The 72,089-nt window shown below is 46.3% G+C and overlaps 2 pseudogenes; both read right to left on the bottom strand.

The window, feature by feature from the left end:
* Positions 1-38,660: 38,660 nt before the first annotated feature.
* On the bottom strand, positions 38,661-40,376 carry LOC147124176 (uncharacterized; annotated as a pseudogene).
* Positions 40,377-41,619: 1,243 nt separating this feature from the next.
* LOC147124175 (U2 spliceosomal RNA) lies at positions 41,620-41,785 on the bottom strand (annotated as a pseudogene).
* Between the last annotated feature and the right edge of the window lie 30,304 nt (positions 41,786-72,089).

The raw sequence follows: 72,089 nt of genomic DNA, 5'->3' as shown, positions 1-72,089 counted from the left end.
ACCAGATAATCTGTTTTTTTAGATGTTGATTGAGGGATAAATATTGGCTAGGACACCGGGGATTACTCCTTGCTCTTCTTCAAAATAGTGCCATAGGATCTTTTACGTCCACCTGAGAGAGCAGACAGGGCCTCTGTTTAACACCTCAACCGTAAGACGGCACCTCCGACAGTGCAGCACTCCCTCAGTACTGAACTGGAGTGTCAGTCTAGATTTTTGTGCTCAAGTCTCTGGAGTGGGACTTGAACCCACAACCTTCTGACTTAGAGGCAAGAGTGCTACCAACGTTTTTTTAGACCAAATGATTTTTATTTAGACTTGCATTTATATAACGCCTTTCACAACCACCAGACGTCTCAAAGCGCTTTACAGCCAATGAAGTACTTTTTTGAAGTGTAGTCACTGTTGTAATGTAGGAAATGTGGCAACCAATTTGCGCACAGCAAGCTCCCACAAACAGCAACATGATAATAACCAGATGATCTGTTCTTGTTATGGTGATTGAGGGATAAATATTGGCCAGGACACCAGGGATAACTCCTCTGCTCTTCTTCGGAATAGTCCCATGGGATCTTTTACATCCACCTGAGAGAGCAGATGGGGCCTTGGTTTAACATCTGATCCAAAAGATGGCACCTCTGACAGTGCAGCACTCCCTCAGCACTGCACTAGAGTGTCAGCCGAGATTTCTGTGTTCAAGTCCCTGGAGTGGGACTTGAACCTACAACCTTCTGACTCAGAGGCAAGAGTGCTACCCACTTTTTTTTACATATATTATTTATTGAACATTAAAGACATAGAAACACAGAAACATAGAAGATAGGAGCAGGAGTAGGCCATTCGGCCCCTCGAGCCTGCTCCGCCATTTAATGAGATCATGGCTGATCATCCAAATTCAGTACCCTGTCCCTGCTTTCTCCCCATATCCCTTGATCCCTTTAGCCTTAAGAAATATATCTAACTCCTTCTTGAATATATTTAATGAATTGGCCTCAACTGCCTTCTGTGGTAGAGAATTCCACAGGTTCACCACTTTCTGGGTGAAGAAATTCCTGCTCATCTCAGTCCTAAATGGCTTACCCCTTATCCATAGCCTGTGACCCCTGGTTCTGGACTCTCCCGCCATCGGGAACATCCTTCCTACATCTAGTCTGTCTAGTCCTGTTAGAATGTTATAAGTTTCAATGAGATCCCCTCTCATTCTTCTAAACTCCAGCGAATATAAGCCTAATCGACCCAATCTCTCTTCATACGTCATTCCTGCCATCCCAGGTATCAGTCTGGTGAATCTTCGCTGCACTCCCTCCATGGCAAGAACATCCTTCCTCAGATAAGGTGACCAAAACTGTACACAATACTCAAGGTGTGGTCTCACCAAGGCCCTGTACAACTGCAGCAAGACATCCTTGCTCCTGTACTCGAATCCTCTCGCTATGAAGGCCAACATACCATTTGCCTTCTTAACCGTCTGCTGCACCTGTATGCTTACCTTCAGCGACTGGTGCACAAGGACACCCAGGTCTCGTTGCACTTCCCCTTTTCCCAATCTATTGCCGTTCAGCTAATAATCTGCCTTCCTGTTTTTGCCACCAAAACATTTACAACATTGTGATCATTCCATTGTATCATACAAATCCATTCCGCCGCCCTGCACAGCCATTCCTCCACCACATATTAACATGAAAACCTGAAGTTTAATTTGTCTCCCATAACATATATTAATCGACTGTACTTTAAAAATTGATCGTAAAATACTATCTTTAAATTCCTTTCTGAATAAAACATCCACAGAGCCTTATAATGATCTTCTAGCTTATAGTTCAAATACTCTTTTAGATTTTTTCTCCGCCCCTTAAAAAATAGAGCATTCCTTCTTTGCACAATTACGAATCTAGCCAAACTGAACATTAAATTAATTGCCGCTCCGCTAGACTCTCCTGCAATCCCCATCTCAAAATTGAGTCCCACGGGATTCCCATTCTCACTCATCGGTCCCCACCCAGCAAAAAAACCTCATACAACTGTCGAACATAGTACTTAAAATCCTTTAACTGCGGACATAACACCAGTAAATGGGGCAGAGTCTCATCCCGTATCCCACACACTGGGCAAGTTGCCCCCTCCACTCGCCCAATCTTACATAAGACTGTCATGGTAAAAATCCAGTTATGAGCCAATTTGAAATCCAGTTCAATCCTTTCTGGACATGTTTATGTTAATGTATTACAGGCCAAATGTATGTTGAATGTTTAAATGTCTTAATCTAAATGTACACTCTCGGGAGCCGCAAGCCTACATTTCGTTGTACTGCACTTGTGCACTAACAATGACAATAAAAGTTGATTTGATTTGATTTGATTTGTAAGATTCGCCCACACTCCCTTTCAAATCCTGTTGAACTCCAGCTGTGGGTATATACTTTGCCAAAACTCCTGACCAGCAGGTGTCTTGAATCTTCATTCTCTAAATACCCCATAGAAATCTCGAGTATTACAGTTGTCAAATTGGACCAACTCTTCCCCTTTCTCCAGCAGAAAGCTTGGAAAAGCGGACGCATTTTACTTCCTTTGGAGATTTCCGCATTTATTTCTTCCATCCAATCCTGTGGCATTGCCCTCACAATCTTCTCATATCTTCTGATCATAATTGCTTTTTCCTCTACCTCCTGATCCTCCTCCCAAACCATGTCCCTCACTATCGCTCCCGGCAACCAACCTGGAATTACCTTGTATAATACATCTTTCACATATATAATACCAGCTTTTCTAAAAGCTTGATTAAATAATACCTCTCCTTCAATGTTGACCCACCTATTCAAAAATAAGGGCTGTTCTAAAAATTCCTCAGCACCCTTGGGCATAAACTGCACACTTTAAAAAAAAATTGGGATCAAGTCTCTGCAACCCCCTTATAAAACCTAGGGAGTGGTTTAATTGATTTCAAAAACATATTATTGTATTCCATATACAATATCCCCTGCCCTTCTATCCCACTTCATTTTTAAAAAATGCTCAAAACAACTCTTCCCAAAACTTGTATTTGACTTCTGAAGAAATCTCTTCACCCGTTTGATTCTAACGGATTTTTTCTTCAAATCAATATTTGGGAAATTGAGTCCTCCCTGATTTCTCTGTCCAATGATGGTATTGTATGCAACCAAGGCTGGTTTCCCTTCCCATAAAAACCTCACACAAGCCTCTCGGATGGACTTTTCCGCCCACTCAGGAATATCCTCCACTGTCAATAAGTACCATAGCTTAGATAACAGGAGAGCGGACACCACTGTCGCTCTTCCTTGCACTTTCAACCACCTTCTTTCCCATCTACCCAAAATCTTTTTAATTTTCATAACCTTCGGTTCCCAATTTAATCGATCCACTTCATTACTGTCCTTCTTGCACCCCAAGAACTTCCAAAATCTCTACCACCTTAAATGGACTTTCCCCCAACCATTCCCCCATACCCCTTCCTGCAACCAGGCATTGGGACTAACTATAATTCACTCCGGCTCCTGAAGCTCTACAATACTCCTCCATTACACCCATAGCTTTCCTCACTGACTCCCCATTTAGGTTGTGTCATCTGCATATTGGTGTATCACCGACACCCGCCTCGAACTGGGAACCACAATCCCAACTACACCTTGTTCCTTTTGCATCATGTAACCTAATGTTCTGCTACCAATGTGTACAACAATGGGGACAGAGGACAGCCCTGTCTCACTGACCTCTGTATCGGAAAATACTTAGATAGAAAACCATTACATTTAACACAGCTAAATATGTTTGAATAAAAAATCCTTATCCATTCAATGAAATTTTCCCCGAAACCAAATGCTTCCAAAACCATTAATAAAAACTCATGAGAGGCCCTATCAAAGGCTTTCTCTTGATCTATCTTTAATACATAAGCCTCCCTCCCACTCTCTTCCATGAGCTCTATCGCATCTTGGATTAAGACCACAGAGTCTGTGATGTTCCGGCCTATGACTCCATAGGACTGAGAGGGCAAAACTATCTGCGGCATCACTTCCTTCATACGATTTGCCATAACCCTCGTCAAGATCTTATAATCCACATTTAATAATGTGATGGGCCTCCAATTCTTTAGATCCCTTCTATCTCCTTTATTTTTATATAAGCTAAGCTTATTACACCTCTCCTCATAGATGGGGCCAGGCTTCCCTCAATTTTAATCTCCTTAAAAACTTCTAAGAGCAATGGACTTAAATCTCTAAAAATTCTTTATAAAATTCTTCACTTAGTCCATCGGATCCTGGGCTTTTCACCTCCTTCATTCCACTATTGCTACTTTTATTTCTGCTAATCCTACTGGCACGGTGGCATAGTGGTTAGCACTGTTGCCTCACAGCGCCAGAGACCCGGGTTCGAATCCGGCCTCGGGTGACTGTCTGTGTGGAGTTTGCACATTCTCCCCGTGTTTGCGTGGGTTTCCTCCGGGTGCTCCGGTTTCCTCCCACAGTCCAAAGATGTGCGGGTTAGGATGATTGGCTATGATAAATTGACCGAGTGTTAGGGGGATTAAATACGTGGGGTTACGGGGATAGGGTGGGATATGTGTTGGTGTAGGGGTTACGGGGATCGGGTGGGATATGTGTCGGTGCAGGCTCGATGGGCCGAAATGGCCTCTATCTGCACTGTGGGGTTTCTGTGTGTGTGTTCTTTGTCACACATGCTTCTTTCATCCTCCTTTAAAATAAAGCACTAACCTTCTCCATTGCCAATTTAGAAATGTCTCCTTTTGTATATAAGTCTTGATAAAAGCTGCTAGCCGCCTCCAAAATCTCCCCACTTTCATTAATGATCTTCTCCCCAACCTCCAACTCTCCAATTAATGATAATCTCTGTCGCAGCTTCTCTTGCTCTAGAAAATATCTAGTGCATCTTTCACTCTCCAATGCACCTTTAGCTTTTTCATGAGAATGGCCCCCTTGCGCTTTTCAGCTTGCAATAATTCCCACTCTTCCTTTAAAACCACCCACTTAGTCTCAGCTCCTTTATCCCCTCCATCAACTGCTTTACAGACATCCGTAAATCTTTTGTTTATATTCTCTTCACGCTGGTTAGCTGCCGCTCTCTCTTTCCCATAACATACTGAAAAAACTTTTAGCTCATATTTGAAATTGTCCCACCAAACTCTTCTTTCTTTCAAGAACAAAGTTTCCTTCCGAGCATTCTTTATTGGCCCAGTAATTCGGGTCCCAACGCGTGAGTAAGCACCGTGTACTCACGCGTGGGCCCGATGGAAGTGCCGGTTTTCAGCATGCACAGCGCATGCGTGGAAAACCGGCATTTCCTTTCCTCTGAACCAAGGGGTTCAGAGGTGGAACGTGTGCGTGCAGGAGTCTGTGCGTGCGCGCTGAAATTCCTTTTTTTTTTACAGGGTTGTCCGTGCGATAAGGCCTCCAGTTTTTACGCGAGAAAAAAGCAGACGTAAGTACTTAGTTTTAAAAGGTAAGTGGTCTATTAATTAAAGTTAGAATTTTTTTTCCACAGGTTTATTATTTTTAAAGACTTTACAGTAAGGTAAGTGTATTTTTAGACCCGATTTTTAAAAAAATTATTTTTTTCAAAAATTTGAATAATTGTTTAAATTAGTTTTTTTACAGTTATTAATAGTTCAATTAATTAGTGGGATGTTTTTTTAACTTTTATTTGAAGTTTAAGTACTGTTTTGGGCGCCCGGAATTTTCATGAGTTTGACAGTTCTTACTATCAAACTCATGAATGAACTTTTGCAACGTCCAATTGGTTGCCCAGTGCTCACGTGATCCCAGCCGGCTCATCGAACTAACTACGCCACTGGATCACGCAAGCACAGCGTGCCGGGAGCTGAACCGGGCCACTGACAGGAAATCCACGCAGGGCCAGGCTTCAACTGTCGGCGCGCTATGTAAGTGTAGGTCGGGGGCTTGCACTCGCGGGAAGCCCCTGACACCAATTTCTGGGCCATTATATTTAGAATCCCTTCTTTATAAGCAATTTCTTTCAGGTATTGATTGTTTAAAATCCACACCCCTGGATTGATCTTAACTCTGCTGTTCCTAATTCGAAGAACAAAAGCCGAGTGGTTGCTAAAAACTACTTTTTTGTAATAAATCTCCATCACCTCAGAACTTAACCCTTCCTACATTAACACAAAGGGGGAGAAATTCGGTATCGCCCTGTTTGGGGTGCAATTATCAGCCGGGCGCAAAGTTTAGCGCCTGGCGCTAATTATCGCCTCCGACTGCAAACTTGGCCTCTATCACCCCTGGAGGCCATTACAGGCCAAAACAGCCATCACAGAAACATGGCTGCAGGGTGACCATGACTGGGAATTAAACATACCAGGTTATTTAACAATCAGGAAGGACAGGCAGGAAGGGAGGGGAGGTGGGGTGGCTATGTTAATAAAAGAAGGACTCACTATAATACAGAGAAATGATATTGGGTCAAAGGAGCAGGATAGTGAAACAGTTTGGGTGGAGATAAGGAATAATAAGGGGAAAAAAACATTAGTAGGCATAGTCTATAGGCCTCCGAACAGTTGCAACTCTGTTGGACGGAGTATTAATCAGGAAATAGTTGAGGCTTGTAATAAGGGAACAGCTATAATTATGGGGGATTTTAACTATCATATTAACTGGACAAATCAAATTGGGCAGAGCAGCCTTGAGGATGAGTTCATTGAGTGTATTAGGGATGGGTTTCTTGAGCAGTATGTAACTGAACCGACCAGGGGGCAAGCAACCTTAGATTTGGTCCTGTGTAATCCGACAGGATTAATTAAAAATGTCCTAGTAAAGGATCCCATTGCAATGAGTGACCATAACATGGTTGAATTCCATATTCAATTAGAGGGTGAGAAGGTTGGATCTCAAACAAGCGTGCTGAGCTTGAATAAAGGAGACTATGAAGGTATGAGAGCGGAATTGATTAGAGTGGACTGGGAAAATAGATTAAAGGGTAAGACGGTACATGATCAGTGGTGTACATTTAAGGAGTTATTTTACAACTGCCAAAAAATATATATTCCACTGAGGAAAAAATGGTGTAAAAGAAAAGATAGCCATCCGTGGCTAAGTAAAGTAATTAAGGATAGTATCCGACTAAAAACAAGGGCATATAAGGTAGCCAAATCTAGTGGGAGGATAGAAGATTGGGAAGTCTTTAAAAGACAGCAAAAAATAACTAAAAGATTGATTAAGAAAGGGAAGATAGATTATGAAAGTAAATTAGCAAAAAATATAAAAACAGATAGCAAAAGTTTCTAAAGTTATATAAAAAGAAAAAGGGTGGCTAAAGTAAATGTTGGTCCCTTAGAGGATGAGACCGGGAAATTAATGGTGGGAAACATGGAGATGGCAAAAACGCTGAACAAATATTTTGTATCAGTCTTTACGGTAGAGGACACAAAGAATATCCCAACACTGGACAAACAGGGGGCTCGAGGGGGGGGGGAACTAAATATGATTGAAATCACTAAGGAAGTGGTACTTGGTAAAATAATGGTACTCAAGGCGGATAAACCCCCTGGACCTGATGGCTTACATCCTAGGGTCTTGAGGGAAGTGGCGTTAGGGATTGTGGATGCATTGGTAACAATTTTCCAAAACTCCCTGGACTCAGCAAAGGTCCCGGCAGATTGGAAAAGTGCTAATGTAACACCCTTATTTAAAAAGGGTAGTAGGCAGAAGGCTGGAAACTATAGACCTGTTAGCCTAACATCTGTGGTTGGTAAAATGTTAGAGTCCATTATTAAGGAAACAGTAACGGGACATTTGGATAAACATAATTTAATAGGACAAACTCAGCATGGTTTCATGAAGGGGAAGTCATGTTTGACAAATTTGCTTGAGTTCTTTGAGGAAGTAACATACAGGGTGGATAAAGGGGAACCAGTGGACGTAGTGTATTTCGACTTCTAAAAGGCATTTGACAAGGTGCCACACAAAAGATTATTGCTCAAGATAAAAAATCACAGGATTGGGGGTAATATTCTGGCGTGGGTGGAGGATTGGCTCTCTAACAGAAAGCAGAGAGTTGGGATAAATGGTTAATTCTCAGACTGGCAATCAGTAACTAGTGGTGTTCCGCAGGGGTCAGTGCTGGGTCCCCAACTCTTTACAATCTATATTAACGATTTGGAGGAGGGGACCGAGTGTAATATATCAAAGTTTGCAGATGATACAAAGATGGGAGGGAAAGTAGTGAGTGAGGAGGACATAAAAAACCTGCAAAGGGACATAGACAGGCTAAGTAAGTGGGCAGAGATTTGGCAGATGGAATACAATACTGGAAAGTGTGAGGTTATGCACTTTGGCAGGAAAAATCATAGAGCAAGTTATTATCTTAATGGCAAGAAACTGGAAAGTACTGTAGTACAAAGGGATCTGGGGGTCCTGGTGCATGAAACTCAAAAAGTTAGTATGCAGGTGCAGCAAGTGATCAAGAAGGCCAATGGAATGTTGGCTTTTATTGCTAGGGGGATAGAATATAAGAACAGGGAGGTATTGCTGCAGTTGTACAAGGTATTGGTGAGACCGCACCTGGAATACTGCATACAGTTTTTGGTGTCCATACTTAAGAAAAGACATACTTGCTCTCGAGTCAGTACAAAGAAGGTTCACTCGGTTAATCCCGGGGATGAGTGGGTGGTCACATGAGGAGAGGTTGAGTAGATTGGGACTCTACTCATTGGAGTTCAGAAGAATGAGAGGCGATCTTATTGAAACATATAAGATTGTGAAGGGGCTTGATTGGCTGGATCCGATGAGGATGTTCCCAATGATGGGTGAAACTAGAACTAGGGGGCATAATCTTAGAATAAGGGGCTGCTCTTTCAAAACTGAGATGAGGAGAAACTTCTTCACTCAGAGGGTGGTAGGTTTGTGGAATTTGCTGCCCCAAAAAGCTGTGGAAGCGACATCATTAAATAAATTTAAAGCAGAAATAGATCGTTTCCTAGAAGTAAAGGGAATTAAGGGTTACGGGGAGCGGGCAGGAAATTGGACATGAGTCTAGGTTCGGAATGGTCATGGCCCTGTGGGTAGTGGAGCGGGCCCAGGGGCCGTGTAGCCTGGTTCTACTCCTACTTCTTGTGTTCTAATTCTGTGTTAGATTTCAGGAGATGGTTTTATTCCTGTTCCTGGCTGGGGTGGAGATCGCCTTTACAGAAGGTAAGTACTGTAGAAAATACAGGGACAGAGTGATCTCCTGGAAGAGTTTCGATTGCCTCGATGGGTCAGAGAGGAATTTCCCAGATTTATTTCTCCCAAATTGGCCATTGGGTTTTTTTTTTATTTGGTTTTTCGCCTCTCCCGGGAGATCACATGGGTTCGGGTGGGATGGAGAGTGATAGTAGATTTGAGGTTAGGATCAGATCAGCCATGATCTTATTGAATGGCGGAGCGGGCTCGAGGGGCCGATTGGCCTACTCCTGCTCCTATTTCTTATGTTCTTATGTTCTAGGTGATTGGAGCGCTAAATCAGGCGCTACACGCTCTCTTAAGGCGCTAACGCCGAGGAGTGAGGTGCTACATCAGAGCTCTGACGAAGCTCATGTGATGTCAGTCAGCAATGGAACACAGACACACTGGCGCCGACCAGTTCTTAAAGGGGAGGGTCGATCTTGCTCTCCATCCACACCCTGCTCATTGCAGCCTTGAATCTCGGCCTGGAGGGACCTGTACATCAATTCTGTTGGAAAGAACAATGGAGAGGCCCAAAGAAAGAGCTCAGAGTGCAGACCCCACAGTCTCTTCTAAATCGATACAAGGAAGGTCAAATCAAAATGAACCTGCAGAGTGCTGCTCAGTACCCAAAACTCCTTCACAAAGCGTTGAATCTCTCCAGAAGTCTCTCGCTCTTTCGCAGAACGCATGGTGCAAAAATGTCGCCGACAAAAAAAGGCAGGAAGCGGCCGCCTTTAAATAGTGCTCCCCCAGTACCTTCCCGGCTGCAAAATGTTCCCCTCTACATGTCATTGCTAGTGGCAGGTGGAAAGGCAGGGGGCGTCACTCAGTATCCGGTCCGGGGCGCTACCGGGGCATTGCACGCTCGACTGGCATCACAATCTGCGGGCGCAGGAGATCGTGGCGGTAGTGTTTAGCGCCACTGCAAAATGTTTGGTCAATTTTGCGAGTGGCGCAAACATCGCAGCGCCCGGGCGCTAGTTGCTTTGTGCCCCGTTATCGCCGTCTTATGGTGCTAACGGGAGGCACTAATCAACTGCATTTTTCCCCCCTAATCTATTCGGATCTGTTTTAAAACATCATCCACTCAACCTGTTCTGAAGAACTCCCTTTTTATGGGATTCCGATCCCTCCATAAGTCTCTCAAATTTAAATTAGCCATCATTTTTACAATCATCCCTCTGGAGTTATCATCCTTAAAGGTCATCTGGGCTGAAAAGTCCATCCGAATTAAAAATACATTAAAATCCTCCACTATACAAGGGTTTTCCACCTCTGTCACTTCAGTGAGTAACCACCGAAAAAACTCGCGACGCTTGCAATGGTCATTCAGTGCATAGATATTAAAGAGATCTCAATTAAATTTCTCCATTTTTACCTTTAGCCATAAAAATCTTCCCTCAGTGTCCTTGTCCAACAAGGCAACGTTCTCTTTTATGGACAGACTCACCACAACGGCCACACCTTTATGGCTATTGTTTGCACAACTTGCAAACACCTCTCCTCTCCCTTCCAAACCTTCCGATCTCTTTCTACGATATCCTCATCCCAAAAGGTTTCTTGCAGAAACAACAAGTCAGTGCCTTTAAAACACTGCAACAACTGCTGCAATTTCTTCTCACCCCTCAATCCGTTCACATTAATCAAGACCAATGTAATCATGGTTCCGAATAAGGGAAGTATGCCTGATAAACCCCCCATCATTTAATCTCATGCTCCTTCCCAACTTTTTGGGCAGCTGTTGCTTTTTCCTGTTGCCTCCAGCTCTTTTTCACCTCCTGTTTGAACCTTCCCTGCAGTTTCAGCCTCTTCCTTACATAAGGTTTGGGCCAAGGAGCTGCCCCTTCTCCCTCCTTCTGCCCCTCACTAACCTTTCCCTTTCCACACGATGCCAGCCGACCCCCCACTTCCATGTCTCTGCCCCCTCTGATTCCTCACACTCGAGCTCTTCTGTAACCTCCCGTCCCTGCTCCCCTTCGGATACATAATCCCCCTCAGAAAGGTTTCCTGCTATCACTGTTTTTCCAACAGTGCCGCTCTCTTTCGCCTCATCTCCACCGCTGACCCTTGCTCCCCGTTTCTTCTCTCTCTGGGACAATGGCGCATCTGCATCCCTTCTGGCATCTTTGTCTCCCCGCTCCCATCCTGCTGCCCCTTTAAGGCTCCTGCCTCTTGCACCCTCTCCTTATCTTGTCACCTCCTGCTCTCCGAGATGTCCGACTCCCCGTCGTTCTTTGGAGTACTTACAGTTACTACGCACCCCACTCCAGCCTCCTCTCCCCCCGCGGATACCAGATTCTTTAGGGAGAGCTAAGCCATATTATGGCTCGACTCTGCCCTCGACCCATGCTGCCCTCTGCTGTTTTTGTCCTTTTCCACTGTACTTAGTGTGTTTTCCACCATCTCCATCCTGTTCTCTGCTCCGCAATTTTCTGCCTCTTCCTGCGCTCTTTGCTCCATCCACTCACCAGCGGTGTCCTCCGACTGCTCCACTCCTCTGGCCATTCCACTCACACCTCCTGCTCCTTCTCCCATCTCCTCGTCACTCAAGGGGCTTCCTTCTGCCACACACTCACAGCAGGTGGGGCCTTTGTGACACACCCCACAGCTCTCCACCTTGCAGCTCTGAGCGATGTGTCCAGACTCGCTGCAATTATAACAGTACAAGTATGGACAGCTTCTTACAAGATGGTCGTGTCCAAGACAATAAGAACAAACCTTCATCTGGTTATCATGCAGTATCCAGAAGTACTGCACTCCTTCCATTGTCTTGAATTTCATGCTGTACGGCAATGACTTCACCCCCTCAGGGAACCGTACCTTTACGTAACGGGTTCCATCTACTACCCGCGTTCCTGGATAGTATTTCCTCTTTATTGCCGAGCAAATTTTAATGTCCCACGACTCCAACTTTTTGATTAGCACATTGTCCTCAATATAAACCAGCAGGTTTAAGAATGAGACCACCACCTCTTCAGAATATAGCAGATATACCTCCAAGAACTTATCTCCAACCTTCAAACTGAGTAAAAGTCTTTCCACCTCCTCTCGGCCACTGACCGTCACTTTGATCTCAACATTCGGCTTTGGTCGGCAGGCAAAGCAGCTTCCTTCGCCACAGTCCTCATGTACCATCTGGATTATATCCCAAACTCGTATCTCCTTATCCTCACACTGAGCCACCACCATGTTTTCTTTTCCAAACCTCCTGCGGACCCGGCCCAAAATCTTTGGGCCTTTTTTTTTTTACCCTCCCTCAACATTTTCTCCCCTGATTAAATTCATCCTTGGAACACTGTCCCCTGAGGGGCCCGACACTCCGGGCCCCTCAGCAGCCACCTGGCTGCTGTTTATGGACCAAAAAGGCCCTAAAACCTGAAAAAAAAACTCCACCAACTTTTTACAAACTCACTCCAACTCCCTGCAGTAATCAAGCAACCAGCAGCACCTGCTCACTCCTAGCCCCTCCCACCTAGAGAGTGCTATCCACTGAGCCACAGCTAACATCCAAAGCTTCTGGAGGAGCAGGGCAACTCGCACAGCAACTTCCTGATTTCCATGTTTCACTGTGCATGAACAGTCGCTGAAAATTGCTGTCCAATTTACACCTGATAGCTTCGCCATTATTTTTAATGCAAAACCTGGGCCATTAATGTCTGTTGGGATATGCAACATTGTTTATTGAGTTCCCCAAGCATGAAATATGACCAAAATTGTCTGTAAACTGTTCAATGAATCAACACAGACTTTATTATTACAGTCAAAGAAGGTCTTGTGAAGGATTATTGGCCAATTACACACTTTATTGTATGTTTTTATATAAACTGTACCGTTACTGTTTGCCAAATGTGTGTGCTTTATATTTTAATTTAATTGTAAATAAATATATTTGCTGCATTTCTCTGTAAACTCTGGCCCATGTGACTAATAACTGGGAACTGGGAAGAAAGTTTAATAATGTAGTGTGAGGCTATACTAAACCCAATACACAGAATACTGCAAATGGAGTAGTAGCTAACTTCTTGTGCATACACCTCAGGATATAGAAAAAGAACCATTTCCTGTTTGTAGGGGGTCAAGGTCCATTTAGAAAACTGCTGTGAGATGGTTCAGAGCAGATAGTTTTACAGAAAATAAACCAAAATTGCAACAACAAAAGCTTGTGTTTAGATAGTGCTCCTCACGTGCAGCAAGATATCTCAGAGCTGCTTGCCATCAGGAGGAAAGGAATCCAGAGCATGGAGAAAGGGGATTAAAAAAACCAGAGAAGGTGGGTAGTGGTGTTCCACAAGGATCAGTGCTGGGACCACTGCTGATCATAATTTACATTAACGATTTAGACTTAGGAATCAAAAACACAATTTCTAAATTTGCTGATGACACCAAATTGGGGGCATAGTCAATACTGAGGACTGCAACAAGTTACAGGAGGACATTAATAAACTTGCAGAATGGGCATATAATTGGCAAATGATGTTCAACGCAGATAAATGTGAGGTAGTACATTTTGGTAGGAAGAATAGGGAAGGTCACTTGGAAAGTGCGAGTTTAGGTGGGGTAGAGGAACAAAGTGATCTAGGAGTACAAATACACAAATCACTAAAAGTTGCGACATAGATTAGCAAGGCCATGAAAAAAAAGCAAACCAAGCACTAGGGTTTATTTCTAGAGGGATAGAATTGAAAAGTAGGAAAGTTATGCTAAACCTGTATCGAACCTTGGTTAGACCACACTTAGAGTACTGCGTACAGTTCTGGTCATCATGTTATAAAAAGAATATAGAGGCACTGGAGAGGGTACAGAGACGATCTACAAGGATGATACCAGAAATACGAGGGTATACATATCAGGAAAGGATGAACAGCCACCAATGGTTCTTGAAAAAAGAAGGCTGAGGGGTGACCTATTAGAGGTCTTTAAAATTCTGAAAAATTTTGATAGAGTGGATACAGAGAGAATGTTTACACTAGTGGTGAAGAGCATAACTAGAGGCCATCAATATAAGATAGTCATTAAGAAATTCAAAAGGGAATTCAGAAGAAATGTCTTTACCCAAAGAGTGGTGAGAATGTGGAACTCGCTACCACAGGGAGTGGTTGAAGCAAATAGTATAGATGCATTTAAGGAAAGGCTAGACAAGCAAATGAGGGAAAAGGAAATAGAGGGTTGTGCTGATAGATTTAGATGAGGAAAGCCAGGAGGAAGCTCTTGTGCAGCATAAACGCCGTCATGGACTGGTTGGGCCGAATGGCCTGTTTCTGTGCCGTATATCCTATGTAATCTGGAACTGAAGGCAAGGATGAAGCGGAAGATTTTAAGGAGGCATTTGAAAGCAGGAGGGAGATGGCAAGCTGGAGGGAACTGAGAGGAGTATTCCGGAGAGCAGAATGAACAGCCACCAATGGTTGAGGGGAGCGAGGGGTCAGGAAGAATGAAAGAACAAATGAAATGTTCAATCGCACACATGCAGAGTACAGTAGTCAAGCAAAATTAAAGTTAAGGTATCTGTTGTTCAAAGATGCAAGGGTATCTATTAATTGGTTCACAGTGGGACTCTGAGCATCACATCTATAACTATTAAGCAAAATCAAGGACATGATAAATCATTAGCTTTTTGACACATTTAAATGCCACAAAGCTTGAATTGTTGGCTTCACTTACTGAAATATCAGACTGAGTATTGTGCTGAAAAGATCAAATAGGCTAGATTCCTTGCATGAATTCGCTGCTGTAGTGTATGTACCTTTAAGGGGAAGAACTAATTTTTACAGCTCCTGTATCCTGTAGTACCGGCAGTGACCACACCTGTATATAAACCCTGAGTAGTGCTCTGTACAGTCAGTTGCAATTTGAACCTCATTCAGTAAATCCCTGTTGATCGTTCCCTGCAGTCTTTGTCTGATTATTGAAGGACACAACATTAAGATACCCGGATCTAACAGCTGCAGTGTTCTTTGATGTGAAAGATATCATTTATTCTAGGCTTTGTGTGATAAGAGGGAAATCTTTTAATTAATTTTCTTTAAATCTTTTAAGAATTTTTGATATATTAGAAAACTTTTTTTATTCATTTTCGGGATCTGGACATTGATGGTAGGGATTTATTGCCCATCCCTAGTTGCACTGAGAATTTGGTGGTGGGTCTTACTCTTGAATGTCACAGTCAGTGTGATTCCTTGTGGCACGTTGAAACAACTGAGTGGCTTGCTTGGCCAGTTCAGAGAGCAGTTAAGAGTCAACCACGCTGGTGTGGGACTGGAGTCACATTTAGGCCAGCCCGGGTTACAACTGCAGGTTTCCTTCCCTAAAAGGACATTAATGAACCAATTGGATTTTATGACAATCTGACAGCTTTATGGTCACTTCTACTGATACCAGCTTTTTTTTTGCCCCACCCCACACCCACTCCACCCCTCCCTCAATTAAAGAAAAATTGAATTTAACTTCTCATAGGTGGGATTTGAACTCACGTTCCCTGGATTACTAGTGCCATTAACAGAATCACTACCCCATCAGACTATCCAAAGGCACCACATCCCGTGAATGAATTTAAAAAAAACATATTGGGCTTCATGCATCTGCTGCAGATAATGTGGGGAGCCAGGTAAGGTTGACAACAATGTTCCCCCTAAGGTGCGCGGCTGTGTGGCTGTGCCCCAATCGGGAGGTCCCACACAGGCCGCTGGAAAAGATACTGCGCAGCAAATTTAACGGGACTATGCACCAAAAGAAAATTAATTAGATTGCCCGGGCGTCTCCAGGAATTAAAGGTTAATCTCCTGGGCACTGCTGCGAGCAACCCAGGAGAAAAAAATATCATAGGGGCATTAAAAATAATTGAATAATTAAAAATATTTCCAATTTATTTGAACACTTTTGTTTATTAGTTATAAAAATATTGGTCAAGGAGAATAAGGCTGTTTGGCTGGACAGGGTGGTTAGAGGCAGGAGGGCATGTGATGTGATCTCCGGGAATATATCCAACCAGAGTTGACAACCCTAGAGCCAAAGCCCTTAACACAGCAGCACTACTGGAGTGTAGGAGTGAATTATCAGCTTCAGCAGGCCTAATTTAGAGTTCCAATAAGCTTCGATCCTGAGTTAATCCAGTTATAGGTTCTCTGGAGAGCAAGGTGCATTTCATGTGCTAATTCCACTTCAACATCGGTTAGGAGCTGTGTTTTCCAATTGCCATCATTTGTTAAAAAAATATATTAGGCCATCAGAAAGACTTTGCCACTTTATCTACCAAAGTGTTAATAAAAAACTAAATTATTTGGTTGCCCGAAATTGCTTGATCTTCAAAGGAAAAGACATCCGTCTAATCCACGGGCTCTCTCGTGAGCCTTGTTGTTCTATTTCATTTAACCTTTGTGTGTGGCTGTGGAATTAGGAATTCATAATCATAGAATGATTACAGCACAGAAGAAGGCCATTCCACCCGTCGAGCCCGTGCAGGCTCTCTGCAAGAACACTTCAGCTAGTCCCACTCCCCCGCCCTTTCCCCGTAACCGTGCAAATTTTTTTCCTCCAGATGCTTATCCAATTCCCTTTTGAAAGCCATGATTGAATCTACCTCCATCACCCTCTCAGGCAGTGCGTTCCAGATCTTAACCACTCGCTGTGTAAAAAAGTTTTACCCTCATGTCGCCTTTGGTTGTAAAGGAAATAGCCATATTCCAAGCGATACACCATCCTATGAACGGAATTTTGACTTTATTAAAACATGAAAACTGGGTTTAAAAATCCAAAAGCCTCAATGACACAGGCTGCAAACAGAACACAGGCTTTTGAGATAAGATCAGTTGTTAACACAAGCTGTAAACACCATGGGCTTCATGCATCTGCTGCAGATAATGTGGGGAGCCAGGTAAGGTTGACAACAATGTTCCCCCTAAGGTGCGCGGCCATGTGGCTGTGCCCCAATCGGGAGGTCCCGCACAGGCCGCTGGAAAAGATACTGCGCAGCAAATTTAAAGGGACTATGCACCAAAAAAAAATTAATTAGATTGTCCGGGCGTCTCCAGGAATTAAAGGTTAATCTCCTGGGCACTGCTGCGAGCAACCCAGGAGAAAAAAATATCCATGAAATGGGAATGGGATATTGACAATAAAACAATGGCCCTATTGAAGCAAAGGGTTGGAGGTTCCTCTATGTCTGAACATTGGAACCAACACAATAGCAATGCCCAAGTAAAGTGTTAAAAAATAACACTTCGAACAGAAACACAGAACATTAAAAAACCATGTGCCTTTGATAAAAATAATATCAAATGAAAGACAGGAAACATAAGTCTGTGGTATAACCATTGAGATGGCTAGGAAAACAAACACCCTAGTTGAAGTGTTTTTGATTTACATATTGCAAAAAGTACCTACAGAAGACTTTGAAAATATGACTTCAATAGATGACACCAAGCAATCATATTGTGTTTGTGTTGAACTTGGAACACATAGGAGTCACGACGTCTGCTTCAAAACAGCTAGGTGATATTAGAATTGAATGGAAGACCTTCGATTAAAATGGCATTAAATAGATACATAAGTTATAACTGTTTCTTATGATAGGCTTTGAACACCTAAACAACAGACTGGGTTCTGAGAGTTGGCAGCTGAATTAACAGTAAGAATAGAAAAGAATTCAATAGAGAATGATGAGAGATAATTAGCTTACATCAGCAGAAAACTTCAAAGAATAAACCACTAAAAAAAGGTATAAAAATAGAGCTTTTCAGATGGAAAGTCAGAAGTCGCTGGAAAGGGCATTGATTCTCTCACTCTTCAGAGGCATCTCTTGTAAGTTTTTAATTCTTTGCATCTCGGGGATCAAAAAGGTACTCTTATTTGATTTTGGCGGATATTCTGGATTAGAAATAATAAGAAATGTAAAAATGTACAAAGTTAAGATTTGAGAATAAGGATCTCTGAGAATAAGAAATGTAAACTATTTGTATTTTGAACTGTTAAAGTCACGATTGACTCACAAGCTGTTAACTGTATGTCGGCTCTTAAATAAATCTATATATTTTTAGAATTGTCTCAAATAGTATTTCTGTATCAAACTCACGAACTCAATTTCTGTACACTCTTTTGTGAGGAGTTGCAGAATTCTGGGGGGGTTTTCCGGACCCTCATAATATCCGGAAGGTTACAGTCTAGTTAAACGTATTAAAAGTGCTATCTGGAGGATGGTAATATCTTCAGGTCATTCCTTTCCTTTAGAGAGAGATAGCCTGGACCTTTAGACCCAATTAAGCATCTTATAGAATTCGGCTACTTCTAACTGTAGTTGAAGGTGAACGTCTGGGGAATACGCCTGATCTGGGGTAGCCCGAAAAGTGCTAGGACTAGTAATTATCCCTTCATGGTTCTTTTGCCAGTCACCTTAAATCTGTGTCCTCGACCCTTCCGCCAATGGGAACAGTTTCTCTCTATCTACTCTGTCTAGACCCTTCATGATTTTGAACACCCCTATCAAATCTGCTCTCAACCTTCTCTGCTCGAAGGAGAACAACCCCAGCTTCTCTAGTCTATCCACGTAACTCTGAGCAGACTGTCATGTAAAATCACCATCAATGGCTGTATTATCAACCATAGAATTATATGGGGTGAATTTCTGTGGGGGTTCTCCTGACCATCTAATATAACTTTGGTGGAAGAGCATTGGAGACCCCGGAAAAATTGCGTGATTGCAGTTTATGTCATTTTTGCAGGCTCTTCCTCCAAATTTACTCAAGACAATCGGGAGAACCCCCAAGGATATTCACCCCCATAGGAAGTTACAGCACAGATGGAAGCCATTCTACCTGTACCACCTCTTAGAAAGATCTATCCACAAGAGGTCATAGATATGAGATTAGGTTTAGAACAGAGCACAGGAGAAACTTATTTTTTACAGACTTTTTTATGAGGCTTTGAAATGCACTACCGGAGTTAATGATTGAAGCAATGTCTATATCAACAGTTAGGAATAGGTTAGATATGTAGTTGAAGCAAAAGGGGGATGAAGGGAATTGGGGACATGGAATTAAGACTACTGCTTGTGTGGAGGATAAAGACGAACACGGACTGGTTGGGCCGAATGTCCTGTTTCCGTGTTGTGCTTTCTATGTAATTCTATGGCTAAGAAATTCCTCGGAGCTGCTCCCACTCCGCTGGCATTACTTTGCATGGTAAATTTAAACTGGGTTGCAGCTGAACCTCTGGTGAAGTAACGTTGGTGGAGCAGCAACAGTTTCAAGTCTATGTCCCACAAACATCAATGAGACAAATGACCAGTAAATCTGTTTTTTAGTGATGTTGGTTGAAGAACAAATATTGGCCAGGACAGCTCCCTTCCTCTTCTTCAAATAGTGCTTATTAGGGTTCTATAACAGGCAGGTGATCCGCTTCACCAGATAACCACCCAGGCAGTGAAAACAAAAAACAAAACGAACCCCTACTCTCTAAACGGTCAGGTCGACCTAGAAAGTGCCCTGAGGATCAAATAACGCCTTGAGAACTTCCTAAACCAGGTTTGGCACTGCACTGGATTCATACTCTGTGTGGTGCCAAGCAGAAGTAGTGAGAGTCTGCCACCTCCAGGGAGACTCACTCCGCGTCACTACAGATCCAACTCAAGTCCTGACTCTAGATTTACACTGATAGTTGCATACTAGTGCACAGAGGAATGGTAGCGTAGTGGTTATGTTACTGGACTAGGAATCCAGAGGCCTGTATATAATGATCCGGAGACTGTGAGTTCAAATCCCACCACGGCAGCTGGGGGATTTAAATTCAGTTAATTAAATAAATCAGTAATGGTGATCATGAAACTATCGGATTGTTGTAAAAACCCATCTGTTTCACTAATGCCCTTTAGGGAAGGAAATCTGCCGTCCTTACCTGGTCTGGCCTATATGTGACTCCAGACCCACAGCAATGTGGTTGACTCTTAACTGCCCTCTGAAATGGCCTAGACAGCCCCTCAGTTGTAACAAACTGCTACAAGAAACAATAATCACGTGGACTGCAGCGGTTCAAGCAGGCGACTCACCACCACCTTCTCAAGGGTAATTAGGGATGGGCAATAAATGCTGGCCTTGTCAGCGAAGCACACATCCTGGAACAAATAAAAAAAACAAGGGGAGGGAGTGAAGTCTCATGGCTTCAGGTCAAACATGGACAAGGAAACCTCCTGCTGCTTACCACCTACCACTCTCGCTCAGCTGATGAATCAGTACTCCTCCATGTTGAACACCACTTGGAAGAAGCACTGAAAGTATGCAAGGGCACAGAACTTACGCTGGGTGGGCATTTTAATGGCCACCACCAAGAGTGGCTCGGTACCACCACTACCGACCGAGCCCTGAAGGATATAGCTGCCAGACTAGGCCTGCAGCAGTTGGGGAGAGAACTAACACGAGGGAAAAACCTACTTGAAATCGTCCTCACCAATCTACCTGCTGCAGAGGCATCTGTCCATGACAGTATTGGTAGCAGTGACCACCGCACAGTCCTTATGGAGACGAAATCCTGTCTTCACACTGCAGACACCCTCCATCGTATTGTATAGCACTACCACCATGCTAAATGGGATAGATTCAGAACAGATCTAGCAAAAATGGGCATCCATGAGACACTGTGAGCCATCAGCAGCAGCAGAATTGTATACCACCACAAACCTCATGGCCCGGCATATCCCTCACTCTACCATTACCATCAAGCCAGGGGATCAACCTGGATCAATAAGGAGGAGTGTAGAACAGCATGCCAGGAGCAATCTCAGGCATACCTAAAAATGAGGTGCCAACCTGGTGAAGGTACAACACAGGACTACATGCATGCTAAACAGCGGAAGCAGTATGCTATAGACAAAGCTAAGCGATCCCAAAACCAATGCATCAGATCAAAGCTCTACAGTCCTGTCATGAATGGTGGTGGAAAATTAAAAAACTAACGGGAGGAGGAGGCTCAATGATGGCGGAGCCCAGCACGCAAGTGTAAAAGACAAGCCTGAAGCCCTTACAGCCATCTTCAGCCAGAAGTGCCGAGTGGAATAAAAAATTTAATTAATTACATAGAATGGAGCAGGTGATGTGTTACTGTTGCGAGATGTGGGAGTCGGTGGACCCCATTGAGGCTCATGGTGATTACGTCTGTGACAAGTGTCTGCTGCTACAGGAACTCCAGCTCCGTGTTGATGAGCTGGAGTCTGAGCTTCAGACACTGCGACACATCAGGGAGGGGGAGAAGTACCTGGACTCTGTGTATCAGGAGGTGGTCACACCTATGAAGTTAATTAATTCAGATGTAGCCCATGGTCAGGGACAGGACGGTGTGACTACGAGTGAGGCAGGTACGGGGATCCAGGAGGTAGTGTTGGAGGAGCCGCAGCCCTTGCTCTTGTCCAACAGGTTCGAGGTTCTTACTCCCTGTGGGGAAAGGAGCAGGGACTGCAGGAGGATGAGCAACCTGGCCACAGCACCGTGGAAAGGGGGGCCATTCAAGAGGGGGGAGTAAATAGAAATGTTGTAGTGGTAGGGGATAGTGTTATTAGGGGGATAGATAGAGTTCTCTGCAGCCGAGAGCGAGAGTCCCGAAGGCTGTGTTGCCTACCCGGTGCCAGGGTTAAGGACATCTCCTCTGGGCTGGAAAGAAACTAGCAGTGGGAGGGGGTGGATCCAGTTGTCGTGGTCCATGTTGGTACAAACGACGTAGATAGGACTAGGAAGCCGGTTCTGTTAAAGGAGTATGAGCAGCTAGGGGTCAAATTCTTAAACAGAACCTCAAGGGTAATAATCTCTGGATTATTACCTGAGCCACGAGCGAATTTGGCTAGGACAAATAAAATTAGAGAGTTAAATGCGTGGCTCAAAGACTGGTGTGGGAGAAATGGGTTTTGCTTCCTGGGACACTGGCACCAGTACTGGTGCAGGAGGGAGCTGTTCCATTGGGACGGGCTTCACTTGGCCAGTGCTGGGACTAGAGTCCTGGCGGATCATATAACTAGGGCTGTAGAGAGGGCTTTAAACTAACTAGTGGGGGGGAGGTTCCTAGAGAGCAAATAATAAAAATGACAACAGAGAAGGTCATAGACTTAGGTAGCAGTGGGGAAATTAAAAACCAGAGCAGGTCAGGAAGGGGCAGAAGGTATGGAGTAAAAGGTAAAGTAATAAAAAGGGCAAAAGCAGGAACTAAGTGTCACAAAACATATTTGAAAGTTCTCTATCTGAATGCACGCAGCATTCGTAACAAAATAGACGAGTTAATGGCACAAATAACTACATATGGGTATGATCTTGTGGCCATTACAGAAACATGGCTGCAGGGTGACAATGCCTGGGAATTAAACATACCAGGTTATTTAACGAACAGGAAGGACAGGCAGGAAGGAAGGGGAGGTGGGGTGGCTATGTTAATAAAGGAAGGAATCACTGTAATACAGAGAAATGATATTGGCTAAAAAGATCAGGATAATGAAACAGTTTGGGTGGAGATAAGGAATAATAAGGGGAAAAAAACACTAGTGGGCATAGTCTATAGGCCTCCGAACAGTTGCAAATCTGTTGGACGGAGTATCAATCAGGAAATAGTTGAGGCTTGTAATAAGGGAACATCTATAATTGTGGGGGATTTTAACTATCATATTAACTGGACAAATCAAATTGGGCAGGGCTGCCTTGAGGATGAGTTCATTGAGTGTATTAGGGATGGGTTTCTTGAGCAGTATGTAACTGAACCGACCAGGGGGCAAGCAACCTTAGATCTGGTCCTGTGTAACGAGACAGGATTAATTAAAAATGTCCTAGTAAAGGATCCCCTTGGAATGAGTGACCATAACATGGTTGAATTCTATATTCAATTAGAGGGTGAGAAGGTTGGATCTCAAACAAGCGTGCTAAGCTTGAATAAAGGAGACTATGAAGGTATGAGAGCGGAATTGAGTAGAGTGGATTGGGAAAATAGATTAAAGGGTAAGACGATACATGATCAGTGGTGTACATTTAAGGAGTTATTTCACAACTTCCAAAAAATATATATTCCACTGAGAAGAAAATGGTGTAAAAGAAAAGACAGCCATCCGTGGCTAAGTAAAGAAATTAAGGATAGTATTCGACTAAAAACAAGGGCATATAAGGTAGCCAAATCTAGTGGGAGGATAAAGGATTGTGAAAACTTCAAAAGACAGCAAAAAATAACAAAAAGATTGATTAAGAAAGGGAAGATAGATTATGAAAGTAAATTAGCAAAAAATATAAAAACAGATAGTAAGAGTTTTTATAGTTATATAAAAAGAAAAAGGGTGGCTAAAGTAAATGTTGGTCCCTTAGAGGATGAGACCGGGAAATTAATGGTGGGAAATATGGAGATGGCAAAAACACTGAATGAATATTTTGTATCAGTCTTTACAGTAGAAGACACTAAGAATATCCCAACACTGGACAAACAGGGGGCTATAAGGGGGGAGGAGCTAAAGATGATCAAAATCACTAAGGAAGTGGTACTCGGTAAAATAATGGGACTCAAGGCGGATAACTCACCTGGACCTGATGGCTTACATCCTAGGGTCTTGAGGGAAGTGGCAGTAGGGATTGTGGATGCATTAGTAATAATTTTCCAAAACTCCCTGGACTCAGCAAAGGTCCCAGCAGACTGGAAAACTGCTAATGTAACACCCTTATTTAAAAAGGGCAGTAGACAGAAGGCTGGAAACTATAGACCGGTTAGCCTAACATCCGTGGTAGGTAAAATTTTGGAGTCCATTATTAAGGAGACAGTAACAGGACATTTGGATATTCATAATTTAATAGGACAAAGTCAGCATGGTTTTATGAAGGGGAAGTCATGTTTGACAAATTTGCTGGAGTTCTTTGAGGAAGTAACATATAGGGTGGATAAAGGGGAACCAGTGAACGTAGTGTATTTAGACTTCCAAAAGGCATTTGACAAGGTGCCACACAAAAGAATATTGCTCAAGATAAAAAATCATGGGATTGGGGTAATATTCTGGCATGGATAGAGGATTGGCTATCTAACAGAAAGCAGAGAGTTGGGATAAATGGTTCATTCTCAGACTGGCAATCAGTAACTAGTGGTGTTCCGCAGGGGTCAGTGCTGGGTCCCCAACTCTTTACAATCTATATTAACGATTTGGAGGAGGGGACCGAGTGTAACATATCAAAGTTTGCAGATGATACTAAGATGGGAGGGAAAGTAGTGAGGGAGGAGGACATAAAAAACCTGCAAGGGGACATAGACAGGCTAAGTAAGTGGGCAGAGATTTGGCAGATGGACTTCAATACTGGAAAGTGTGAGGTTATGCACTTTGGCAGGAAAAATCGTAGAGCAAGTTATTATCTTAATGGCAAGAAACTGGAAAGTACTGAAGTACAAAGGGACCTGGGGCTCCTGGTGCACGAAACTCAAAAGGTTAGTATGCAGGTGCAACAAGTGATTAAGAAGGCCAATGGAATGTTGGCTTTCATTGCTAGGGGGATAGAATATAAAAATAGGGAGGTATTGCTTCAGTTGTACAAGGCATTGGTGAGACCGCACCTGGAATAATGCATACAGTTTTGGTGTCCACACTTAAGAAAAGACATACTTGCTCTCGAGTCAGTACAAAGAAGGTTCACTCGGTTAATCCCGGGGATGAGGGGATGGCTATATCAGGAAAGGTTGAGTAGATTGGGACTCTACTCATTGGAGTTCAGAAGAATGAGAGGCGATCTTCTTGAAACATATAAGATTGTGAAGGGGTTGGATCGGGTAGATGTGGGGAGGATGTTCCTGATGATGGGTGAAACTAGAACTAGGGGGCATAGTCTTAGAATAAGGGGCTGCTCTTTCAAAACTGAGATGAGGAGGAACTACTTCACTCAGAGGGTGGTAGGTCCATGGAATATGCTGCCCCAAAAAGCTGTAGAAGCTACATCATTACATAAATTTAAAACAGGAATAGACAGTTTCCTAGAAGTAAAGGGAATTAAGGGTTACGGGGAGCGGGCAGGAATTTGGACATGAGTCAAGGTTCGGATCGGTCATGGCCCTGTGGGTAGCGGAGCGGGCCCAGGGGCCGTGTAGCCTGATCCTGCTTCTATTTCGTGTGTCTAATTCTGTTAGATTCAGGAGATGGTTCTGTGATAGTAGATTGGTGGTTAGGATCAGATCAGCCATGATCTTATTGAATGGCGGAGCAGGCTCGAGGGGCCGATTGGCCTCCTCCTGAAGTCCCCACCATCACAGCAACCAGTCTTCAGCCAATTCGATTCACTCCACGTGCTTTCAAGAAACAGCTGAGCGCACTGTACACAGCAAAGGCTGTGGGCCCCGACAACATCACGGCTTTTGTGCTGTGGTTGTTGGAGGCTATGCATCTCAGCCCCAGAACATTTCTGCAGGAGTTCCTCAGGGCAGTGTCCTAGGCCCAGCCATCTTCAGCTGCTTCAATTACCTCTCTCCATCACAAAGTCAGAAGTGGGGATGTTCGCTGATGATTGCAGTGTTCAGTTCCATGCGCAACTCCTCAAATAATGAAGCAGTCCGTGCCCGCATGCAGCAAGACCTGAACAACATTTAAGCTTTGGCTGATGAGTGTTAAGTAACATTCATGCCACACAAGTGCCAGGCAATGGCCATCTCCAACAAGAGAGTCTACCCACCACCCCATAACATTCAACGGCATTACTGTCGCCAAATGCCCCATCATTAACATCCTGGGGTCACCATTGACCATAAACTTAACTGGACTGTAAAGTCTGCACCTCAATAATACACGGACTTCGGAAGAACAGTTTAACAGGTACTTTACTGAACAAGAGGCAGCTTGAAACTGAAACTACAGAAGCCTGCTAGGGCCTTTTATACAGGGGTGGTCACTGCCGGTACTGCAGTCTAAGACCAGTTATTCCCTTAAAAGTACGTACACAACAATTCCTCCCCTTTTAGATAAACAGTACATAACATTCATTTAACAACTAAATAATAACTAATTATAATTACAATTTTCTCAGTAATATATACATCAACTGAAATAGTCATTTATAAGTTCAGTCTTTGAGGAGGCTTCCTGATCCGGACTGGATAGTGCCTTTCTCGAGCATCCTGTTCTGGCGGTGGAGTCAATTCTGGCTCATTGTCATTGGTTGGTTCATCAGCTTCCAATACCCCTGCTTCTGAGGTAGACGCAATCTGTACTTCGGGCTCATTACCAGGTGCACATGCTTGTGGTACAGGTTTGGCTTGTTCCTGTGACTCTAGAATCTGGTCAGCATGGCATCTCACGATGCTCACTCCAACGTCCACTGTGTACATTAGTGCTCCCTGCTGTGTGCATATCGTGCCTGGCTGCCAATTTTCTGTTCGGTAATCGCGGGCCAAGACTGGTTGCCCTATCTTGAAGCTCCTGGTTGGCTTCTCATTTGTGTGCTGGAACTGCTTATCCTCAACATCTCCTCTTATGTTTGGTTTGAGCAGATCCAAGCAACATCTTAGTCTCCGGTTGAAAAACATTATGGCTGGAGTTTGGTTGGTTACTGCATGTGTCGCATTCCGGTAAGCAAACAGGAAGTTATCCACCTTGTGTTGCAGTGGTATGTCGTCATTATACATTGCGTTTATGGCCTTTTTAAAGGTCTGAACAAACCTCTCAGCCAATCCATTTGTGGCTGGATGATATGGGGCAGATGTGTAATGTTTCACCCCATTATTCTTCAGGAACCTCCGGAAATCCTCAGACACAAACTGTCGGAACAGATCTGTTCTGGCAACCCATTCCTGGCGAAGATGGTCCTTAGGACTGCAATAGTTTTCTCCGTGGTGGTGGAGGACATTTTAATGACCTCTGGCCATTTCGAATGGGCGTCCACAGCGATTAGAAACATTGGCCTAGAAATTCAGTCTGGACACTTTTGGGGCGCTAAAGTCGGGCGCTCGCTAAAGTTAGCGCCCGCCGCAAAGTGCAGGCCACCTCGCCGAAATTCAGTAGAGTTGGCCAAGAGTTTGGCCGAGCGCTGAAACTGGCATTGCAATGCTCTGTTCAGGCGCTAATCCGGCGATGCGGCCTGATAACGCCGAGGCCGGGCGCAGCGCAGGTGCGGTCATGTTTTGATTGACAGCAGACACCCTGACGCCGGCCTGCTCTTAAAGGGGGAAGGGTCGACTTTGACTGCTGCCACGCCCTGCATACTGGAGCCCTGCAGCTAGGCCTCAACACTGCCGGTGGGCCAAAATAGCGCCAGGAGACATGGAGAGGGCCCGTGAACGAGCGCAGCGCTTCTCCGAGCATGCTCTGAGGGTGCTCATTAATGGTGTGGAGGACAAAAGACAGATCTTGTGCCTGGACAGTGGCAACAAGGCTCCCAGGAGCGAGTACAGGAAAGCCTGGAGGAGAATCGCCCGCAGGGTGTCATCCACCTGCGATGTCCCCAGGAGTGCGGACCAATGCCGCAAGAAGTTCAACGACCTCACTCGGTTGGTGAAGGTGAGTACCCTTTCCAGTGTCCTCCTCATCCTTGCATGTGAACCTCACATTATGGGCAAAGGGACCTCAAAGGCCTAATGGGCAGCCCTCCTCCCGCAGCAATGGCACTGGCATGATCATCAATAGCACTTTCTGCACTTACCACACTGGCCAAGCTATTCCACCATGGGAGGCAGTGCACACAGCAACAGGGCACCACACTGGCCAAGCTATTCCACCATGGGAGGCAGTGCACACAGCAACAGGGCACCACACTGTACTTAGAGTCCGTCCTTTCTCTTGCAGGCCAAGCTGGCAAGGAATTTGAGGAGCCAGACTGTCACCGGTGGAGGCTGTCCCCAGTACCAGGCGCTCACTGATCTGGAGGAGAGCGTGGCTGGACTCATGCGTTCCCGGGTGACTGGCCCTGTTGCGATCGGAGATGCGGACCCTGTACTGGAACCCACTGGTAAGGACATGACCGGTTGGACCTCTCTCGTTGCCCTAGCGCTTCAGATCTAGATCCTTTCCCACTGACCGACAAATGCGCATAATGCCACCACTCAGGCCTCCCTCGCTGACGCCGTGTCCTCACTCTAAAGCTACTCTTATGCCTTCCTGCTTTCAGCTGCTGAGGAGGAGGTGGTCCCTGAAGCTCCGAGTGCCAGGCCCTTGGAGGAGGAGGACGACGAGGACCAGGAGGAAGGCGGCACATCGGGGGAACCCTCAGCCGCGCCAGGGGATGGCAATGGAGGGGGGACGTCTGGCCTGCAGGAGAGCCAGGGGGAAGTGTTGCAGGGGAGGGCAGATCCTGTGGCCAGTGGGGTTGAGGCACGCGGGAAGGGTCCGGCAGCACGCCGGCCTGCTCCCCAGAGGGGGGAGGTGTTGCAGGGGAGGGCAGATCCTGGGCGCAGTGGGGTTGAGGCACACGGGAAGGGTCCGGCAGCACGCCGGCCTGCTCCCCAGAGCGGGGAGGTGTTGCAGGGGAGGGCAGATCCTGGGCCCAGTGGGGTTGAGGCAGGCGGAAGGGTTCGGCCAGCTCGGCCGCCTTCTCCCCAGAGGGAGAGTCCTCCCTCCAGTCCGGAGAGGGTCCTCGCCCAGGAGGTGCGCCTTCTCGAAGAGATCTCGGCGGCCTCTGAGCGGCACCACCAGGAGTTCATGGGGGTTGTGGACCAGATGCCTCAGGCCATTCAGTCCCTGGCTCAGAGTGTGGTCGCATTCGGGGAATCACAGGCCAGGGGGGTGGAACAACTCGCGGCAGCCCATGACAGGGGTGTCCAGCATCTCGCGGCAGTGCAGGACGCGACTCGCGAGATGAGTGGTGCCGTCCAGACACTGGCACAGCTAATGCGGCCACATACCAGGGCAGTTCGGGCACTCACTTCTGCCACACTCGCTGTGGCGCAGAGGCTTCGCCACGGCACCCGCCGCCCTGCTGCAGCACAGCGGTCTGGCCTCCACCAGATAGCTGCGCCTGCTGCACTGCCAGGCCGGCCGAGTGCCAGTGTCTCTGGCGAACATCGCGCGCCTGCCATCAGCCAGCTTGCCCCCCTTGGTGCAGCCGACACTGCCACTCCCCCAGCCAAGGTGCGACGAGCTGCTGCTGGCACTGATGCTGGCCAGCGACAGCTGCAGCAGTCAGCAGCCGGCCCCTCCCGGGACGTGCGTCGTCTAGGCCGACCCCCAAGGGCATCTGCCGACACGCCTCGGGGCCCTCATGAGCCTTCCCCCAGCCTTGTCCCAGCCACAGGGCCCAGGTTGAGGTGGAGCAGCAGGTCGGGCAGGGGCCGGGGAAGGCTGTCTAAGGACTCGCCCTCTCGGCACACCCACTAGAGTGTGGTGAGAGCGGTTTTTTATATATGGGGGGGCTTGTGTATTGGGGGGGATTATTTTGGGAAGGCCGAAGATCAAGGCCTTGTTTGTTTTTATGGGGGTGTTTGTGTTGTGGAGGGGGGCCCTTATTTTTGTAAGGCCGATGTTGAAGGCCATTTGGATGGCCAAGTTTTGTAAGTCCTCCCCAGGTTTTGGGAGCAACAGATGTTTTTGACTGTTTTTTGGGGCTCTTGTCTGTTTTTCTGTTTCATGTGGGAAGGGCCCTGAGTTTGTGAAATAAAGCGTTTTATTTATTCAGCATGTCCAGGTGTCATGTTTCAAGTGGTTGTTGCGTTAACCGGCTGAGGGCTTGCGGAGCGGCTGCCTTCAGGTGCGTACATTTCCACAGCCCATTCCCTGACAGGGGGCCTAGGAGTGTCGAGCAATAAGCCCCCGGCGGACGGCCCTTGGACCTTGTGGCTCCCTCCTGGGCTGGTACTCCTCCTCCTCCTCCTCCTCCTCCTCATGGTCCTCCTGCTCGTCCTCCTGAGGTGGTGGTGCAATGTCAGGTGGCAGTGCCTGAGTCCTGCGGATAGCCAGGTTGTGCAGCATGCAGCACACGACGACGAACTGGGAGACTCTATCCGGCGAGTACTGTAGAGAGCCGCCGGAACGATCCAGGCAGCGGAACTGTTGCTTGAGGACGCCTATCGTTTGCTCTATGATGTTCCGTGTGGCTTGATGGCTTTCGTTGTATGCCTCCTCCGCTGGGGTCCTGGGCGCGCGGAGCGGGGTCATGAGCCATGTACACAAAGGGTAGCCCTTGTCCCCAATAAGCCATCCCCTTGGTGGAGGCTGTGCCTCGAACATGTCAGCCACAGTAGTCTGGCGCAGGATGAATGCATCGTGGCTGCTTCCTGGGAAGCGGGCATTGACAGCTAGGATGCGCTGCCTGTGGTCACACACCAGCTGTACATTGAGGGAATGGTAGCCCTTCCGGTTGCGGTAATCCTCGGCATTGTGGATAGCTGCCCGCATAGCCACATGCGTGCAGTCAATGGCGCCCTGCACCATGGGGAAGCCCGCGAACCTGCCAAATCCGACTGCACGCTGCTCCTGCCTCTGTCGGGTCATGGGGAAGGAGATGAATTGGTGTCTCCTCGCGAAAAGTGCATCGGTGACCTGCCGGATGCAGCGATGCGCGGCAAACTGGGAGATGTTCGCTATGTCCCCAGCAGTGGCTTGGAAGGAGCCGCTTGCATAAAAGCTCAGAGCCACCGTGACCTTCACTTCCACCGAGAGAGACGTCCTGCACATCAGCTGTGGACGCAGATCTCTGTGAAGCAGCTGGCAGATCTCTGCAACCACCTCCCTTCTGAAGCGCAGCCTCTTAACACAATGCGCGGCAGTCATGGTGAGATAGGACACCTGCTGCCGGTATTGCCTGAGTGTGTAAGGCCTACGTTGCCAACGCCTGATGGCCCCTCTGCGTCTAGGCATGGCTGGCCCTCTCTCACAGCGTCTGCGAGCCCTTCGCACATAATGCTGCAACTCAGGGTTGCACCCCCATACAGCCCCCATAATGAAGTTAAAAACAGTGAAATCACAATGAGTCAAATGTCAAAGCACTGGCCAGAAGCCAAAAATACCTCTCCTATGTTGTCCCAAATCAGTTAGCTCTGTCCCTTGGTCTCTGTCCAGAAATCCAAAGCAGTAAAGTCATTGCAGCAAAATGGCTGGGCTTTATAGGTCAGTGTAAGTGCCCTTTAATTAGCGCTCCCCGAGGCCCACAGGGCCTCTGTTGCGTTCCACTTCACAGTTCTTAGCAGCGCCACGCCCACATTGGGCGGGCGCCACTGAATTTCCGGTTTGGGGCGCACAAACAGCGTTGCGCGACGATATGACGTCATAAGCTGCGCGCGCACCTGAGCGGGCGCAAACACTTTGCGCCGGCGCTAAATGTCAACTGAATTTGGGCATCGGCGCGGATCGCGCTGTGCCCGGGCGCAAAGTGCCTAGCGCTGGAAGTAGACCCCTCTTATGGCGTTAATGGCTGGCGCTATCCACTGAATTTCTAGGCCATTGAGTCCATAAATGGACCAGCGAAATCAATGTGTACCCGTTGCCATGGAGATGAGGGCCACTCCTATGGATGTAGCGGGGCCTGTGGTGGAGCGTTTTGGACCTTCTGGCATCCTGTGCATCTCTTGGTCATATCCTCGATTTCTTTATCGATTCCCGGCCACCACACAAACGCCCTGGTTGGCTCTTCATTTTTACCCCTCCCAGATGACCCTCGTTGAGTACTCTATCCCTCAACTTGGGCGGAATTACCACTCGGGATCCACACATCAAGGTTCCCCGGCACACTGACAGCTGTTCCCTCCTTGGCGACAATGCTGGCAACAGTGAGTCGCCATATGCTAGACATCCCTTCACCGTCAAATCATAGACCCAAGAGAGTGTCGGGCCATTTCGGGTTTCCTTCTCAATACTTGCGTTTGTAACAGGCAAACATTCGACTATGGTCGCATGGAATATCTCCACCGGGTCCACTGCAGGTGCTTCTTCCGCCGTAGGCAACGGTAGGCGCGACAGCCCATCAGCGTTTCCATGTTGTTTCGTACCTTTGTACTCTATGTCATACTAATGTGCCCCTGGAAAAAGTGACCATCTTTGCAGCCGTTGCGCCGTCATCACCGGAACGCCCTTCTTTGGGTTAAAAATTGAGACCAGTGGTTGATGATCAGTCAGTAGGGTGAATTTCTGCCCGTGCAGATAGTGATTGAACTTCTTCACCCCCCACACTAGGCTGAGGGCCTCCCTGTCAATCTGGGCGTAGTTACGCTCGGCTGAGGTTAGCGAGCGCGATGCAAAGGCTATTGGCCTCTCTGAACCATCACGGAATTTGTGTGACAGCACCGCTCCAATGCCGTAAGGTGACGCATCACATGCCAACCGAATCGGTAGTGTTGGGTTGTAGTGGGCCAATACTTCTTTTGAAGTGATTTGGCATTTACATTCCTGAAAGGCACGCTTACACTCATCACTCCATTTCCATGTTACACCAGTTTGAAGGAGGGCGTTCAGTGGGTGCAGAATTGTAGATAAATTCGGCAAGTAGTAGTTCACCAACCCGAGGAATGACCTCAGTTGCGACACATTTTCTGGTGCTGGAGCCTTGACTACAGCCTCAATCTTGTCCGGCGACTTATGCAACCCTTCCTCATCAATCATGTGGCCACAATACGAGATTTGTCTCCTGAAGAACTCGCATTTGGGACGGTTGGCTCATAGCCCATATGCCTGCAATCTCATGAGCACCTGTTCCAGGTTGGCAAGGTGTTCATTGTCATTTTCGCCCGTAACCAGGATGTCGTCCAAATAACACTGGGTCCCCGGGATCCCTTGCAGGACTTGTTCCATTGCCCTCTGCCACATAGCCGGGGCCGATGCTACCCCAAATACCAGTCGATTGTACTGGTAAAGGCCTTTGTGAGTGTTTATCGTGAGGTATTTCCTAGATGCTTCTTCCACCTCCATTTGTAGATACGCTTGAGCCAGGTCAATCTTTGTAAAACGTTTCCCTCCAGATAGTGAGGCGAAAATATCTTCTATCCGCGGAAGCGGATACTGTACTGTGTGCAGGACTGGGTTCACAGTCACCTTGAAGTCCCCACAGATGCGAACCTTCCTTAGCTCCCCAGGCGTGCTGCTCAATGCTTTCTTCATTACAGGAACGATGGGTGTGGCCCACTCGCTCCAGTCCACCTTAGCCAGCACCCCCGAAAGCTCCAGACTCTCCAGTTCAGCTTCCACAGCTGGGCGTATCGCATATGGCACCGGTCTGACCTTGAAAAATTTTGGGGTTGCGTTATCCTCAATGTTTATGGTTGCCTTTACTCGTTTAGAGTCCCAAGTCCTTGTTGGAACACCTCTTCCGCGTCAGATAGAATTTGTGACAGATGTCCAGGTGCGACGTCATCATCTTTTTTGTCAGTCACAGTTAGTGCCAGAATGGAATGCCAATCCAATTGTAGTCTTCGGATCCATTCACGTCCCAATAATGGTGGTCCTCCATCTCGTAATATATACATGTATAGTTTCTGTGTTTCCTTTCCGTTATATTCAACTGGCACCCTTATTTTTCCTCTGGGGTAGACCTTTTGCCCCGTGTATGTCTTCAATACAATGGACGTGTCCTTTAAGGGTATGTGTGAGAATAGCCGCTCATAGTCTCGTCGATTCATGACAGTTAGGGCTGATCCTGTGTCCAATTCCATCTTCACTGGGGACCCTGCTATCATGAGGGTGACCCAAATGGTTCGGTGATCTTCTTTTGCGATCACATTTTGTAACTTTAAACAACTTAGTCGCCTGCTCCCGGAGTCCTTATCACTCTCCTAATCTTCTGAACTACTATCTTGTCAGTTTCTTTACTTTCCTGTACTGTTCCTTAGTAGTTCTTGTCGTGCTGGTCTTCTTTCCCAACCTGCAGACTCTTACTATATGTCCCATTTTCCCGCATTGCCTGCATATTTTGTCTTTAAACCAGCAGTCCTTCTGCTCATGGGTTGTTCTGCCGCAGCGATAGCACTTTTCGGCTCCGTACGCCATTTCGTTAGCTCTGTATTCTTGTGGTTTCTGTTGTATTTCCGCAGCTCCCCGTGCTGCTGCTTCGTAGGATACTGCCACGCTGAAAGCCTGTTCTAGCGTCAGGTCCTTTTTTGAAAGTAGTCGTTTCTGGGTTCCTTCACTCTGGAGCCCGCAGACAAACTTATCCCGTAAGGTGTCTGCCAGTCCTGCTCCGAACTGGCAGTGCTTCGATAACTTGCGTAGTTCCGTAAGATAGTCAGCATTGCTCTCATCTTTGTGCTGGTTTCTTTTATGGAACTTGAATCTTTCTGCTATCAGCAGTGGTGTTGGGCTTAGATGTTGCTGTAAGATATGAGCAATCTCCTCAAAACTTTTCTCCATTGGTTTAGCTGGGGTAATTAAATTCCGCAATAGGCCGTACGTACTCGCACCCATCAGATTTAATAATACCGACGCCCTCTTTCCATCAGCCACCTCATTTGCCTTGCAGTACACTTCAATTCTTTCCACATACGTGGTCCAGTCTTCTACCTCGTTGACAAAAGCAGTGATACTGCCACTTTTCGGCATCTTGGGCGATTTAAAATGGCGCCTCCCGCGCTTTTGCTTCTTCCCCAATGGAATAAAATGGCGCCTCCCGTGCTTTTGCTTCTTCCCCAACGGGATAAAATGGTGCCTCCCGCGCTTTTGCTTCTTCCCCTTACTGCCACGCTGCTCCTAGCTTTCTACGGGGTAATGGTGGCGACCCGCAACTTCGGCGCGTCTCGCTTTCCTTCCCCCTCGTTTAGTTTCTCTCCGCTGTCCTGTTCTCGAGCACCGACCGCGCCCTGTGCGCTCCACCCTCTCTCTCTTGTTTTCTTTTTCCGGTGATGCTGCGCGGCCCGATTTGTAGAGCCGCTCGATCGAGCTTGAGCCCGCCGCAGTCCGGAAGGGTCAGCGCGCTACCTGCTACCAGCACAATTCGCTGGAACCACAGTCTCTCCCGCAATTCTCCAAACACCGATGGATTCTTTGGGCGGTTGCCCTCGGTCGACGCCCGTTGCTCAGACTACGACCTTCCAGGACCTTCCTTTCAGGCGAGATCCCCGTGAGATGATGCCACACTGCAGGTGAATTCGAACTTACTTGTCGCCACTGTAAAGTCCGCACCTCAATAATACACGGACTTTGGGAGAACAGTTTAACAGGTACTTTACTGAACAAGAGGCAGCTTGAAACTGAAACTACAGAAGCCTGCTAGGGCCTTTTATACAGGGGTGGTCACTGCCGGTACTGCAGTCTAAGACCAGTTATTCCCTTCAAGGTACATACACAAAATGGACCAGGCACATAAATACTGTGGCTACGAGAGCAGGTCAGAGGCTGGGTATTCTGTGGCAGAATGACTCATCTCCCTTTCCACTATCTACAAGGCACAAGTCAGGAGTGTGATAGAATACTCTCCATTTGCTTGGATGTGTGCAGCTCATGTTGGATGTTCGCTGATGACTGCACAGTGTTCAGCGCCATTCACAACTCCTCAGATAATGAAGCAGTCCATGCCCGCATGCAACAATACCTGGATGACGTTCAGGCTTGGGCTGATAAGCGGCAGGTAACATTAGTGCCACACAAGTGCCAGGCAATGACTACCTCCAGCAAGCGAGAGTCTAAACATCGCCCCTTGACATTCAACAGCATTACCATCACCAAATCCCCCACCATCAACATCCTGGGGGTCACCATTGACCAGAAACTTAACTGGGCCAGCCACATAAATACTGCAGCTACAAGAGCAAGTCAGAGGCTAGGTATTCTGCGGCGAGTGTCTCACCTTCTGACTCCCCAAAGCCTTTCCACCATCTAAAAGGTACAAGTCAGGAGTCTGATGGAATACTCTCCACTTGCCTGGATGAGTACAGCTCCAACAACACTCAAGAAGCTCGACACCATCCAGGACAAAGTAGCCTGCTTGATTGGCACCCCATCCACCACCTTAAATATTTATTCCCTCCATCACTGGCGCACTGTGGTTGCAATGTGTACCATCTACAAAATGCACTGCAGCAACTTGCCAAGGCTTCTCCAACAGCACCTCCCAAACCCGTGACCTCTACCACCTAGAAGGACAAGGGCAGCAGGCACATGGGAACACCACCACCTCAAAGTTCCCCTCCAAGTCACACACCATCCTGACTTGGAAATATATCGCCTTTCCTTCATGGCCACTGGGTCAAAATCCTGGAACACCCTCCCTAACAGCACTGTGGGAGTACCTTCACCACACGGACTGCAGCGGTTCAAGAAGGCAGCTCACCACCACCTTCAAGGGCAATTGGGGATGGGCAATAAATGCTGGCCTTCCCAGTGATGCCCATACCCCATGAACAAATAAAAAACAAGCTTGTGGTAATTCACTCAGAGGGTGGTGGGGGCCTGAAACTCACTGCCTGAGAGGGTAGTAGAGGCAGAAACCCTCATCGCATTTAAAAATTACTTGGATATGCACTTGAAGTGCTAGAACTTACAGGGCTATAGACCAAGAGCTGGAAAGTGGGATTAGATTGGATCGCTCTTTTTCAGCCAGCACGGACACAATGGGGCAAATGGCCTCCTTCTGTGCCGTAAATTTCTATAATTGCTTAATTCCTTCAATTGCTTAATTGAGTAATTCCTTCAATTTTGTGTCAGTTCTGTAATGGCAGATGCCCATTGTTGAACAGCAGCACACTCTGTATCTATATCACCACAGCAACCTTACTTTAATATTTTAGTGCTTTTTCCTGAGGGAGCACGACTTTTTAACAAACTTTTGTGTGAAGAAGTGCTTCCTGACATCACCCCTGAACAGTCTTGCTCTGATTTTAAGCTTATGCCCCCTTGTTCTGGACTCCCCCACCAGAAGAAATAATTTCCCTCTATCTACCCTCTCAAATCTTTTAAACACCTCAATTATATCAACCATTTAATATTCTATACTCTAGGGAATACTAGCCTAATCTATGGAACCTGTCCTCATAATTTAACCCTGGTATTCTGGTGAATCTGCACTGCACCCAGGTGCAGCACACATTCACCAGAATACCAGGGTTAAAAGGTTCACAATATTTATGAATGACTTAGGTGAAAGAATAGCGAGCTGTATATCCAAGTTTGCGGATGACACTAAGTTAGGCGGCACTGTAACTAGTGTAGATGGGAGCAGAAAGTTGCAAAGAGACTTTGACAGATTAAGTGAGTGGGCAAAGCTATGGCAGATGCAGTTCAATGTGGGGAAGTGTGATCCAAGAAAGATGGATCAGAATAGTTTCTAAATGGCGAGAAGCTCGGAACTGTGGCTGAGCAGAGGGATTTAGGGGCCCATGTACAGAAACCACTAAAAGCTAGTGGACAGGTACAAAAAATAATTTAAAAGGCTAATGAAATGTTGGCTTTCATCTCAAGGGGTCTGGAATACCAAGGGTTGGAAGTTATTTTACAGCTGTGCAGAGCTCTGGTGCACCAGAGGAAGGATACACTAGTCTAGGAGGCGGTGCAGTGCAGATTCACCAGAATGCTACCAGGGCTAAAAGGCATACATTATGAGCACAGGTTCCATAGACTAGGCTAGTATTCCCTAGAGTATAGAAGATTAAAAGGGTGATATTATTGAGGTGTTTAAGATGATTAAAGTATTTGATAGGGTAGCGAGAGAGAAACTATTTCCTCTGGTGGGAGAACCCAGAACAAGGGGGCATAAGCTTTAAATTAGAGCTAGACATTCAGGGGTGATGTCAGGAAGCAATTCTCCACACAAAAGGTTAGTGAAAAGTTATGATCCCTCAGGAAAACGCTCTAGGATAGTAAAGTGAGGTTGCTGTGCTGATGTTCTAGATGCAGAGTGTGCTGCTGTTCAACAATGGGTATCTGCCACTACAGAACTGACTCAAAACGGAAGTAATTACTCAATTAGCTCAATCTTGTAATCACCCCAAGCGATCCAAGATTAATCTATCTACAAACTATCAGAGCAGTTTGATTAGATCACCGCCCTACAATCAGTCCCAGGTGTGGAAACAGTTGATTAAACCTTGTTGTTACCCCAAGCTATCCATTACTCAAAAGTATAAGCCAACCGAACAGCATGATCAGAGTACTGCCCTGTAATTTCTCCTATCTAGCCATTATTCTATAATGAGGGGTGTCACTGCTGGGTAATCTCTCACTTTACCAATTCAGTGCCACACGTTGCAGAGTAACGCTTCCTGTACTCTGTCCCAACAGGATTCCGCCGAGGGAAGGTTCCTTCTGTATAACGATTTCACCACAAACACCATCTCCTAGCAAGCCTCAACCTCAAGAGTAGCTCATAACCACAGTACACCCTTAAGGTGTGCACAGGAGTCATGCAACGGAATTTTGTTTCAAAAAATATACCTTATTCATAAAAATTTGTCAAGATACATTGCAATACAGTCCACATCACATTTCATGTGGTACAATACAAATTAACTGCAGTACATGGCACTCAATTTACAGAGACAAATTGCAATACATTTTCATTACACATTTCAATACTTATTAAAATGCATTACAATACAATCCACAAATCATATTACATATAGCATAATACAGATGAATGCAGTACATGGTACTCTATTTACACAAACAGATTTCAAGTACATTTTCATTTAGCATTTCTGCATCATTCGGCCCGAGGGGGCTATTATGCTGGTTCCAGCCCCTCGGTGTACACTGGCGGGAGGGCCTTAAACCGTGGCCCTTCCCCATCGTGCCTTTGCAGTGGCGGCACCAACCTTTTAGTGCATCCCTCAGCACGTACTCCTGGACCTTGGAATGTGCCAGTCTGCAACACTCGGCCGTGGACAACTCCTTGCTCTGGAAGACCAGCAAGTTTCGGGCAGACCAAAGGGCGTCTTTCACCGAGTTGATGGTCTTCCAGCAGCAGTTGATGTTTGTCTCGGTGTGCGTCCTTGGGAACAGTCCGTAGAGCACAGAGTCCTGTGTTACGGAGCTGCTCGGGATGAACCTCGGCAAAGACCACTGCATCTCTTTCCAGACCTTCTTTGCAAAGGCACATTCCAGAAGGAGATGAATGACGGTCTTGTCCCAAGTGCAGCCTCCTCGAGGACAGCGTGCGGTGGAGCAGAGACGCCGGGTGTGCATGAAGGATCTGACGGGGAGGGCCCTTCTAACCACCAGCCAAGCTACGTCTTGGTGCTTGTTTGAAAGTTCTGGCGATGAGGCTTTCTGCCAAATAACTTCGACAGTCTGCTCGGGGAACCATCTGACAGTACCCACCATCTCCTTTTTCCGTAGGGCCTCGAGGGCGTTACGTGCTGACCACTGCTTAATGACCTTGTGGTCAAAGGTGTTTCCCTGTAAAAACTTTTCCACGAAGGACGGGTGGTCTGGCACAGTCCAACTGAAAGGAGCATTCCGCGGCAGCATGGCCAGACCCATCCTTCGCAAGACCGGGAACAGATAGAACCTCAGCACGTAGTGACACTTGGTGTTTGCATACTGAGGGTCTATGCACAGTTTGATGCAGCTGCACACAAAGGTGACCATCAGGATGAGGGCGACATTGGGTACATTCTTTCTCCCTTTATCTGGAGATTTGCACATCGTGTCCCTCTGGACAGAGTCCATTTTAGATCTCCAGATAAAGTGGAAGACGGCTCGGTTGACTGCAGCGGCACAGGGTCAGGGTATGGGCCACACCTGCATCACGTACAGCAACACCGACAGCACCTTGCGCCTGATGACCAGGTTCTTGCCTGCAATCAACAGGGAGCGCTGCTCCCACATTTCCAGTTTCTGCTTGACTTTGGCGATACACTCCTCCCAGTTTTTGGTGCGTGCCTCGGCCGCTCCGAACCATATCCCCAGCACCTTCAGGTAATCTGACCTGACGGTGAAGGGGACAAAGGATTGGTCAGCCCAGTTCCCAAAGAACATGGCCTCGCTTTTGCTGCGATTAACTTTCGCTCCCGAGGCCATTTCAAACTGGTCACAGATATTCAGCAATCTTCGGACCGACAGTGGATCCGAGCAAAAGACGGTAATGTCGTCCATGTACAGGGAGGCCTTAACCTGAGTGCCTCCGCTGCCTGGGATCATCACCCCTCTTATGCCCATATCCTTCCTGATGGACTCAGCAAAAGGTTCAATACAACACACGAGCAACACAGAGGAGAGAGGACAGCCCTGCCTGACTCCAGATTTGATCAGAAAGCTTTCTGATTCCCATCCGTTGATTAGAACTGCGCTACTTTTGTTTGTGTAGAGCAATTGGATCCAATTGCGGATTCCCTCCCCAAACCCCATTTTGGAGAGCACGTCCATCATGTACGTGTGCGATATTCTGTCGAAAGCCTTCTCCTAGTCCAAGCTGATTAAGCAGGTGTCCATCCTTCTGTCCCGCACGTAGGCGATCGTATCCCTGAGTAGCACAAGGCTTTCAGAGATCTTCCTGCCGGGTACAGCGCAGGTCTGATCTGGGTGGATCACCAGCTCCAGAGCAGACTTGACCGTTGGCGATGACCTCGGACAGAATCTTGTAGTCCACATTAAGCAGCGAAATGGGCTGCCAGTTTCTGATTTCTTCCCTCTCCCCCTTCTACTTGTAGATGAGGGTGATGATGTCTTTCCTCATGGATTCTGACATGCTGCCGGCCCAAAGCAGGTCTGGGCCGATCCAGTCCCACAGAGCCGAATACAATCGACTGGTAAGCCGTCGCTTCCGGGAGTATTACTCGTCTCGAAGGACCGGACGGCCCTTGTCAGCTCGTCCAGAGTTAGCGGGTGATCTAGACTCTCCCGCTTGCTGTCATCTAACACCTCCGAGATAGACGACAGGAAGGACTAGGAGGCTGCGCTGTCTGTGGGCTTCACGTCATACAGCCCAGCATAAAAGGATTTGTTGATCCTTCATATGTCAGGCTGCGAGGACGTCACAGAACCATCTTCTTCCTTCAGGCTGTTGATCACAGAGCTCCCTCTGTGTACCTTTTGGAAGAAGAAACGCAAGCATGTCTCATCCTGCTCCACGGAGCAGACTCTGGAGCGGAAGATGATCTTGGAGGAAGCTAAGGCAAAGAACGAGGCTTGCTGGCCCTTCACCTCTTGGAATTCCTCCCTGACATCGACCCCCATCGACTGCAGCAGGAGCAGATTCTGCATACTTTTCTGGAGTCGGGACATTTCCCTCTGTCTCTCTCTCGCCTTCTGAACACCTTTGAGGATGAAGAACCTCTTGATGTTCATCTTGATCATTTCCCACCAGTGCGCCAGGGAATCAAAGAGGGGTTTCACGGTTCTCCAACCTTTGTAAACCCTTTTGAGTTCCTCAATGTTTTCTGGGGTCAACAGTTTCACGATCAGCTTCCATATCCCTCTGCCAACTTTGTGGTCTTCCTGTGGGTGACAGTCGGCCAGTAAGAGGCAGTGGTCAGAGAAGAACACCGGCATGACATCGGTGGATCTGACCGTGAGTGTTTGGGACACAAACAGGAAGTCTATCCTGGAACGGACGGACCCGTCTGGTCTCGACCAGGTGTATCTACGCGGCACTCCGTCTGCAGGGTTGCTGAAGACGTTGCACAGCTTGGCAGAGAAAATTTGCTTTTCAAGGGGCATTAGGCCGGAGCCAGCACAAAGATCCACCCAAACTAGAAAAACAAGTATCGCGACTCAAGGTCAATTAGCATAAGAACAAGTACTGACACTTGATCTTAGCCAAAAGGCTGAGAAGTGATCTTGCAGGAGTGCGGCTGACTGCAACTCAGTAACTACTGGCAGTGGTCGCGATGGTGGTCCCAGGGGCCATCGACCTGGTCAGGAGGCAACGATTGCCGTGCCTCTGGCCTGGGTATTCTGCTGCGGGGAGGCAACTTCACTATCACCAAAGTTAAAGAGGTGGTGGGCGGCCGCCTCCTCATAGCAGACGTACTGTACCAGAACGCTCCGCTCAGGCTAATCAACATGTACACCCCGGCTCTCAAGAACGAGCGGCTGGCCATCTTCCAGCAGCTGCCACTGCTGCTGACGGCGTCCAGGCCAGTTATTCTGGGCGGTGACTTCAACTGCACCATCGATGCGGCTGGATGATCCGGCAGAGCCGACAACAAACTGGACGCCACGTCCAGACGCCTGATGGAATACTTAATCACTGATATAATGTAGAAATCCACATTTAACTGAGCTCATGTTTTAAACAAGAAAAAAAATCATATTTAATTTCAAAAGTGTTCTGAAATACATCTTACACCAGTTTCTTGCCTAGATTTACCTGGACTGCGCCATTTGTTTAGAGTCCCTTTTGATAGTGAATATCAAGACATCTTGGGAATTGACATGTTGTTTCCCTGGGGTTGCTGCCAATCTTCCAAGCCTGAACGTTGTCCAGGTCTTGTTGCATGCGGGCATGGACTGCTTCATTATCTGAGGAGTTGCGAATGGCGCTGAACACTGTGCAGTCATCAGCGAACATCCCCATTTCTGACCTTATGTTGGAGGGAAGGTCACTGATGAAGCAGCTGAAGATGGTTGGACCTAGGACACTGCCCTGAGGAACTCCTGCAGCGATGTCCTGGGGCTGTGATGATTGACCTTCAACCACCACAACCATCTTCCTTTGTGCTAGGTATGACTCCAGCCAGTGGAGAGTTTTCCCCCCTGATTCCCATTGACTTCAGTTTTACTAGGGCTCCTTGATGCCACACTCGGTCAAATGCTGCCGTAATGTCAAGGGCAGTCACTCTCAGCTCACCGCTGGAATTCAGCTTCTTTGTCCATGTTTGGACCAAGGCTGTAATGAGGTCGGGAGCCCAGTGGTCTTGGCGGAACTCAAACTGGGCATCAGTGAGCAGGTTATTAGTGATTAAGTGCCACTTGATAGCACTGTCGATGACACCTTCCATCACTTTGCTGATGATTGAGAGTAGACTGATGTGGCAGTAATTGGCTGGATTGGATTAGATCAAGCGACACTTACTCACCAACAACATGCTCACTGATGCTGTAGGGGTTCGCAAAATCCCTCAGCCCCGAAGATACTGGAGATATTAATCCACATCGTGGATGGAGACTGTGTGTGATTTTAAATTGTCTTTGGGTTGGACAATGTTTTAAAACATGCCCAGAACCGCAAAAGGCTGCGTTGAGTTGGGAAGCACGTGGACAACACCAGAATCAAGGAACTTCGTGGAAAAATTCGCACACTTTAAGACAGCACATTTTATTTTTTTTAAATGTACTCTTGAGTTTTGAACTGTGTAAATTGCAAAGGGGTTTAAAAATGGCCATCAGAAAAGCATGGCCAAGGACAAAAGAAAGCAACTCGTGGATGTCTGTGAAAAGTGGGAGGATCAAGCAGTGGCAGTCAGATCCTGTCAATCAAAAAAAGGGAGTTTCCCTTCCCTACAGAGGCAATGTTTGTTCACAGAAACTGCTGCAGGATGTTGACATAAGGGATTAAACCACTTGAGACTGCAGTTTCAGTGACCGCAATGAATGGGTTTCTGTTTACATAGTAATCCAACTCCATTCAAAGCCCAGCACACAATTGAGACACACCTAAACTACGGAAGAGACTTTTTTTAGACTAAGAAAAGGAATGAATGGGTTTGAATCACCCATTACTCAGACAATAGGGCAGTTGGGTCCCTTTTGTTTTAGCCAGATGAACTCCGGATGTGGGCGGGAACATTTTGGCCCCAGAATGAAGACACATTCAAACCACCCCAAGCTTTATTCAAAACCCATTCCAGACAAAGGAAGCAGTTTGGCCACTGGGGAAAAGCTTGTTTGAATCAGCCAATCATGTCCTTTCTCTTTTGTATTCAAACTTTTCAGCGCAAATTTGCACACAGACCTTTTCAGCGCCAAAACAGCATGAGCTCCCAGGATATAAAGATAGCTTCTCAGAAGCATCTCTCTCTCTTATTTCCTTGGACTGCAGGTGAGCTCTTCTCTCTCTTTGGACCAGAGGTGAGCAGGTTTCTGACTCTTCAGCAAGGCAATCTAGTAAGGAGTTAGAGGGGTGGTAATTTAAGGGAAATTGCTAAGATTGTAAGACTTACATTGTAGCCATTTATCCCTTGTTTTTGCTGTCTGCCTTCCCCTGTTAAGCAATTTTACATTGATCGTGTGGTGTAGTTTATTTAGTTAATAAAGTTTGACTTTCTTATATCCAGATCATTTGTCCGTCTTTAATATATCATTAATTATAAGTTCCTCCAGTCAGAACTGGAAGGTGGGGTTTAGCGATTTGAAACCGCTGTTTGGAAATTGGTTTACAGTGCACTGCAAAAAGCTGCTGGACCAGGTAAATTACCGTAAACCAGGTAAAGGAAGGTAAAGTACCATAAACCAGGTAAAAGATGCCCCCCTACAATACTCAGTTTTAGATCCACTAGGACCACTCAGCTCCAGACGTCATTACAGTCTTGGTCCAATCATGGACAAAAGAGCTGAATTCCAGAGGTGAGGTGAGAGTGACTGCCCTTGACATGAAGTCAGCATTTGACCGAGTATGGCATCAAGGGTAAAATTGAAGTCAAGAGTAGGTCAGAGGCTGGGTATTCTGCAGCGAGTGTCTCACCTCCTAACTCCCCAAAGTCTTTTCACCATCTACAAGGCACAAGTAAGGAGTGTGATGGAATACTCTCCACTTGCCTGGATGAGTTCAGCTCCAACAGCATTCAAGAAGCTCGACACTCCAGGACAAAGTAGCCCACTTAATTGGCACCCCATCCACCACATTAAACATTCACTCCCTCCACCATCGGTGCACCATGGCTACAGTGTGTACCATCTACAAGATGCACAGCACCAACTTGCCAAGGCTTCTTTGACAGCACCTCCCAAACCCGTGACCTCTACCACCTAGAAGGACAAGGGCAGCAGACACATTGGAACACCACTACCTCCAGGTTCCCCTCCAAGTCACACACCATCCTGAATTGGAAATGTATCACCGTTCCTTCATCATCGCCAGGTCAATATCCTGGAGCTCCCTCCCTAACAGCACTGTGGGAGTACCTTCACCACACGGACTGCAGCGGTTCAAGGCGGCGGCTCACCACCACCTTCTCAAGGGCAATTAGAGATGGGCAATAAATGCTGGCCTTGCCAGCTGCGCCCACATCTCGAGAATGAATGCTAAAATTATCTGGACTAGCACTTCAATAGGGGTGCACTGCACTTTTGCAGATGTTGACTTTCAGATGCGATCTTAAACTAATGTCCTGGCTGATCTCTCAGGTGGCTGTAAAAGATTCCTTATTCTGATAAATAGAGCAGGGGAGTTCTCCCAGTGCCCTGGCCAACATTTAATAGTGTGTTTGCGTTTGCAGGCATTTTGCATCTAACACAAATCTGTCACACCATCACATTGAAAGCATAACTTTTCAGTATCACATTGAAAAGGTATGTCAAGCTCACACCTGATTAGCTCAAACATTTTCTTAAAAAAACAACATATCACAACTTAACAGCAAGGAATCTATCAATGAATCATTAACAAGCAGGTACAGAAACTACCAATCAGCAAACAGCTACAAATAAAACAATCAGCAAGTCGGAGAAGGGAAACCAACAAAATATCTTTTGAAAATAAAATCTTAAATAATATACAAAAAATCATCTTTAAACTTGCTACCAGTGCCACGTGCTAGTCAGAGTAGAAATAGAAGGATACTTCAGATGAATACGTGGCTAGAGGAATGGTGCCAGGGGGAGGGATTCAAGTTCCTGGGACATTGGAACCGGTTCTGGGGGAGGTGGGACCAGTTCAAACCGGACGGTTTGCACCTGGGCAGGGCTGGAACCGATGTCCTAGGGGGAGTGTTTGCTAGTGCTGTGGGGGAGGGTTTAAACTAAAATGGCAGGGGTTTGGGAACCTGAGCAGGGAGACAGAGGAAAGGGAAACAAGGATAAAAGCAAAAGACAGCAAGGAGAAAAACAAAAGTGGCAGTCAGAGAAATCAACGGTTTAAATCAAACATGGCCACAGTAAATAATAATTCTAATAGGTCTAAGAGCGTTAAGAAAACAAGCCTGAAGGCTTTGTGTCTTAATGCAAGGAGCATTTGTAATAAGGTGGATGAATTGGCTGCGCAAATAGAAGTAAACAAATACGATTTGGTTGGGATTACGGAAACGTGGCTCAAGGAAGGCCAGGACTGGGAACTCAACATCAAGGGGTATTCGATATTCAGGAAAGATAGGCAAAAAGGAAAGGGAGGTGGGGTAGCATTACTGGTTAAAGAAGGGATTAACACAATTGTAATGAAGGATATTAGCTCTGATGAGGTGGAATCTGTATGGGTAGAATTGAGAAATACTAAGGGGAAAAAAATGTTAGTGGGAGTGGTTTATAGACCCCCAAACAGTAAGGCGGAGGTTGGGGATGGCATTAAAAGGGAAATTAAAGAAGCGTGCAATAAGGGCACAGAAGTCATCATGGGTGACTTTAATCTACATATAGATTGGGCCAACCAAATTAGAAACAATACTGTGGAGGAGGAATTCCTGGAGTGTTTACGGGATGGTTTCCTGGACCAATATGTCGAGGAACCAACCAGAGATCAGACCATCTTAGACTGGGTATTATGTAATGAGAAAGGATTAATTAGCAATCTTGTTGTACGAGGCCCCTTGGGTCGGAGCGATCATAATATGATCGAATTCTTCATTAAGATGGAGAATGAAGTAGTTGACTCAGAGACTAGGGTCCTCAATTTAAATAAAGGAAACTACGATGGTCTGAGGAGCGAGTTGGGTAGGATTGATTGGGGAATGGCACTCAAAGGGTTGACGGTGGCTAGGCAATGGCAAACATTCAAAGACCGAATGGATGAACTATAGAATTTGTTCATCCCAGTTTGGCATAAAAATAAAACAAAAAAGGTGACCCAACCGTGGCTAACAAGGGAAATTAGGGATAGCATAAGGTCCAAGGAGAGGGCATATAAATTGGCCAGAAAAAGCAATAATCCTGAGGATTGGGAGCAATTTAGGATTCAACAAAGGAGGACAAAGGGATTAATTAAGAAAGGGAAAATAGAATATGAGAGTAAGCTTGCAGGGAACATAAAAACTGACTGTAAAAGCTTTTATAGATATGTGAAGAGAAAAAGATTGGTGAAGTCAAGCATAGGTCCCTTGCAGTCAGAATCGGGGGAATTTATAATGGGGAACAAAGAAATGGCAGACCAACTAAATACATATTTTGGTTCTGTCTTCACAAAAGAGGACACAAATAACCTCACAGAGATGCCGGGGAACATAGGGTCTGATGAAAGGGTGGAACTGAAAGAAATCAGTATTTGTAGGGAAATGGTGTTAGGAAAATTGATGGGACTGAAGGCCGATAAATCCCCAGGGCCTGATAATCTACATCCCAGGGTGCTTAAGGAAGTGGCCCTAGAAATAGTAGATGCATTGCTGGTCATCTTCCAGAACTCGATAGACTCTGGAACGGTACCCATGGATTGGCGGGTAGCTAATGTTACCCCACTATTCAAAAAAGGTGGTAGAGAAAAGGCGGGGAATTATAGACCGGTAAGCTTGACATCGGTAGTGGGGAAAATGCTAGAGTCCATTATAAAAGATGTAATAGCAGAGCACTTGGAAAGCAGTGACTGGATCGGACAAAGTCAACATGGATTTACGAAAATGCTTGACTAATCTACTGGAATTTTTTGAGGATGTAACTGGTAAAATAGATAAGGGAGAACCAGTGGATGTGGTGTATTTGGACTTTCAGAAGGCTTTCGATAAGGCCGCGCATAAGAGGTTAGCATGCAAAATTAAGGCACATGGGATTGGGGGCAAGGTATTGACTTGGATAGAGAACTGGTTGGCGGACAGAAAGCAAAGAGTTGGAATAAACGGGTTGTTTTCCGAGTGGCAGGCAGTGACTAGTGGTGTACCGCAACGATCGGTCCTCGGACCCCAACTGTTCACAATATATATTAATGATCTGGACGAGGGAATTGGATGTAATATCTCCAAATTTGCAGACAACACAAAGCTGGGTGGGAGGGTATGCTGTAAGGAGGATGTCGTGAAACTCCAGTACGATTTGGACAGGTTGGGTGATTGGGCAGAAACATGGCAAATGCACTATAATGTGGATAAATGTGAGGTTATCCACTTTGGTGGCAAAAACAGGAAGGCAGATTATTATTTGAATGGCAATAGATTGGGAGAGGGGGAAGTGCAAAGAGACCTGGGTGTTCTTGTGCACCAGTCGCTGAAGGTAAGCATGCAGGTGCAGCAGGCGGTTAAGAAGGCAAATGGTGTGTTGGCCTTCGTAGCAAGAGGGTTCGAGTACAAGAACAAGGATGTCTTGCTGCAGTTGTACAGGGCCTTTGTGAGACCACACCTTGAGTATTGTGTGCAGTTTTGGTCACCTTACCTGAGGAAGGATGTTCTTGCCATGGAGGGAGTGCAGCGAAGATTCACCAGGCTGATACCTGGGATGGCAGGAATGACGTATGAGGAGAGATTGTGTCGATTGGGCTTATACTCGCTGGAGTTTAGAAGATTGAGAGGGGATCTCATCGAAATCTATAAAATTCTGTCAGGCCTGGACAGACTAGATGCAAGAAGGATGTTTCTGATGGCTGGGGAGTCCAGAACCAGGGGTCATAGTCTAAGGATAAGGGGTAAGCCATTTAGGACTGAAATGAGGAGGAATTTCTTCACCCAGAGAGTGGTGAACCTGTGGAATTCTCTACCACAGAGGGCGGTGGAGGCCAGTTCATTAAGTATATTCAAGAAAGAGTTGGATATATTTCTTAAGGCTAAAGGGATCAAGGGATATGGGGAGAAGGCAGTGACAGGGTACTGAATTTGGATGATCAGCCATGATCTCATTGAATGGCGGAGCAGGCTCGAAGGGCCGAATGGCCTACTCCTGCTCCTATCTTCTATGTTTCTATGTTACCCATAAAAATTGTCCATGTCCTCTTGAAAATCTGTCCCATAAGTGTTCCCCCAAAGGCCCCTCTTAACAGTCTCGTGCTTGTCTTTTGTGTTTCCCTGGAATTTCATTTCTTCAGCTCTGCTTATATATCTTGTAATAATGTATCATAAATGGCTAGATTGGCTACATTTCTTTTCATATGTGTATTTGACAGAGAGAAAATTAACTAGCTTTAAAGGGATGAATATAACCCCAACTCATTCTGGAAGGTTCTGAACAAAAATCTTCTTTGTTTCACCAAGTACTGTTGTTGATGTATGTGTAACAGAAGCAAAGGTCAAATTAATTTAAGGGCTGATTCTCCAATCAGACACTCCCAGTAGAAGCATTTCTTGCATGCAGTACTGGTTATTAATTTAAATGGCTAAAAAATCATCCTGGTTTCTTGACCAGAATTCCCTGGAATCCCCTTTTCTGGCCAAGACTGTTCAGTTGGGGAACCAGCCCTTGTGTTTTCTCTTAAATTATATGGCACGGATATTCCACAGGGGTTCTACCAGCCTCCTGGTGTAAATCCAATGGAAGATTGGCAGCAACCCCAGGGAAACAACGTAAATGACCAAAAATGGTCATTACATGTCAGTTCCCAAGCTGTCTTGATATTCACTATCAAAAGGGACGCTAAACAAATGGCGCAGTCCAGGTAAGTCTAAGCAAGAAACTGGTGTAAGAAGTATTCCAGAACACTTTTGAAATTAAATATGATTTTTTTTCTTGTTTAAAACATGAGCTCAGGTAAATGAGGATTTCTACATTATATCAGTGATGCTTTCCTAAGAAAGTGTCTATTTTCTGAATATGATAGTCTGTTCATCAATTATGCCAGCTGTCAATGTAGGCCTGGCCTCAATGAAACCACCCATGTGGCTGAATAAAGCAATTGTTTTAATCACACCCAGCTGAATCCCATACCTGACAGTGAGACAGCGAGAAAGAGAGTCAAACAGATAAACAAACTTGTCTGCTGAAAAACATTTAGCTATTGAACACAATTCAGGTACATAAGGGGTGAAATGTGATTAAGCTGAAAAACGGGCATGGGGATCATGATGCGTAATCTGCCTGCGCCCGTTGAAAGTAGTTCAGGCAGCATGTAAAATTCATGCTGCCTGCTACTTTACATGATTGTAGTGCACAGCTCAGCGATGAACGCGCTGCTGACAGGCTGTGCGCTCAGCAGGGGGCCGAAGTTTGTGACGTTCGCGCGAGGCTAACTTTACTTAAAATTAGCCTGCGCCTCTTAAAGGCAGTCTGCACCTCTTAAAGGTGAGCTGCCTTCTGGTGATGAAAAATCTTAAAAGCGCTCCAGCACAAACCCAAATGGCTCAACAGGCCAGGGAAAGGGCACCCAGCATCTTGGATGCAGCACTCGAGGCCTTTGTGCAGGGGGTGAACACTCGAAGAGAGGCCCTCTACCCATAGGGGCCCGGAGGCCTTCCAGGAAAAAGGATGTGGGACCAGATCTCCGAGTTGGTCACTGCCAGCAGTGCTGCCCCCACCACCTGGCTTCAGTGCCCAAAGAAGTTTCATGACCTCAGACGAGTGGTCAAGGTCAGAAACGCACCTTCAAAAGCCATCTCCTGTCAACTGCACCACTAGCCTCACACACTGCTCAATGCACGACCCAGCCCCCCTAAAAAATTACTCACCTACCAACAATCTCTACCAAACACGAGGCACACACCACAAAGCTTACCTCACCCCCTTGGAGGAGACGGTGCTGGATATTCTTGGCAGGGGCATGGCTGACCCCATGGCCACCAGTGGGGCTGAAAGAATACAAGATGCCAATATCCTCATACATTATCCTCCTTCTCTCATTCCACTTCCCCCTCATCCCACAATCTCTTCTGATTTACAAACTACACATGGTGTATGCATACACCTCTTGCTTTGCCCCCTCCCCTCATCACAACGCTAACCTTGTGCCTTTCTCATTTCAGATACCCAAGAAATGCAGCCTCCCAGTGGTTGAACAAAAAGCAGGAGGAAAGTGAAGAAGAAGAGACACTGTCACTCGAGATCACACTCCTAGCCACCAGCAACACGAGGTCATCATACAAAGCCATCTGCAGTGTCCCCCACTGAAATTCAGCAGCCTTCCATCAGCCATGCTGTAGCACTGCATAACATCACTAGGATAGGCAAAGGCACACGCAAGTCAGTCACTAAGGGAATGCACAGCGGTGATAAGTTGATTTTTTGATGTAATATTGGACGCATATATGGATAAAGTTGGATTGGAAAGTTTCCTTTGTGGTGGCTTTTATTTCAGCCAAGAGGACACTGTGATGGACAGTAACAGAGGGAAAGTATGGTGTGGGACAAATGTTGAAAGGGGAATTGGGGTTGTGTTCACTGGTACCGCAGGCGAATGATTTGATCCCAGAATATCCCAGCCAGAAAGGGGCTGTTTGGGTTGCCTCCATCCTTCCGCTTGCTCCTCTTCTGCTTCCTCCTCTTTGGCTTCCTCCTCCCTCTGTGAGCAGCTTGTCTCCTTTGCTGTCTCTGCTTCATCTCCATGTGATGTTGCAGCCCAAGGGAGACTGCAACTAGAGCCACCAAACTGGGAGCAAGTGGTGTTCTCAAAGACCTTCCTTTAACAGCCAAAGCCTTGCAAACTTCCAGCAGCACTCACTGCACTCCCTGCACATTTAACAACTTTTTGTATTTATTTCACCAATTGTTATACACTCTTCCAGTTATCTGGAATGCACTGCCTGAAAGGGTGGTGGCAGCAGATTCAATAGTAACTTTCCAAAGGAAATTGGATATATGCTTGAAAAGGTAACATTTGCAGGGCTATGGGGAAAGAGCAGGGGAGTGAGACTAATTGGATAGCTCTTTCAAAAAGCTGGCACAGGCACGATGGGCTGAATAGCCTTCTTCTGTGCTGCTCAATTCTTTGAAAATGCGTTCCGTACAAGTCAGCTATTGTGTGTGAGGAAGGTTTGGTGCTCCAGCCACAGAACTGGCACAGCCAGATACTAGAGAATGTGTCACAAGATCACATTACCCCAGCAGTTGAAATCTTCAGCAGTGCTGCTATGTTTCTAACAGTTTGATGTTTTTAGTTCAACAGATAATCTAATCAGATTTGGCTATGGTAACGCAGTGTGCTGGGAGGCTATCGTTTACGGTATGCTGAGCTGATTAGCAGCAGCAAGCAGCCAGTTATGTGATGTGACCTGACGCTGGGGTCACCGAATGGTTCAGCCTCACACTGCAACATTCCACTTTAAAGTTCACACTGATAGTGTTTCACATTGCCATGTTCCTTGATAGTTCCTTGAAAATGTGCAGCGATTAATATTAGACATGTTCATGGCCCAAATAATACATATGCAGTCCCATTGTGGGAAGCTCTGTGCCGGTCCCATGGCGTAGTGCCCTTACCCAAGAATTCCATTCACGTCAAATTCTGTCAATCTTACACTATTTATATCACAATCTTTCACTTGAGGGATCATCGCACACATCAACTGAATGGAGTATCACATCCATCAACGTCACAATAAACATCAACTGAATGGAGTGTCACACCCATCAACGTCACAATAAACATCAACTGAATGGAGTATCACACCCATCAACGTCATCTCAACATCAACTGAATGGAATATCACACTCATCAATGTCACATCCAACATCAACTGAATGGAGTATCACACCCACCAAAGTCACAATAAACATCAACTGAATGGCGTGCAGCTTGGAACAGAGTGTAAAGCTGTGAGTTTGGTAAGTGAGGGAGTGAATCTTAAAGGTTAATGTCTTTTTTTATAAATCTAGTTTTGTGTGCTTGCAATTAGCATTTAACTTAAACTTAAATTTACTGTTTCAAGTTTTAAGTTTCTTCCAGGCTTGGGCAGGGCTAAGCAAGCTCTGTGCTTGAGAGCAGATGAGAGTAGTTAATTAATTAACTGGTCTAATCTGGTTCTGTAACTGCCAGAGAGCTCACTTATTTTAAATCTCAGCAGTATAAATAAGGGAGACTAGAGTGCAGTGTGGAACAGAGTGTAAAGGAGTGAGTTCAGGGAGGGAGGGAGGGAGGGAGGGAGGGAGGTAGGGAGGTGTTCCTTTCTTTTTCTATCTTTGTCAGCTTCCAGGAGAGCAGGAGTTAAAAAGCTGCACAAGAGGAGACAGAGAACCAGCGGGAGTTTGGCTCTGTGACACCCCCCCAACTGCATTTGGAGAAAAATATAAGGTGACATCACAGGGAAAAGGGTAAGTGATTGGTTGGTGAGTATTTTGCTCACTTCTCTTATCTTTTAAAGCCCAGGAAATTTATTAGTAATTGTAAGTTTTCATTAGTACTATTTTACTAGCAGTAATAAATTTTATTAGGTGTAGTAATGAATTAAGACTCAATAAAGATGGCAGGGCAGGTGATGTGTTGCGACTGCAGTATGTGGGAGCTCCTGGACACCAGTGTGATCCAGGACGAACATGTCTGTGGCTTGAGGAGCTTCAGCTCAGAGTTGATGAGCTGGAGGCTGAACTGTGGACACTGTGATGCATCAGGGAGGGGGAAGGTTACCTGGACACTTTATTCCAGGAGGCAGTCACACCCCTTCGGATAGGGTCTTCTGATTTGGTCAGTGGTCAGGGACAGGAGGATGTGACTGAGTGAGGCAGGTATAGGGACCCAGGAGGTGGAGGAGCCTCAGCCTTTGCAATTGTCCAACAGGTTTGAGGTTCTTGCGGCCTGTATGGATGAAAGCAGTGGCTGCAGGGTGAATGAGCAAACTGACCATGGCACCGAGGCACAGGAAGCCATTCAAGTGGGGGGAGTTAATAGGAATGTAGTGGTAATTGGGGACAGCATAGTCAGGGGGATAGATACAGTTCTCTGCGGCCAAGACCGAGAGTCCAGATGGCTGTGTTGCCTGCCTGGTGCCAGGGTTTGAGACATCTGCTTTGGGCTGGAGAGGAACTTGCAGTGGGAGGAGCCAGTTGTCGTGGTCCATGTAGGTACCAACAACATAGGTAGAACTAGGAACGAGGTTCTGCTGAGAGAGTATGAGCAGCTAGGGGCTAAATTATAAAGCAGAACTGTGGTGTATGTACCTTTTAAGAGGAACTATATTTTTTTGAAGCCCCTGTGTACTGTAGTAACGGTAGTGACCACTCGGGTATATAAGCCTGTATAGTGTCTTGTATAGTTTAGTTCACCTCCAGACTTTGTTCAGTAAACACTTGTTAAATCAACTCCTGCTTTCCGTGTCTTCATTAACACACGAATACAACAGTGGCGACGAGTTAGAAACGAACTTGCCTGCAATTCGGCAGCACCTCAAGGAGTTCGATTCCTCAGACGAAGGTCGAAGGGAAAAAAACAAAACTGGTTTCACCAGCTAAGCAGGCTGGTGGCAGGTAGTGCACTGATCCTTCCTGGGCGGCGGGCTGGGGCTCGATCGGGTAGCTCTGCAGCAGGGCCGGGCAGCGAGTCTGAAGGCAGAAGCAAACAGACAGAGGGTGGAGCACTCAGGACACGGCCGGCGCTGCAAAGCAGGTCGGCGTTCGGACCAAGCAAAGGGAGGGGAAAGTCCCAGAGAGTCCGACGGGAACGATTCTCCAAGTGACGGAGAAACTGTTTAAAAATATATATGTAAATCAAAACCGCGGAGAACAGCGGCGGGAAAGCGCGGGAGGCGCCATCTTGACTCGGCAGGGAAAGTGCGGGAGGCGCCATTTTTGATTTTCCGGATGCCTAAGACTGGCAATATTACTGCTTTCGATAGTGATATAGAGGATTGGACCACATGTGGAAAGGGTGGAGGGATATTGCAAGGCGAATGCAGTAGCGGATGATAAAAAGGCATCGGTACTTCTAAATCTGATGGGCGCAAGGACATAAGGGCTGTTACGAAACTTGATCACTCCAACCAAACCGATGGACAAGAATTTTAAGGAGATTGTTGATACCCTACAGGAGCACTTAAACTCAACACCGCTGCTGATAGCGGAACGATTCAAATTCTTCAGGAGGAATCAGCACAAGAATGAAAGTAACACTGATTACCTCACCGAATTACGAAAGCTGTCAAAGCACTGCCACTTCGGGGCAGGACTGGCAGATTCTCTGAGACAAATTCGTCTGGTCTCCTAAGCGAAGGAACACAGAAAAGATTACTTTCTGAGAAAGACTTGACACTGGACAAGGCTGTCAGTGTGGCTGTATCATACGAAGCAGCAGCAAGAGGAGCTGCAGAGATACAGCAAAAGCCACAGGACTTCGGCACCCATGAAATGACACGGGTTGCCGAGAGATGTTATCGCTGCGGCAGATCCACCCATGACCAGAGGGACTGCTGGTTCAAGGACAAAGCATGCAGGCAATGCGGAAAGATTGGACACATTGCACGTGTATGCCGATCTGGAAAAAAATCCGCTGACAGTAAAAAGGTCAATAAGGAAAAGTACAGGAAGGTACAAATGATGACGGACAGTAGCTCCGAAGAGCGATAGCGACTCCGGAAACAAGAGACTCAGCTGTTTCAAATTACATAATGTAATTGCCAAAGAAGATTACCAGACCATTTGGGTTACCCTCACAATAGCGGGGTCCCCAGTTAAAATGGAGCTAGATACCGGATCAGCTCTGACCGTCATAAGTTGATGGGATTATGAGCGGCTATTTCCGCATATACCTTTGAAAGACACATCCATTATCTTGAAGACCATATACAGGGCAGAAAGTATACCCAGAGGGAAAATAAGGGTGCCTGTTGTATACAACGGCAAGGAAATACAGAAGTTGTATTTATACATTCTGCAAGATGGTGGTCCACCGTTGTTGGGACATGAATGGATCAGAAAGATACGTTTAGACTGGCACTCCATTCAGGCACTGACGGTGACCAGTAAGAAAAAAAAATGATGACGTCATACCTGGACGATTAAATGAAATCTTGGCTAACGCCAAAGAAGTGTTTCAACAGGAACTAGGAACCCTGAAAGGCGCCACCGCCTCAATAAAAGTGGAAGATGTGGCAATTCCCAAGTTTTTTAAGGCAAGGCCGGTGCCATACGCAATTCGTCCAGCAGTCGAGGCCGAGCTGGAGAATTTGGAAAAGCAAGCGTGTTATCCAAGGTAGATTGGAGCGAGTGGGCAACACCCATCGTCCCGGTCATGAAGAAATCGTTGAATAATGATAAATCTGAAGAACAGATGAGAAATTCGCATCTGTGGGGACTTCAAGGTGACTAAACCCGGTTCTTCACACGGTACAGTATCCTCTTCCGAGGATAGAAGATATTTTCGCCTCACTATCCGGAGGGAAACGTTTCACCAAAATTGACTTGGCACAGGCATATCTACAGATGGAGGTTGAGGAGGCCTCTAAAAAGTATCTCAATAAACACACACCAAGGCCTGTACCAGTACAATCGACTGGTTTTCGGAGTAGCATCAGCTCCAGCTATCTGGCAAAGAGCTATGGAGCAAGTCCTGCAAGGGATTCCGGGGACTCAATGCTACCTAGACGACATCCTTGTAACAGGAGAAAATGACAACGAGCACCTTGCCAATTTGGAGCAGGTGCTCACGAGGCTGAGAGAACGGGGCCTACGAGCAAATCGCCCAAGTGCGAATTTTTCCAGAAACAAATCATATTGTGGCCATGTCATTAATGCAGAAGGGTTGCATAAATCACCTGAAAAAATTGAAGCGGTCGTAAAAGCCCCAGTGCCTGAAAATGTCTCTCAATTAAGGTAGTTCCTGGGAATAATAAATTACTATCATAAATTTTTACCGAACTTGTCAACGGTTCTGCACCCTCTTAACGCACTGCTACAAATGGGAGTAATTTGGAAATGGAGCGAAGACTGTAAACGTGCCTTCCATAAATGCAAAGGCTTGATCACGTCCAAGGAAGTGTTGGCTCATTGCAACCCATCACTGCCAATCAGACTGGCGTGCGATGCATCCCCTTACGGCGTGGGAGCGGTATTATCGCATAAATTCCCTGATGGCTCGGAGCGGCCGATATCTTTTGCGTCACGCTCATTGAACTCAGCTGAGCGTAACTATGCCCAGATCGACGGGGAGGCACTCGGCCTGGTGTGGTGGGGGGGTGAAGAAATTCAACCATTACCTACACGGACAAAAATTTACCTTGTTGACTGACCATCAACCCCTCGTCTCCATATTCAACCCTAAAAAGGGTGTTCCCATTATGACAGCGCAAAGGCTACAGAGGTGGTCCCTTTTCCTAGGGGCACACCAATATAACATAGAATACAAAGGAACAAAACAGCATGGGAATGCTGATGGTTTATCGCGCCTACCGTTGCCAACAGTAGAAGAGGCACCTCCAGTGGAGATGTTCCACTCGACCATAGTGTAATGTCTACCGGTAACAAATTCTACCATTGAAAAGGAAACGAGAAATGACCCGACTCTCTCTCGAGTCTATGATTTAACGGTGAAGGGATGGCCAGCACATGGCGAACCACTGTTGCCAGCATTCTCGCAAAGAAGAGAACAGCTGTCAGTATGCCGAGGAACCTTGATGTGTCGATCTAGAGTGGCGATTCCACCCAAACTCAAGGATAGAGTGCTAAAGGAGCTTCGAGGGCCATCGGGGTGGAGTGAAAATGAAGAATTTAGCCAGAGCGTTTGTGTGGTGGCCAGGTATCGATGGAGACATCGAAGAAATGACCAAGAGCTGTCTAGGATGCCAGAAGGTCCAAAACGCCCCACCACAAGCCCCTCTACATCCATGGGAGTGGCCCTCATCTCCCTGGCAAAGGGTACATATCGACTTTGCTGGTCCATTTATGGACTCAATGTTCTTAATCGCGGTTGCACACTCCAAGTGGCCGGAGGTAATAAAGATGTCTTCCACCACCGTGGGAAAAACCATCACAGTATTAAGGACCATATTCGCCAGGAATGGGCTGCCTGAACAGATCTGTTCTGATAATGGACCGCAATTTGTTTCTGAAGAATTCAGAAAGTTCTCAAAAAAAAAAAAAAAAAATTAAAAACAAAAACAAAAACAAAACAATGGGGTTAAGCACTACACTTCCGCCCCATACCATCCCGCCACCAATGGATTAGCTGAAAGGTTTGTCCAGACCTTCAAGAAGGCAATAAAGGCCATGGGTAATGAAGACATAAATCTACAACATAAGGTAGATAACTTCTTGTTTGCGTACAGGAATGCAACACGTGGTTACAAACCAAACCCCCGCCATGATGTTTTTCAATAGAAGACTAAGATGCCGGCTGGATTTGATCAAGCCAAACAGCAGAAGGGACGTAGAGAACCGGCAATTTCAAGGCATGAATGAAAAGCCAACTAGAACCTTCCAGATAGGTCAAGTTTTGGCCCGGGACTACCGTACCGAGAAATGGCAGCCTGGAACTATTTGCACACGACTAGGACTGCTGATGTATACATTGGAGAAAGCATAATAAGGCGCCATGCTGACCAGATCATAGAGTCATCTGAAAAGGGACAACCTACACCACAACTCTATACGCCTAATGATGAAGCAGAGATACCCATAGTATCTACCTCCGATCCAGTGATACTGGAGCCAGATGAACCCGACACTGGCATTCAAGCCGAATCGACCTTGCCAAAAGAACCTACTACACCACCGAGGCGTTATCCGGACCGAGTCAGGAAGCCTCCAGAGAGACTGAATTTGTAATTGATTAACTTCAGCAAATGTGTAGATTATTGTTCTTGTAAAAATGTTAATTAATGATTACTTAAAATGTTATGTACTATTTATCTAAAAGGGGAGGAATTGTGGTGTATGTAGCTTTAAGAGGAACTTTTTTTTTGAAGCCCCTGTGTACCGGTAATACCGGTAGTGACCACTCGGGTATATAAGCCTGTATAGCGTCTTGTATATAACAACAGAAAATGCTGGAAAAACTCAGCAAGTCAGGCAACATCCGTGGAGAGTGGGGGGGCGGGGGGAGGAAAGGAAAGGAGTGGAAAAATATAAGTGAAAATGAAATAGGGGCCGAGGTTATGATCTGAAATTGTTGAACTCGATATTGAGACCAGAAGGCTGCAGAGTGCCTAATCGGAAGATGAGGTGCTGTTCCTCGAGTTTACGTTGAGCTTCCGTGGAACAATACAAGAGGCCAAGGACGGTGAGGTCCGAGTGGGAATGGAGCGGTGAATTGAAATGACAGGCGACCGGAAGCTCGGGGTCACCCTTACGGACTGAACGGAGGTGTTCCGCAAAGCGGTCACCCAATCTGCGTTTGGTCTCCCCAATGTAGAGGAGACCGCATCGTGAGCAGCGAATACAGTATACTAGATTGCGCGAAGTACAAGTAAATCGCTGTTTCACCTGGAAGGGGTGTTTGGGGCCCTGGACAGTGGGGAGGGGGGAGGTATAGGGGCAGGTGTTACATCTCCTCCGCTTGCACGGGAAGGTGCCAGGGGAAGGGCTGTTTGGGGTGATAGAGGAGTGGACTAGGGTGTCTCGGAGAGAGCGGTCCCTGCGGAATGCTGAAAGGGGAGGGGAGGGGAAGATACGTTTGGTGGTGGGATCACTTTGGAGGTAGCAGAAATGCCGGAGGATGATCCGTTGAATGTGGAGGCTGGTGGGGTGAAAGGTGAGGACAAGGGGAACCCTATCGTGGTTCCGGGAGGGAGGGGCAGGGGTGAGGGCAGAGGTGCGGGAGATAGAACTGACACGGTCGAGGGCAGTGTCAACCACGGTAGAGGGGAATCCTCGGTTGCGGAAAAAGGAAGACATGTCTGAAGCACTGGTGTGGAAGGTGGCATCGTCGGAGCGGAGGCGGAGAAACTGGGAGAATGGAATAGAGTCCTTACAGGAAGCGGGGTGGGAGGAAGTGTAGTCCAGGTAGCTGTGGGAGTCAGTGGGCTTGTAGTAAATATTGGTCGATAACCTATCCCCAGAGATGGAGACGGAGAAGTCGAGGAAGGGAAGAGTCAGAGATGGACCATGTGAAGGTGAGGGAAGGGTGGAAATTGGAGGCAAAGTGAATGAAATTGTCAAGTTCGGGGCGAGAGCAGGAAACGGCACCGATACAGTCATCAATGTATCGGAAAAAGAGGTGAGGGAGGGGACCCGAGTAGGACTGGAACAAAGATTGTTCCACATAGCCCACGAAAAGGCAGGCATAGCTAGGACCCATGCGGGTACCCATGGCAACACCTTTGATTTGGAGGAAATGAGTGGAGTTAAAGGAGAAGTTGTTCAATGTGAGAACAAGTTCAGCCAGGCGGAGGAGGGTCGTGGTGGATGGGGACTGGTCGGGCCTCTGTTCAAGGAAGAAGCGGAGCGCCCTCAGGCCATCCGGGTGGGGGATGGAGGTGTAGAGGGATTGTACGTCCATGGTGAAAAGGAAGCGGTTGGGGCCAGGAAACTGGAAACTGTTAAAGTGGCGGAGGGCGTCCGAAGAGTCGCGGATGTAGGTGGGAAGAGACTGGACAAGGAGAAAAGATAGTCAAGATAGGAAGAGATAAGTTCCGTAGGGCAAGAACAGGCTGAAACGATGGGTCTACCAGGGCAGTCCTGTTTGTGGATCTTGGGAAGGAGGTAGAAGCGGGCTGTGCGGGGTTGGGGAACTATGAGGTTGGTGGCAGCGGGGGGAAGATCTCCAGAGGAGATGAGGTCAGTGACAGTCTTGGAAACGGTGGTTTGATGTTCGGTAGTGGGGTCATGGTCCAGGTGGAGGTAGGAGCAGGTGTCGGAGAGTTGGCATTCAGCTTCCGCTAGGGAGAGGTCAGTACGCCAAACAACAACAGCACCACCCTTGTCAGCGGGTTTAATGACAATGTCAGAGTTGGATCTAAGAGAATGGAGTGCTGCAAGTTCAGAGGGAGGTAGGTTGGAGTGAGTGAGGGGAGCAGAGAAATGGAGACGGCCGATGTCACGGTGGCAGTTAGCGATGAAAAGATCTAGAGAGGGTAAGAGGCCAGGGGGAGGGGTCCAGGTAGAATGGGAATTCTGCAAGTGGGAGAAAGGGTCAGTTGTGCGGGGGGAGGACTCCTGGCCAAAGAAGTGGGCACGGAGACGAAGGCGGCGGAAAAAGAGCTCAGCATCGTGCCGAGCTCGAAATTCATTGAGGTGGGGGCGTAAGGGGATGATGCTCAGGCCTTTGCTGAGGACTGATCGTTCAGGGTCAGAGAGTGGAAGGTCCGAGGGGATAGTGAACACACGGCAGGGGGTGAGATTGGGAGAAGGGGGATCAGAGGAAAGTGAAGGGGAAGAAGGTTCCGGAGGGGCGTTGGTGTCCAAGAGTTGATGAAGCTTGCGATCCTTGACATCAGAAAGGAAGAAGAAAAGTTTTTTGTTGAAGCGTCGGATGAGTCGAAGGATGAAGTGGAACTGAGGACCCGGACAGCTTTGAGATAGAGTGCGCCGGTGTTGCTGAAGAGAGAAGTCGAGTGTGTTCATGTGGCGCCGCATGGCGTTGAGCGTGGATCTCAGGATGCGGCGAGAGCAGTAGTTCGAGGAACGATGAATATCTTGGAGATATTTGTAATCCTGGGTGGATCCGAAGCACGAAGGGTGGAAGTTTAGTTGGAATCCACGTGGAGTAAGTCGGAACCGGAGACAGTTGCTGAGGAAAATGATGTGGCTGTGAAACCGAGTCTTGGCAGATACCTGATCAAACACGAGAAGGGAAACTGAAAGTAATGAAGATGAACAAGGTTGAAGAGCCAAACGGAGATCCCGTCGCAGAGAAGAGCAGAACTTCTTCAAGGTAGGCATTCCTAGAAGAGGTGTGGCAGTGAACCAAACACTAGTACGATAGCAAAATACTGCAGATGTTGGAAATCTGAAATAACAACAGAAAATGCTGGAAAAACTCAGCAAGTCAGGCAACATCCGTGGAGAGAAATAGTTTAGTTCACCTCCAGACTTTGTTCAGTAAACACTTGTTAAATCAACTCCTGCTTTCCGTGTCTTCATTAACACACGGATACAACAAGAACCTCCAGGGTAATAATGTCTGCATTATTACCTGAGCCACGAGCATATTGGCATAGGGTAAATAAAATTAGAGATGAATGCGTGGCTCAAAGACTGGTGTGGGAGAAATGGGTTTCGATTCCTGGGGCATTGGCACCAGTACTGGGGAAAGTGGGATCTGTATCGTTGGGACGGTCTTCACCTGAACTGTGCTGGGAGCAGTGTTCTGGCGAGTCGTATAACTAGGGTGGTAGCGAGGGCTTTAAACTAAATATTGGGGGCATGGGATCAAATTTTGGAAGATGTGGTAATTCAAAGGTTAGAGGCAAGGCAATAGAGAAAAGTATTAATATGGGAAATGAAACAGACTGACAGGAAGGGATAGAGAGTACAAATCTGAGTAAATCAACAGAAGGCTAAATGTTACAAAAATAATAAAAGGACAAAACTAAAGGCACTGCATCTGAATGCACGTAGCATTCGAAACAAAACAAATGAACTGAGCGCAAATAGAAATAAATAAATATGATCTGATAGCCATTACAGAAACATGGCTGCGGGATGACATAGATTGGGATCTGAATATTGAGGGGTACATGACATTTAGGAAGGACAGGAAAGTGGGAAAAGGTGGAGAGGTGGCTCTGTTAATTAATGGTATTAGCACAATAGAGAGGGATGACCTAAGTTCAGGAAACCAGGATGTAGAAGCGGTTTGGGTAGAAATGAGAAATAATAAAGGCAAGAAGTCACTTGTGGGAGTGGTGTACAGGCCCCGTAACAAAGGAAGAAATAATGGGAGCTTGTCAGAAGGATACGGCAATAATCATGGGGGATTTTAATCTGCACATAGACTGGAAAAATCAGATGGACAAAGGTAGCCTAGATGAGGATGAGGAGTTCATGGAATGTTTTCGGGATAGTTTCTTACAACAGCACATTCTGGAACCAACCAGAGAGCAGGCTATACTATACCTGGTATTGTGCAACGAGATAGGATTAATTAATGACCTCATAGTGACGGCGCCCCTAGGTAGCAGCAATCATCATATGATTGAATTTTACATTCAGTTTGAGAGAGAGAAGAGTGGGTCCAAGACTAGAATTTTAAACTTAAATAAGGGCAATTATAAGGGCATGAAAGCAGAGCTAGCTAAAGTGAACTGGCAAATTAGGTTAAGGGATAGGTCAATAGAATTGCAGTGGCAGATTTAAGGGGATGTTTCAGAATACACAGAATATATACATTCCAACAAGAGAGAAAAATTCCAAGGGGAGGACCCACCATCTGTGGTTAACTAAAAAAGTTAAAGATAGTATTAAACTTAAAGAAAAAGCATATAATTGTGCAAAGATGGGTGGCAGGTCAGAAGATTGTACAGAATATAAAAAACAGCAAAGAATGACTAAAAGATTAATAAGGAGAGAAAATTTAGAGTATGAGCGAAAGCTAGCTAGAAATATAAAAACAGATAGTAAGAGTTTCTACAGATATTTAAGAAAGAAAAGAGTTAACAAAGTGAGCGTTGGTCCTATAGAAAGTGAGTCTGGGGAATTAATAATGGAAAATAAGGAGATGGCAGTTGAATTGAGCAGGTATTTTGCATCGGTCTTCACTACAGAGGATACAAGTAACATCCCAGAAATAGCTGTAAATCAGGAAATGGGAGGGAGGAACTCAAGAAAATTACAATCACCAGGGAAGTGGCACTGAGCAAATTGTTGGAGCTGCGGGCTGACAAGTCCCCGGGTCCTGATGGACTTCATCCTAGGGTCTTAAAAGAAGTGGCTAGTGAGATAGTTGATGCGTTGGTTTTAATTTTCCAAAATTCCCTAGATTTGGGGAAGGTTCCATTAGCACTGTTGCCTCACAGCGCCAGAGACCCGGGTTCAAATCTGGCCTCGGGCGACTGTCTGTGTGGAGTTTGCACATTCTCCCTGTGTCTGCGTGGGTTTTCTCCGGGTGCTCCGGTTTCCTCCCACAGTCCAAAGATGTGCAGGTTAGGTTGATTTGGCTATGATAAATTGACCCTTAGTGTTAGGGGATTAAATACGTGGAGTTACAGGGATAGGGTGGGATATGTGTCGGTGCAGGCTCGATGGGCCGAAATGGCCTCTATCTGCACTGTAGAATCTGAAATCTGAAAGGTTGGAAAATAGCGAATGTAACTCCTTTATTCAAAAAGGGAGGGAGACAGAAAGCAGGAAACTACAGGCCAGTTAGCTTAACATCTGTCCTAGGGAAGATGTTAGAAGCTCTTATTAAAGGCATTATAGCAGGGCACTTAGAAAAGTTCAAAGTAATCAGGCAGAGTCAACATGGTTTTGTGAAAGGGAAATCATGTTTAACTAATTAATTGGAGTTCTTTGAGGAAGTAACATGTGCTGTGGATAAAGGGGAATTGGTGGATGTACTGTGCTTAGATTTCCAGAAGGTATTTGATAAGGTGCCACATCAAAGGTTATTACGGAAAATAAAAGCTCATGGTGTAGGGGTTAACATATTGGCATGGATAGAAGATTGGCTAGCTAACAGGAAACAGAGTAGGCATAAATGGGTCATTTTCTGATTGGCAAGATGTAACGAGTGATGTGCCACAGGGATCAGTGCTGGGGCCTTAACTTTTTTACAATTTATTTAAATGACTTGGATGAAGGGACCAAAGGTATGGTTGCTAAATTTGCTGATGACACAAAGATAGGTAGGAAAGTAAATTGTGTAGAGGACATAAGGAGGCTACAAAGAGATATACATAGGTTAAGTGAGTGGGCAAAGATCTGGCAAATGGAGTATAATGTGGGAAAATGTGAAGTTGTCCATTTTGGCAGGAAGAATAAAAAAGAAGCATATTATCTAAATGGTGAGAGATTGCAGAGCACTGAGATGCAGAGGGATCTGGGTGTCCTAGTGCATGAATCGCAAAAGGTTACTATGCAGGTACAACAAGTAATTTGGAAAGCTAATAGAATGTTATTGTTTATTGCGAGGGGAATTGAATACAAAAGTAGGGAGGTTATGCTTCTGTTATACAGGGCATTGGTGAGACCACATCTGGAGTACTGTGTACAGTATTGGTCTCCTTATTTAAGGAAGGATGTAAATGCGTTGGAAGCAGTTCAGAGAAGGTTTACTGGGCTAATACCTGGAATGGGCGGGTTGTCTTATGAGGAAAGGTTGGACAGGTTAGGCTTGTATCCGCTGGAGTTTAGAAGAGTAAGAGGTGACTTGATTGAAACATAAGATCCTGAGGGGTCTGGACAGGGTGGATGAGGAGAGGATGTTTCCTCTTGTGGGAGAATCTAGAACTAGGGGTCCTCCATTTAAGACAGATGAGGAGATATTTTTTATCAGAGGGTCGTGAGTCTTTGGAACTCTCTTCCTCAGAGGGCGGTGGAAGCAGTCTTTGAATATTTTTAAGGCAGAGGTAGATAGATTCTTGGTAAGCAAGGGGGTGAAAAGTTATCAGGGGTAGGCGGGAATGTGGCGTAATCGGATCAGCCATGATCTTATTGAATGGCGGAGCAGGCTCGCAGGGCTGTGTGGCCTATTCCTGCTCCTAATTCGTATGTTTGTATGTTCGTATGTAACATCAACTGAATGGAGAATCACCGATCAATATCATCTGAACATCAATCGAATGGAGTATAACACAAATCAATATCATTTGAATATTAACTGAATGGAGAATCACAAGCACCAACTTCACATCTCAATCAACTGAATGGAGTATCACACCCATCAATGTCAACATGAACATCAATTGAATGAAGTATCGTACCCATCAACGTCATCTCAATATCAACTGAATGGACTATCACACCTATCAACACCACCACCAACATCAATTTGAATGGTGCATCACACCCATCAAGACCATCTCAATATCAACTAAGTGGATTATCACACCCATCAACGTCACATCCAACATCAACTGAATGGAGAATCACACCGATCAACATCAGCTGAACATCAACGAAATGGATTATAACACCAGTACAACAGAAAATGCTGGAAAAACTCAGCAATTCAGGCAGCATCCATGGAGAGAGAAAGAGTTAATGTTTCAGATCTGGGACCCATCATCAGAACTGGAGTATAACACCGATCAACGTCACTTTTCAACATCAACTGAATGGAGAATCACACCCACTATTGTAGGAAAAATGATTCCTCGGAAACTAGACTTTGAGTAAGAGAGACAACTTCATTAAATGACAGCTCTGGGAGAAGCGTCTGCAACCACGCGGTCTGCGAGAGCACCTTCTCCCCGATTGTAGTACGTGCCGAGCTTATGTACAATTCCAAGAAGTTGGTTTTAGATCATTTACATTCATCCAATCAATTCGTTTATTAGCGCATATCGTTATTTTCCTCCAGTCAGGAGTTTACACACTTGTGTTGCCAATTCTGCCTCTTCAGGTCTTCGTTCCGTCTTGTTCCCCGGCCGAATGTGATTAGTTCGATGATAGGATACCAGTGAACCTTGTTAGTCCTCAGTGATCCAATTAGTCCCAGTCAGGACATGAGACGAACTTTGTTCCAGCCATGCGTAAGCGTGGCATGTCTCACTGTGTGCAGTGATTCAATTAGTCCCAGTCAGCGAATTTGTTATTTGTGTCTTTTCCAGCAAAATCTTGTCCAGCAAAATTTTATTCTAACAGTCCCTCCTCTTGGTCCTGGAGCACGATTCATTTGCTCCCAGATGACCATCCTCGGTCCCCCTTTCATCGGTGCTTACAGCCACTGGCTTATGTCCGGGGGTTCGGTTGTTCCTTCGACAGTGTCGTATTGGTGTTCTTCGTCCCTTGGTAGCAGGTTGGTGTGTTCTTCCTCGATAGAGGCGATCAGCATCACGGTTTTCATAGCAGTTTGGCAACACAACTTTATAAGGCTCAGCGCACAACACATCAACATACAAATTACAACTATTATTATTATCCCTTGCATCATCCACGCTCCCCACCCGGTTTTCCCTAGCAACCAATCAAGCCACCCTGTGCTTGTGGGTTGATGGAGCTTCTTTATTTCTTCTTGGATATGATTTGCTAGGCTCGTGATATTCTCTGAGCTATCTGGGACATATGTACAGCAGTCTGTCCCGATCAGGGCACAGGTGCCTCCTTGCGCCGCCAACAGATAATCTAGGGCTATCCTATTCTGTAAGGCGGTGGTCCGGATCGCCACCATTTCGGCACTCATTTCTCTCAGGGACTCAGCCGTATCGTTGGCTATTTGTTCGAGCACTGCTGCCATGTTTATGGATTCCCTTGCTATTTTTCCTGTTCCGTACCAGGGGAATGCTATAGCCCAGAATCTTTCGGTTTCCGTAATAGCTCTCTTAACATGCTTGGCTGGTTGCCATAATGACTGGTACCCGTAGTGGTGGGTTAGGGAGGATAAATAATGGATGTATGGTACTACGTATCCTATATAGCATGACCTAGTCCAGGTTCGTGGAAGCCATGGATACGCCTTATATCTGCAAATGAAATAGGTATTATTATAGGCCTCAAATTTGTTCCAAAGTTGGTACATGATCCCAAGTATTCCCCTCCAGGGTAGATTGCTAGTCCGGTTTAGCACTTCGGATAAATTAAACATTCCCACGTAGGGCCATTCTAGGGCACCTGGTGGTTTAGTACTGGTTTTGGTTAAAGTTTAATTATACTTGCACTTACTCCATCCGACCACTAATCCTGTCTCGTCATAGTTTACCAAGCAGACTTCCCCCTCTGCATTGTTTAGTTCTCCCCCTGTGCTGACTAATAGCTCTTCTGGATACCTTCAATTATCGTACTGGGGATGAAACCATCCTTTAAAGTTCGTGGGGTTATACCCTGCCTGTTTCCACTCATGTTCCAGCTGACCTGGATTCAAGCTATTTTGGGTTTGTATGGTATCCTCCTTATTCCAGGTGGTATTAGAGTATAATAACCACCCTACCATCTCCTCTACCTTAAAGGGGATAGGTCTTAATGGGATACCTCCCCCCGTATGGGTGGGCACATGGGCGCACACCCAGCAGGAGCTTTGGCCCATTTTTTTCGCATAGACATATGACATATACAGAAAGGTATTTACATGCAATCCTCTCTCTTTACGTAAATGGGGTACCGCGCTTCCCGTGACAATAAAAAATAACGCCATTACCCATAATACTCTAAACATGATTAATATATCACTACAGTCCAGTCTTTACAGGAATTTTATGACAAAGGGTATGCAGATCACCTGTAAAACAGATTCAGAAAGTAGCCAGTCAGTTGTCTTTATATACTTTCAATTGTGTCCAATGCTTCCATACTCCTTTACCCCTTATGTCTAGACAGGCACAGGTATCCCCACTGATTATGATTTCAAATGGCCCACTCCATTTTGGGGCGAACCCTGGTTTGCTGGGCAGAGTTTTCACCATGACTTTACTACCCGCCGAGGGAACATAAGCTGTCATTGTGAGCTCTTGTGCCCGATCCTTGTCCTCCTGATTATCGCGGACATTTTTTCGCATCTCCTTTTAATTGAGTGCTAAGTTCCAGAACGTATCGTTTTAGTCTATCTTTTAAAGGGCCTACATCGGCCCCACCTGTTATGATGCCTTCTGGCAATTGCATCGCCCTTCCTGTCATCAATTCATAAGGGGTCAAGCCTGTCGTTCGGCTTTCAGTGGCTCGCAGCTTCATTACTTCAGTCTAGGTTTTCCCTGACTTCTGCATTGCCTTTGCCAATGCATTTTTAAGAGTTCGGTTCATTCGTTCCACCATGCCCAAACTTTGAGGGTGGTATGGGATGTGGAATTTTTGTTTAATTCCCATTAATTGGCATACCGTTTTTATGACACTCCCGGTAAAGTGGGTACCTTGATCAGAGTCCATTTGAATTGGTATTCCCCACCTGGGGATTACTTCTTCAGCTAAGACTCTGGCAACCGTCAAAGCGGTGCAATTTTGCGTGGGGAAAGCCTCTACCAAGCGGGTGAATTGGTCTATGACCACGAGGCAGTAGGTTTTGCCGTGTGACGGTGGAAGGGGACCTGTGAAGTCTATCTGTATATGCTCCCAGGGCCCTCGTGGCCTTGGTTGATGTCCCATTTTGACTTTTATGGGTCGCCCGGGGTTATACTGCGCACAGGTGATACATCGATGGTAGTATCTCGCGATATCTCTTCCCATCCCCTTCCACCACCATTCTTTGCTGAGGCTTCCCATCATCGCTTCTCTCCGAGTGTACAAGCCCATGGTGGAGTTCTAATAGCGTATTTTGAATGCACTTTGTTGAGTCTGTTTCCAAATGTAGTTATGCTGAATAACTGGACACAGACTACAGAAATAATTAAACAGGTCTTTAGTAATTGAGGGTCAGGGCTGAACTGGAATACACTTTGCTCCACAGGGTTTATATACCGGTGTGGTCACCACCGGTACTACAATGTACAGGAGCCATCAGAAAGTAGTCCATCACCTTAAGGTATCCTCTTAAGGTGGTACAGGTTACATACACTACAATTCCTCCCCTTTTAGCTTAACAGTGTACACCCCAATTTAAACATTACATGGATAACATATATACAACTTTCTCACAAACTGTTCAAAGATTCAGTCTCTGAGGAGGCCTCCTGATCCGGGCCGGATAACGCCTTTCAGGGGTCTCTGGTTCTCGTTGCTGGGGTGACTCATCCATTTGATCTCCTATGGATTGAACATCATCATGTACGTTCGAGTCTGAGGTAGATGCTACAGGCTCAATAACTTCTTCGACTGGTGTCTCTGCCGTAGACATGGGGTCGACCCTTGTTCTCGATTCCACAAGTTGGTCAGCATGACGTCGTATTACGTTCTCTCCAACGTCTACCGTGTACATCAAGGGTCCTTGTCGGGCACGAATTGTTCCGGATTGCCATTTATCATTCCTATAGTCCCTGGCCAACACTGGTTGTCCTATTTCGAAACTCCGAGTGGCCTTGTTATTTACGTGCTGGAATTGCTTGTTTTCAACTTCCCTACGCACATTGGGTTTTAACAAATCCAACCGGGACCGCAACCTCCTATTATAGAACATTATGGCAGGGCTTTGATTTGTCACTGCATGCGTGGCGTTTCGATATGCCATCAGGAAATTGTCCACCTTGTGTTGTAGTGGAATATGGTCTTCGCTCATGGCCTTTATCGCCTTTTTGAACGTTTGTACAAATCTCTCGGCCAACCCATTTGTAGCCAGATGATATGGGGCAGATGTATAGTGTTTCACCCCATTCTTTTTCATGAATTTCTGGAATTCTTCTGACACGAACTGTGGTCCATTGTCTGAACATATTTGTTCCGGCAACCCATTCCTTGCAAATATGGTTCTTAGAACTGCGATCGTCTTTTCAGAGGTAGTGGTCGACATCTTAATCACTTCTGGCCATTTAGAATGTGCGTCTACTGCTATCAAAAACATGGAATCCATGAATGGACCTGCAAAGTCGATATGCACACATTGCCATGGGGTTGAAGGCCATTCCCACGGATGCAGCGGTGCAATTGGAGGTGCGTTTTGAACTTTTTGGCACCCTGAGCAGCTTTTAGTCAGATCCTCTATTTGTTTGTCGATACCTGGCCACCACACAAGTCCTAGCAAGGCTTTTCATCTTGACTCCCCCCAGATGACCTTCATGCAATTCCTTCAGAACTCTCTCTCCCTTAATTTAGGAGGAATAATCACCCTTGTTCCATACATCAATGTTCCTTGACAGATGGACAGCTGTTCTCGTCTGGCTGAGAATGCTGGTAACAGTGGGTCGCCATGTGCTGGCCATCCCTTCACTGTCAAATCGTAGACCCGAGACAGTGTCGGGTCATTTCGGGGGTCTCTCTCTCTCTCTCTCTCTCTCTCTCTCTCTCTCTCTCTCTCAATACCCGCATTGGTGACTGGTAAGCATTCGATGATGGTCGAGTGAAATATCTCGACGGGGTCAACTGCCGGTGCCTCTTCCGCTGTAGGTAGTGGCAGGCGTGACAGCCCATCAGCATTACCATGTTGCTTTGTACCTTTGAATTTGATATCATATTGATGTGCCCCTAGGAAAAGGGACCATCTCTGAAGCCTCTGCGCCGTCATAACCGGAACACCCTTCTTAGGGTTAAAAATGGAAACCAACGGCTGGTGATCTGTCAGCAGCGTAAACTTTTGGCCTTTCAGGTAATGGTTAAACTTCTTAACTCCCCACACGAGGCTGAGAGCCTCCCTACCTATCTGAGCATAGTTGCGCTCTGCGGAGGTCAATGATCTGGATGCGAACACGACTGGCTTTTCCAAGCCATTTGGAAACTTGTGAGAGCACTGCCCCGATACCATATGGAGAAGCATCACAAGCTAAGCGAATAGGCAGCGTTGGGTTAAAGTGAGCCAACACTTCCTTAGAGGTGATCAGTGCCTTGCTTTTTTGAAAAGCCCGCTTACAATCATCACTCCACTTCCATGGTATTCCCATTTGCAAAAGAGTGTTCAGCGGGTGTAACACCGTGGATAAATTTGGAAGAAACTTGTGGTAATAGTTAACCAACCCAAAGAACGACCTCAACTGGGATACATTTTCCAGAGCGGGAGCTTTCACAACAGCTTCGATCTTGTCAGGTGACTTATGGAGCCCCTCCTGGTCAATGACGTTGCCGCAGTACGAGATTAGCTTTTGAAAGAACTCCCATTTCTGGCGATTAACTCTGAGCCCATATTCTTTCAATCTGGTGAGCACCTGCTCCAAATTCACGAGGTGATCCTTATCATCATCTCCTGTAATCAGAATGTCATCCAGGTAGCATTGTGTGCCTGGAATTCCCTGCAATACCTGCTCCATGGCCCTTTGCCAAATCGCTGGAGCCGATGCCACTCAAAAAACCAGTCTATTATATCGATATAAGCCCTTATGTGTGTTGATCGTGAGATACTGGCGTGACGCTTCATCAACTTCCATCTGTAAGTACGTCTGTGCCAGGTCTATCTTGGTGAAGTGTTTCCCACCAGACAGCGAAGCGAAGATATCTTCAATCCGCGGAAGCGGATATTGCACCGTGTGCAGAACCGGATTAACAGTGATCTTGAAATCGCCACGGATGCGAACCTTCCCAGGTTCCCCCGGCTTGTTGCTCAACGAACGCTTCATGACAGGA

This window comes from Somniosus microcephalus, chromosome 1 (assembly GCF_052327205.1).
Source record: "Somniosus microcephalus isolate GS21.2 chromosome 1, FLI_Smic_1.0, whole genome shotgun sequence".
Taxonomy (NCBI): domain Eukaryota; kingdom Metazoa; phylum Chordata; class Chondrichthyes; order Squaliformes; family Somniosidae; genus Somniosus; species Somniosus microcephalus.
Note: the sequence above shows the minus strand (reverse complement) of the source record. Positions and strands in the feature narration are given on the sequence as shown.